We start from the raw sequence: 72,089 nt of genomic DNA on the forward strand, positions 1-72,089 counted from the left end.
AAAACCATTGAGGATATTATGTTGATTAAACTTGTAAGAATTATATTATTTTTGAATCAACATTCATGTTTTGTGCCAAGAAGTTTACCTCTAACATACAAAATGAATTAAAATTAGCATGGTGAGTAAACTTGATTTCTTCTAAGAATTGAATCTCCTTTAGTGTCAAGAAAATTAAATTTCTTATCTTTATTTGACACTTTAATCTCGGGAATATGTCATTCAAAGAACACTTTATTCTAGCTTAGATGACTAATGTGATATTGCAAGTGTTATTTTATTTTATGTATCTATTTATAGCACTTTAGAACTTCATGTGATGTTTTTACATCACTTCTTAAAGAATGCATCAAAAAGAGATAGTTAGCTCATCCACATGGAAATTCATGTAGCCTATCTCTCACCACATCTCTTAAAGAAGTTATTTTGGTATCAAGACCTCATTTTTGATAATTTTTGCCATACTTGCTCCTATGTGTTATAATTACATCTCTTTATTGGCTTATATACTTTTGGGAAACCCATGATCTTCAAATAATACATCTTATCATTTCCATTAATGAATTAAGGGTTTTTAAGTATGACTTGTTTCATGATATATCTTAAGCATACTTTACCTATCATTGCTTCATTGTTCAATTAGTTACATAATCATTGAATAATATATGATGTAAATGGAAGCATATTGATAGGGGGAGATTATTAGTAATATCTTGTGAAGGAATATCGCATGATTTGCGTAGCTTAATTGAGTTATCTTGTATATTGTCAAAATATGCCTTAAAATGACTTTTTAGTCATTATATTCCATTCTTATGAGCTTTCATAACTTTGAAAATTTTTCCCTCTTTATTGAATACATCAAATGAGAAAAATATATTAGGATTGAAGCACACTTAACTTCTTACATTTGCCTCTACAAAGGTTTTTGCCTTTTGGCTTACTCTAATCCTTGCTTCATTTTTTTTGTTACGAACTATTATGTATACTTTTGTATACTTTTGCTTAATTGAGTATATATTTCATCTTGGGTTTATGTTTTATGTATACTTTTATATATGCCATGAACCTTAATGATGTATTGAACTTATGCTTTCATTGCTTCATTATACTAAATGTTAAATGCTTAATGAAGTTGTTTAGGCCTCCCACCTTTTTGATATGCCAAAGGGGGAGAGATATGTGATGTGTAAAATGATCTTAAATGCATGTTTATGTATAAAATGATTTATGATATATCAAGCATGTTGTTTTACAACATTATGTTCATTATATTATATGCACTTTGATAGGGGGAGCATTTTTCAAATGCTACTCCACTTACTTATGAACACATCAATGTTTTGTCATCATCAAAAAGGGGGAGATTGTTGACCTTAAGGATTTCATCCAAGGACAATCTAGAGGTTTTGATGATAACAAACCATTAATGGTGTTTAAGGACTAATGTTTACATTGAGTGTTATAAATTATTCGCATTCAAAGGATGACCTTAATGACGATTATAAAGTCAATTCCAAGTATTCCATTACTCAAGATCACATCAAAAGAAAGCAATGGATACAAAGAAGACACCATGAGTTGCAAGGAACCAAATGCAAAGTCCATCCAAAGATAGCTTGGACTACAATGAGCAAAAAAGCAACTCAAATGAAGGAAGAAAGCAAGTCTACCTGAAAGCCTACACGATCATGGACAAAGCTTGAAGAAAAGGGTAGATAGAATGGTGAATGTTTAGGATTTAATGTCAAAGTATTTATGAATCCATTTAAAGTTCATCTCTATAGGACCATGCATATCATATCATCATTCATATGCTCCTATATCCATTAGCAATAGACTATGCACTTCATTCATATACAATTGCACAAGAAGTCATTGCTAAAGAGTGAGTTAGTTAGCTTGCATAAGCTTTGAAAGAACTCATCATTTGTGCTAGAAATGCTAAGACCATGCACATCAATCATATAATTCATATTGGTCAACAATTAAGGCATAAGAAGCCTTCATTACCATGAGTTGGTAATGAACATTATGACCCCAGAATGCGCGTCATGAAAAACTGTGTTTTTGGCTAAGTGTGAAAAATGGATTTTTGAAATAATGATTATTTCAAAATAATTTTGTCCCGGTAATAACTCTTTATACTTAAACTAGCCTAAACTGATTTTATCAGAATTTTTGACCAAATCTACATTGGTCTACATATGGATTCAATTTTACCAAAACTATCGGAAATCCAAATTTGTACTAAAAATAAATTTCTACATTTTGATTTAGTTGGATTTCAATTTTCTAGTATTTTTTATTGAATCCAAATAGGGGGTACTCCCTTATTTACATTGTAAACTTAAAGTAAATGGATATATAAATTAAAGTAAAGACATTTAAAGTAAATGGACGTATAAATTAAAGTAAAGATAATAAATTAAAGTAAAGACATTTAAAGTAAATGGACATATAAATTAAAGGAAAGACATTTACTTAAATATTTTCAATGGAAATAAGCTGTGTGCAGATGTCCTGTACTGAAAGTCCTATGCATAAGCTGTCATCTGTCAAAACTGTTAATGCATACGTCGACTGGTTTGATGCAACTGTCAACCGGTATCTAGGCAGTAGCAAAATTCAAGGAGGAGCTCATATACGTCAACTGGCTTGATGCATACGTCGACAGGTTTGATGCATAAGTCGACCAGTATCTAGGCAGTACTGAAACTTCAGGAACATAACATACGTCGACCGGTTTGGAGCATACGTCGACCGGTTCCTGTCGAATCTGCAAATTTCAAAATGTAACGGCTCTTTTCTCCTCGACCTTTGTGCATTTAACCCCTAACAGCTCTATTGAGCTTGCAAACTCTATAAATAGAGTGGGGAATGTCTAAATAATTAAGAGACATCATTTGAAAGCCTTCACATTGCATTAAAGAGAGCTTTTGTTCTCAAATATTCTCTTCATCTCTCTCATTCACTCATATACAAATCTTGAGAGATTTAACTAAGGATTCAAAGGGCTTTTGCTCTAATTCGAATCTTCATAGAGCTTTTGTTCTATTCTACACTTGAGAGATTATAAGAGCTTATATTCTTCACTTATTTCATCTTCTCTCATTCATTTCATTCATAGAGTTTGAGCTTCATTAATATTCATATATACTCTAGTTGAGAGCTAAATTTGTACATCAATCTTTGAGAGATATTTCTTGTACTTCATTGTTCATATTACTATCAATTGTAAGGGGTTGGTTTAACCCACCAGGTTGGTATGACCCAAAGGAAGACTAAGGGAAGATTGTTCTCTTAGCAAGGCGAAATAAGGAGTTGCTTCATGTAAAGGTTTGCTCTCCACCCGTAAGGAGAAGCCATAGTGGATTGGGAAGTCTCAAGAGGGGTCTTGAGCCAAGGAGTAGGAGTTTCCGAACCTTGCTAAAATCGCCGAGTCATTGTTTGCAATTTTTCTTCTCTATCTCTTTTACTTTTATGCTTTGAATTGATTATCAAGTTCATTTGGTTATTGCATAATTATTTTAAGAGACTAGTTAGTAATCATATTTATAAATTGCGAAAATTGACCATTGACTCTATTCACCCCCCCTCTAGAGTCAATTCTTGGGTAACAGATTTTACTTGCATTCTACTAAGATTCATTTAAGGTTTTTTTTTTTTTATTTTTTATTTTGCTACCACTAGAATACTGACATATTGGTAAGATTCATTTAAGTTGATTAATTATGAAAAATTTAACCTCGATTTTACTTATTCATTAAATATGAATTGGATCAAACCAATAGTCCTTGCGAACGATCCCGTAATTCACAATATTGCAAAGTAGTGGTTATAAATATAAAATTGAACTATACACATGTCTAAATCCACACTGATCAATGTGCAGTAATTAAGAACTGTTCGCAAAAAAATATCTAGCACATTAATTTGAAAAACATAAAATATGTACTCACTTTCATAGAATCTCATTAATCAATGTAAAGAAGAGAAAAAAAAATAATAAGAAAAATGAAATAAAATTATATATGAGTGCAAGAAGCAGTAAAATCAAATATCATGTATAATTTTTTCCTTTGAATAAAGTAGAATTACAAACTTTGGATGTAAAATATCATGTATAATTTTGCAGTTACTTAACATTTCAAAATGAGAACTTTGTCAAAATTTATGAAAAGATAGCATATGTTCCATAATGTTTAGAACTGTACTTCATAGTAGAAGTATAATCATTCAACTGCTTATATTGAAGAAAAAAAAAAAGAAAAAAAAAAAGACAGATATCAGGGGTGACAATGTATTTGCAGAGAAGGGGTGAGAGGTGTTAATGGAGTGGAAGGGTAGAGTTATCTGTGTGGACGACCACACATATATAGATGAGCTGTGATGTGTGTTGTTGTGTAAAATTAAATGTATATATGGCCATTATACATACAAATTCTACATACAGAAATACATACCTTGTAAATTCAGAAGCCTTAAGCCTTTCAATCGACGCACACCTGAACCTAAGAAATCAGAGAAAAAACAATACAACAAAGTCAGTTCCTCCATCTAACAACTACGATAATTGTATATCGGTGGAAGAGATACAATGGACTGACACACCTGAGATAATAGACACGATCAGCCTGTTCAAGAAACATAGGGAAACCTTCGAAAATTTGCACTCCAAAGCACAAACTAGGGTTTCGGTAAAATCGCCTCACACACAAATCGGTCACAGAACAGAGACGGACCAAAGCAAATACAACGGAGATTGCAAAGAAAAGCAAAAAACAATCATGGATTTGTCAATCTTGAAGAAAATCGACAACACCCAACCTTCGTTTCAAACGAATCGCCCCTCAGTCGCCTCCGGAGTGCAGAGACGAAGAGAGAGAAATATTCTACAAAAATGAGCTAGGGTTTCTCAAATTTACACATCTGAGATAATAGACACGATCGGCCAGTTTGAGAAACACAGGGAAACCTTCGAAAATTTGCATTCCAAAGCACGAAATAGGGTTTCGGTAAAATCGCCTCACACAAAAATCGGTCACAGAACAGAGACGGACCAAAGCAAAAACAATGGAGATTGCAAATGTGATACCCCCGGATTTCCGGATGCGGGTCGGCCAGGCCCACGCCCGATTACCCGAGGATATCAAAGCAATTAGCAATTTAATGAATACAGAATACAATATAGAAAATAAGAATGAATAAAATTTTGCTGAAAAGAACCTAGAATGATAATTCAATAATTGAAAACCCCAGAATAAATAATTTCATTGATAATTAAAACTATTTTGATACAACTGATCCACCACGAATGGAAATCGTTCTCCAATTTATACAACTCGGGAATCCATCTAGTGGACCCCTAAAATATCCAATGGTACTCAAAAGACTGGAACAAAACCCAAGTCTTAACACGAAATAAAATCCTACGCCATCAGTAGAGTGAATAACTGTATCTGCTCAGCACGATCAAGCTCTACAGCCCAGAACTGACGAACACCTGAAAAAAAATAATAAAAGGGTGAGTCAGGCCCACGAGCAAGTTCTAATCTAACTGCAATCCATACAGTGACCCGATACGCAGATACACCATAGATACCTCACAATATCTATCTAGTCCATACATATATATATCCACACTATGGGACATTCACTGAACTACAGTAGGGATCTCAACCTGAATAGAAGGCAACATGCGAATACGCACCCAAAGGTGGGCATGAGTACCTAGACCTAACAGGGTACACCCAACCTACTATAACCAGCTACACATCCACTGCATATACGCATCCTAACCAACAAGTTTGAGACTCAAGCTCAACTCGTGGTACCATAAACATATATATCTAAACTCCGTTCCTAACCATTCACAAGAAATCCAATAAGTCGTTCGGCGTATTCAACCGTACCGACTTATATATATATAAAGAGGATTTATTTAACAACCCGTTCCCTTATTCCAACATAGGTAGGACTGAGTATTTTAAATCAGTCTGTCCCTAGTATGCCACCGTCCCATACCGGTGCATACAATTCACAAAGTCCATATAATTGATAGAACCAGTCATACTGTTCACCAATTAAAATCCATAAGGTAGGAATTAGCATTTTGAGCTAAACCATACCTAGTATGCCACCGTCCCATACCGGTGCATACCATCCTCCATATCCATGTAAATTACAACATTCAAATGATAAGCAAGTAATTTACAATGCAAAACCAAACCCAGATAATTGACAGAATTTTAATGTGAGAATTCAGCAATTAAAATCCAATATAATAATTCCAAATAATTGGTCAAATTTAATATAAGAATTCAGCAATTATAATCCACTATATGATTCCAAATAATTGACCGAATTAAGTATAAGAATTCAGCAATTATGTTCCAATACATAATTCCAGGTAAATTACAAGGCATAAATAATAAGCACGTAACTTATAGTCCAAACCAACCATCCATATCATTGCAGAATAGTATTTAGTATTCCAATAACTTAAATCCAAAACCATGTAAATTACAGGCTATAAATAATAGTACAATAATTTAAAATCCAAAACCAATATCCAAATAATTACAGAAGATTTTTAAGTGTTTCAGCAATTTAAATCCAAACAATTAACCATATAGTTGCAGGAGATGATTTAATAAATCAACAACTAACATCCAGAGCCTGCATAGATCACATCTAACACATCAATGACCCTATAATATATTTAAAACCATTTTACAAATATATTAAATCCCACTGGAATGCTTAAAAATAAGCTTAAGTATTTAAAACTTCGTCCATCCACCAACCGTATACAATTGTACATAAGTGTTATACAGTTTGATCCGTTAATTTAGAATTAACCTTAAATTAATTTAGGGTCTTAATAACACCCAAAAATTAACTATTAAATCCCCCGTGAAGTCTTATAAATTTCTAAAATTTAATCAAGCCATTTAGTTCCTTTCTCTGTTAGTAGCATACACCGTGGTATATTTTTACACTGCTTCATCCTTTGTCTTAAAAACTTAAACCATGCAACATTAATTTTAATAACACTTAAAATTAACTACTTAGATCCTCTGTTAAGTCCCTACAGTTCATTAGAATCACTCAAAAGCTCAAACAGTGCTCAAAACACCAAACAGAGCCCAAAAAACACTTTCTGGACGTAAAAACAAATTGGAGCCGGCTCTTGGAATGGAAGAGCCGGCTCTTCCCCTATTGGAGCCGGCTCCAATTCCCTGGGAGCCGGCTCTTGCTAAAGGGGAGCCGGCTCTTGACTTTCTAGAGCCGGCTCTCTCCCTCTTGAGAGCCTCCAGTTCATCCCTGCTCCGTTTCCGTCAATCTGCTCCTTCTCCGATCAATTCCTACCCCTCTGCTTGTTTCTTAAACTGATCTAAAGGATCTAATACCCTCCTGATAGCATCCCCAAGGTTTGATTATAGCAATTTAAATCAATTAACAGAAGTAAACTTGTGCAAAAACTGAAACCTCATGCATAGATTACAACGAAGCTAAATGCAACAGAGATCTAAAATAGAAATAGCAACCTTCCTATGAGATTTACATAACTCCCGTAGTCTTTCCATACTTAGTTTACAGTAGTTGCAATAAAAACTACGACAAGAACCCTCATGCTTAAAGGACATAAAACTGAACCAACTTGCATGCACTGTAACAGATATTGCAGAAATCATTACAGAAATAATTCAAAGCATACATATGATTAATTTGATGTATAACATACATGAATGATTTAGTTGTCAATTTCCTTAAAACCCTAGAGCATATCTAGGTGCACAGAACACGGCTCAAAGGGAAAGAGGAAGATAGAACTTGCCTAAATAGGTTTGCAAACAAACCCTTGTTGCCGTTGGTCTCAGTTTTTCCGACATCCACTGAAACTTGTCTAACCTCCTAGAACCTCTGCTCCTTCCTTCTCATTGGTTAAACCTTGGAACCCCAGTCGAAATTCTCACAAACTGCTCTGTTCTCACTAAAACTCCCTCTGTAACTCTCTCTATTTGGCAGATTTTTCCGTGTAAAAGCTACGACAATATGTAACCCTAGGTTTAACATATACTGAGGTATTTATAATTGCAAAATTAAAACCCTAATCCACAGAGCCCTAACTTCGTCGGCCCACAAAGTAACCCAGTTTAGTTACATATCAGATGCGTATGAGACGACTCCAAAAACCCTAACTAGAACGTATCTAAAACCCTAGTTAATGGGAATTACATAATTACCCTGTTCAAAAATTAAATACTTAATAAATAATTAATTTAATAAAACCCATTAATTAAATGAAATAAGCAAGCAACGAATCACTTAAAACACATAAAATAAATAAAATAATTAATTAAAATAAACCAACAAATAAAGAATTACACCCTTAATTAAAATAAACAAACAATTAAAAAAAAAATAACACAATGAATTAAAATAAACAAACAATTGGACACATAAGCGTATAGATACAAAATCAATTTAATATGCACAAAAATAAAATTTAAATTCCATTTTTATCCCTTTTGAAATTAGGGGTATTACAGCAAAGAAAAGCAAAAAACGATAATGGATTTGTCAATCTTGAAGAAAATCAACAACATACAACCTTCATTTCAAGCGAATCGCCCCTCAGTCGCCTCCGGAGTGCAAAGACGAAGAGAGAGATTTTTTTTTGCAGAAATAAGCTAGGGTTTCTAAAATTAGGTCTTATGCGTGATATGCTGCTACAGTGTAACTTGATATTGGTTTGGACCGGTTGTTTTTGGTTTGGGCTTTTGGTATGGCCGCTACAGTGTTGAAAATACCCAATATCACCATTTTGGTGATATGGATTTTGTCCCAAATCTTAAAACGACATGGACCTGTTCAGAAACATATCAGCCCACACCAAACAAGATATGGGCCTAAAACCAAAACCAAAAACATTTTGGCCTTCCAAACATGCCTTAATTTAGTGAATTTACATATTTCTACACTGTAATGTTTGTTACAATAACGATAAATAATATATATATTTGAAAAACTCTTAAATGACATTTTAAAACTAATCATTATATTTTCAAACTTGCAATACTTTTTTACCAATACATGCTTTCATTTTTTGATTCCAAAAATCATGCAATAAATGGATGTCACTAAACATATTTTTTATTACTATTCAAAACATTCAGCAACAAAGTACTCATTTTGTTGCTGAATGTTTTGTATAGTAATAAAAAATATGTAAAACGCTTACCAAATAAGCGGTTAAAGAAAAACCCATTTCAAAAAGTGGAGTATAATTTTAGTTTTTATTATTATTATTATTTTAAATAGTTGTTTCCCATACTCGCATTTCAAATTCTGGACTTCTTCGTTTAGAAAGGACCATGTCCATTACAGAGGTTTAGTAGTCAAGTGTGAATATATTTTTTGAAATATAATTATATCATTTAACAAAAAAATAATAATGTAAGTGAAAAAATGGAAGGCAATAATAATCATAATAATAATAATAATAATGTTTTTTTTTTTTTTTTGGACAAATGAAATTTATTGATGGTAGAGAACTATATTTTTTTTATTTTTTTGCCATTAAGGAAGAAAACCATATAGAAGATACAAGTCACACAACAAAGACTAAAAGAGCCCTCAGCCCAGGAATAAGAAAAGATAGGCTAAAGCCCACAGCTAACTAGAAGAAAGGACCAAGGCCCAAATAAAAATGAGGCATAACAAAGAGCCCACTCGAAACAAACCATAAAAATCTTTATCCATGAAAAGTTGCACATTGGGGCCCAAAACAAATACAGAGTACATGAAAAGTGCACACAAATTATATCAGTCTGCCTACAAAAATATACGTTGCATGCATATGGATTATAAATATATAAGCACACACAAATGTGTGTATGTAATAGTAGAAAACTGCACTTTGATAAACATTGGTTGTGCATCGGATCGGTTTTTGGGTGCACCAATAAGAATTTGATTTTTAAAAAAAATTAAGAATCCACTAATCTTTTCCGAATAAACTCATATCACAATCCCAAAAGGAAAGAAGTATGAAATGATTAGATGGAGGTTGTCTTGATTTGTAACCAAGTTGATTTGAGCTTGTAAATCCGTAGGGGTGTTTGAACACCTAATGCCCTAAAGCCGTCTGGTTTGAGAGTCATTGACCTAACGTTCGACCTCATGGATCACTAGAAAGCTTAATAGATCAACACATTGCACCATGCTTCCATCTTTGATCCTTAGGATTAGAAAAAAAAAAAAAAAAAAATTCGAGTGAAAAGAGTAAGCGCACCTAGATCAATAAAGCTTTAATAAAAGGTCCACTCTTTGTCTTGATGATCGGTACTAGATTTGTGTGCTAGTTTGAGGGTAAGGATGTGATCATTTCTCTAGTTGGCTTAGATAGAAACACATTTGATGCCAGTCCACTCAAAAAGAATTCTAGAGTTGTTTTGATTTGCATGATCATTTTCTTGATGTGTGGAAGACCATATTTGTTTGCTAGATGTTGAGATTTTGGGAGATTACTTGGAAATGGTTGAAAAATTGCATACTTAAGGTAGTTTTCTCCCAATGCTTGTTTGCAATATTGGTGCCTCTTTTGTGAGAATGCGCCTCATGAGACTTCACTCGTCCACTAGGGGCAACCTAAGTGTTTAAAAGGCTTATTGCATGTGCTAAGTGCAATCGTGTTCCCTACGAAAGTGGCATTATCCATTTATTGCTTTCTAGTTCATACTTGTATAGTTGTTCATTTCATTCCTTTACTTTCTAGTTTATTGCTAGGGACTAGCAACATTTAAGTTTGGGGGTGTAATGAGCGTTAAAAAGTGCGTATTTAAACCCCTTAACCTTAGGTATTCTAGAACATTTATCTATTTTATTTTTCCGCTTTAGATTGATTTCGTGTTATTTTTATTTTCAGGTACTTATCCCTAAAATAAGCTAATTTAGCTAAATAAGAACATAATTGAAGCAATCTTGAGATAAATCAAAGAAAGGAGCAAAGTGGGAGCAAAAGGAAGCAAAGGATGGAAATTCAGCAGGTTCGATCGATCAGGGAACATTTATCGATTTCAGCACTTAAAGATGGATCCAAGCTATTTTGTCATTATCCAAAGATCCCACAATGTTCGATCGATCCAACTTTCTTTCGATCGATCGAAAAGATTCCATCTTATCCAGTTGTACCACCACACCTACCACTTTTGTCTCTTTCCGAAAAATATCTCCAAAATATCTCAGATTTGTCCTTATCCAAAAAGGCGCCGCCATAGAGGATCGATCCAGCCTTAGTTCGATAGATCTCAGCCATGTTCGATCGATCTCATCCAAAGTTCGATCGATCGAACTTCCTCAAGTCTAAAAAAAGACAAAAATCCAGCTCATTGAAAGTTGTCTCATAGCCAATCATTGGAGGAATGTTGGAGTCCGAGCCTAGACCATTAGGGTGACTTTTAACCTACCTATATAATGAATAAGAGGCACCTTTTTTAGAGAGACTAGAGATAGAAAGATTTTTGATACAATTTCCAAATCTTAGTGAGGAAGAAAAGAAGAGAGGAGGCTAGAGACACAAGCTTGGAGTTCTTCCATCCACTAAGAAGAGGAGCAATTTCTTCCATGGAGTTAGCCCTTGAGGGTTGGAGGACACCATCCATGAGTGGCTAGACATCCTCTTGGGGCTAGAGTTAGCCCTAAGCATGCTTTCTATATCTTGATTTGTGTATTTTTTAGGGGATTTGTGTTATAATACATGTTTTGACATTGTTATATACATAGATCTTGTTTATTCAATGATTTGTATGGTTTAATACTTTCAATTGATTATTTCATTCTATCCATATGTTTATGTATGCTAGAATAGATGTTCATGTGTTTGTCTCTAGATTTTGTGTTATTGATGCATGTCTATGTGTATTGTTGCCATAGATCTAGAGATTGTCAAGACATAGTGCTTAATAGAATACTCTTGTGGTGATTTTTTTTCTTCCACTATTGCACGAAATTAAAGCAATTCAGATTTTTTTTTAGGGTTTGCATGCATAGCAGGTGGCCGGGACGAAATTCAATGTGATGGAGGTGGGCCAAACCTCCTCCCCTAACCCGCCGGTGGGCTCTCCAAACCGGAATACGTCCTTACCCACCTCTTGGTGCCGTCTCTTTACAGAAACCGCATCAAATTTTAAGAACTTGCAGTATCACAGTGCAGTTCGTGGAACAAAGGTATCGATCAAAGAAGATGATGTCGCAAATGAAATTAATTATTGGTCTTCATCAGTGGTTGGCTATGTGATGGGGAAGAAACCCTATTATCATTACTTTAAATCTTATGTGGAAAAACATTGGTCTAAGAATTTTACTCTGTTTTATCTTAAAGATGGATTTTTCCTAGTTTGATTCCATGATGATACAAATGTCACGAAGGGTTTGTCACGAATACATACATTTGAGGGAAGACCTATAATCCTCAAACGTTGGAGTAAGAATGTTAATCTCAAGAAGGAAGTGCTGGAAACGGTCCCAATTTGGTTGAAGATATATGATCTCCCAGTGCACTGCAGGAAAACACAAGTTGTTTCGTTGATCTGTTCATCGTTTGCCAAGCCAATATATATGGATGATACAGAAATTAATAGGGAGAAAGGTCGATATATTCGAGTTATGGTTGAAGTAGATGTCAAGGAAGAATTACCTGATACTATGGAGGTGGATATTCATGGGGTTGATTGTGTTCTTGAATTTGAATACGAATGGAAGCCACAAATTTGTACACTCTGTCAGAAAATTGATCATGTTTCTGGTCATTGTCCTCAAAGAGTTCTACAGACAAAGCCGAAGAAGAAAAAATTGGTGGATAAATGGGTAGTGAAACAAAAGGGAAAACTGGTGGTTCAAGATGTAGATGAGGTGCTTGAAGAAACGTCTCTAAGAGATAATACAGTTCATCAACCTATTATTTCCCTTCCAACTTCAAACACTTTTCAATTATTACAATAAGATGATGCAGAAGAGGAAATGGTTGCGGAGACACCTATTCCAGATCAATCAGTGGTTGTGGTAGAGGAGACCCTTATTGAGCATGTAATAGACAATATATCAGAGGAAGTGGTTGTAGAGACTCCAAGTGGGCAAGTTAATTCAGAAGAATTACAACAAGATGTTATGATAGTAGAGACCCCCATATTGCAGGTTGAAATTTCCTCAAGACCACAAGCTAACAAAGGTAATATTCCAGAGGTGGTGCTGACTGATCCAAGTACAGAACATTCTTGTGAGGACATTGATAAATCTAAAAATGCATTATCTCCAAAAGTTACGCAAAGTGAGCAAAAGTCCAAAAAGAAATTTACTACATCTCGGATTTCACCAATGGTTACTAGGAGTCAAGGGGGTGCTTCTCTACTCCACACCACTAAATGATCACATCATGGAATGTGAGGGGCTTAAACAAGCCCAGGAGACAAAGAGAGGTTCGACAATAGATCAAAGCCAATGACTCTCATTTTGTCTGTCTTCAAGAAACAAGGGTGAGAAGACCCAATTTTGATGCTATTACAGCAAATATTAAGAGGAGATGGAGTTGAATCCACAATTATAATTCTCATGTTTTAGGAAAACTTTGGATTGGCTGGGATCCAATAATGTTCTCAGTGACTATGATAAATGAGATGGATCAATGTCTCCTTCTTAAAGTCCATATTTTACAGACTGGGGAGGTTGTTTATTGTACTCCAGTTTACGCTTCTAATACAATTGCAGGTAGAAAAAGACTTTGGAGTCACTTAATTTCTCAGGCCTCAATTGTTATTGGCCCTTGGCTTGTGGTTGGTGACTGGAATGCTACAAGATTTCATTCAGACAAAAAAGGAGGTAAAAAGGTTCCTCAAAGGCTTCTTGATGAATTTAATGATTGTTTGCAGAAGGCTGGTTTATTTGAGATATTTGCCTCTAATGGTGATTGGACCTAGTGCAATAGACAAGGAAGCAACAGAAGAATTTTGGCAAAGCTTGATAGGGTGTTTACTAATGACCCATGGTTACAGATGTTTACTGGTACCAAAATCTCTTATTCAGCTTCTTCCTCCTCTGATCATTATGGAGTAATAATCAATATTTTTAGACAATTTGCAAGTGGTCCAAAGCTATTCAAGATGTTAAAAATTTGGTGCTTACAAGAGGGTATTTATGAGATGATTAAAAAAGCTTGGGAAGTTCCTATCATTGGGACTCCCTTTCATATACTTCTAAAAAAACTCAGAAATGTGAAGGTTGTTGTCAAAGCTTGGAATTTGAATTCATTTGGGAATATTGAAGAGAGGGTTCACAAGTCTAAACAGGCCTTAAAAGATGTTCAATTATCACTCCTTGATAATCCTACAAATGATTTGTTTACAAAGGAGAACCAAGCTAAGGATGAGTACCATGATGCTCTATCTTCTCAAAAGATTCTATATGCTCAAAAGTCCAGAATTCATTGGCTCAAAGATAATGATCGATGTTCAGCCTTCTTTTATTCCAAGATGAAGCAGCACAAACAATTAAATGCAATTACATCTGTGGAAAATCATATTGGACAGGTAAAAACTCAAACAGATGAGATAAGAAAGGTGTTTGTGGATTATTATCAAGGCTTGTTTCAAGAGAATAATACTGTTTGTGCATTTGAAGCTACTCCAAGACATATCTTAACTCTTGATGACAAATTGGTTGTAGATGCTCCTATAACAGATGAAGAGATCAAAGCTGTAGTTATGAATTTCAAACCAGATAAAGCCCCTGGTCGAGACGTCTTCCCAGCTAGGTTTTATCAATCATTTTGGTCTATTGTCCAACCTGAAGTTAGTGCAGCAGTTAAATATTTTTTCATTGAGGGTTCTATTCTAATTGGGGTGAGCAGTTCCTTCCTCACTTTGATACCTAAAGTAGGAAATGCAGTCAATCCTAAAGATTACAGGCCTATTGCTTTATGCAACCTCAGTTACAAAATTATCTCCAAAATTCTGGCTGTTAGACTGGCTTTGAATCTTCCTAATTTGGTGGGATTGGAACAAAGTACCTTTATTAAAGGCCGAAAAATTCAAGATGCAATCATTATGGGACACGAAATGGTTAGTGAATTTAAATCCAAACATCCTATCATGGCCTTAAAAATTGATATTACTAAGGCATTTGATTCAGTTTCTTGGAGTTTCCTCTTGAAGACTCTTATCACTTCTGGTTTCAGTCCTATTTGGATCAAATGGATTAGTAACCTTTTGCATTCCACTAGATACTCAATTCTTGTGAATGGATCTCCCACTGGTTTTATCCAACCTTTAAAAGGATTAAGGCAAGGATGTTCCCTTTCACCTCTGTTATTTACTTTGGTAGCTGATCAATTATCTCAGCTTATTAATACTTCTATTTCATAGGGGAGACTTACATTGTCAAATACTGCCTTGAAAGCAAAAACCACATGTTGTCGTACTTTTTTTGCTGATGATCTTTTGATTACTTGCAAAGCTTCAGTTTCTAATGCTAGAACACTTAAGCATATTTTCAAGATTTTTGGGGATGCTGCTGGTCTTCATATCAATTATCAGAAAAATAGTGTTATCTTTTCCGAGTTTGCCAGAAGAAAGAGATCAATTTTGAACATGCTTCAATGCAAGGAGGATGTCTTTCCTTTCAAATATTTGGGGTTACCATTGAGTTCTACTGGTTTCAGAAAATTCCATTGTAATGCTCTTATTGATAAAATCTCCAAAAAGCTCTCTCATTGGAGTACTAAGCTGTTATCTACTACAGGTAAAACTGAGCTGATCAAGTCGGTTATTACTCCTACATGTCTTTACTGGTGCAGCGTTTTTCAACTTCCTCTAGTAGTCATCAATCAAATTCAAAAGATGTGTAGAGATTTTGTTTGGGGAAGCAGGGAAAACATGAATAAACTTCATCTCTTGAGCTGGGATATGATGTGCAGGCCCAAAGATGAGGGAGGTTTGGGTATCAGGAAATTGAAAGATCTGCAGGTCACTTCTCAGTGTGTCTTGGCCTGGGATTTCCTATTAAGCAAGGATAGGCTTTGGATATCTTGGTTTCATCACAGGTATACAACATCTTCTAATTTTTGGAATGCTATTCCTAAGATTTCACATTCAATCTTGTGGAAGAACATGATTAATGTTAGAAAAACTTTAATGCAATTCATTTCTCAATTGGTGATGGGCAGTTCTTTAAAGCTATATCAGATCCTTGGTGTGAGGGGGAGACTTTATTGCAGAAATTTGGCTATAAAATTGTCAGAAGGTTGGGTTTCACATGGAATTCATCATTGTCGTAACTAATGATTGATGGTAGATGGAATTTTGAATTGTTACAGGAGGATATTTTTAAACCTATTAGAGATTATTTGTGTACATTGACAATTCACTCTAGAACTGATAGGTTACTTTGGGATGGAGGAAATTTCACATTAAAAAATGTGTGGGAAAGCTGTAGGGTCATAAATCCAGAGGTTAATTGGTCTAAAATTTGCTGGGGCAAAGCTAGACCGAGGTGGTCAGTTAATGGTATCTTTCTGTTCCAAGATAGACTACCGTCTATGTATAATTTGCAGAGAAGAAAGGTGCAGTTGGCTCCAAGATGTTCTTTTGTTTACAAGGGATTGATACCAGAAATCATTTGTTTGTTCAATGTCCATTTGCAAGGAATTTCTGGAAATGGTTGGCAGACACTCTTGATTGGAGGACTGATTTTACTCTTTTGAACTCAATGGATGATTTGTTGACTTGGTTTTTGCAGCAGAGTAGCAAAATGGTTCACACTATGCTAGTTGCTGGGCTTTGGGGTATTTGGCAAGAGAGAAATCGAAGACTTCATGACCACAGTTCTAGGTCCACTTCTGAGGTGGCTCGACAAATTTTATATGAAGTTCTTGATGTTTATAATGTCCCCCTAGGGACATTATTTAGCATTATTTGTTTACATTTCATTTCTTTTTTTGAAATAGGTTTTTCCATTTCTGTTTCATTCTGAGGGAATGCCCTCTGTGCGACTGTAAATACTTTTTCTTTCTTTTATACAAACCCAATTATGAAAAAAAAAAAAAAAAAAAGAAAGAAAAAAAGATTGCTCTTGTGGTTTATTTGATGGTTCATACTCATTTCTTGATGGATTGTGCCTCTCCCTTAGTTTAATTAGTTTAATTTCATGTCATTAGCTTAATTGTAGTGTAGTTGTAGTTTAGATGCTAAATGGGAGGACAATCCATGCTTGTTGTTTGATATTCCATACTTTTGAATGCAAGTAGCATATGTCTCTAACCTTGTGATGTGTTTGGATTGTGAGCTTAAAGAAAGGATTAATGGCTTAGTTTGATATATTGTGCTATCCACTATGTTGCTTAGACAATATATGCTTAATTAGTCATTCATGTTTGTTGAAACAACCACACACACACACTATTGTTGCAATACATGTTTTCCCCCTCATTAATCATTCATTAAGGGTGTAGAAAAGCTATGCTTAGTGGTGACCTCTAAACCCCAAGATCTCTTTCTTTCTTTTATTCTCTCTATTGCATTTTATTGTTTACTTTAATTTAAATTGCACATTAGTATAATTCAATCACCAACTAATCTTTTGATCACTTGACCTACTAACCCTAATCTCGATTCCACAACCTTATACGACCCACCAATCCCTTGGGACAATCCCCACTCGCCCTAACTATATTTTAGTGAAAGGTAGTAGTGGCAATTATAAATGTAAAACTTGGCCCCTCACCTTAATGCACCTTCTAAGCTATGTGGTAGGACAACGCACCACCATTTATTGTCCGAATATGATTAGCTATTTCTATGCTAATATCCGTGAAGTTCATGACTCCCACTTCATTGTATCTTTGTTTGGAGTTGATTATACAGTTGATGAGCAGGATATTACAAGTACTTTTCTCCATTTCTGATGATAATCATGAAAATTCTGAAAAAGAAGAATGTGCCGATTCCCCCAAAGGCTAATCATAAGCCTATCATGACTGAGTTAGACCCTCGTGCTTTGAACAAGTCAAAAACTGCTCGGGAAAATGCTAGAAAGGCGAGGAGATCTGTTGATGAGGGGGCGTCACAAATTTTAGAAACTTCTCAGCTATTTGCTCCAAAGGGAGTTTTCATGAAAGCTGATGTCAACCTCATGTATACCCATCTACTTCAACGTCAGAATTCATTATTTGAGAAGATGATGGTTGAGATTCGAGATCTCAAATTACAGGTTCTCAGTTGAGAGGACAGCCATCTAGGGTTCCGGAAGAGGATGTCTATAGGCCTGTGCCTCCAGATCCGTCTCTAAAAGCTGAAGGTGAGGGCGATGATGAAGATGGGACTAAGTATACAGATGAGGATGAGGATGAAGAAGAGAGTGGTGAAGACTAGAGATGATGTTTCTTATCTCTGAGTAGTTGAGGAGACATGATGTTGCTTTTAATGTTAATTTATTATGCATCATGACATCATGTTTTGATTAATTATTGCACAACTTGTCTATATTTTTGGATATTCCCAGAATATGCTTTCATAGACTTTATTCTTCTTATCTGAATTGTGCTTTAATTGACTTATTTGAATTGGAATTTACTGTTCTAGTATTCTTTTCGCTCCTTTGTCAATTTGTTACAAAAAGGGGGAGTTCACCTGTGAATGTGAGGGGGAGGAGATCAAATGGGGGAGATAAAATTGGATATTTACTTAAGGGGGAGTTTTTAAAAAAATTTATTTATTAAACTTCACTGGTAGTTGTTGCTTGATAGTGTGTAGGAAACAGGTCAAGTGTTGCATCCAAAGACGAACAATTTTTTTTTTTTTTTTTTTGTTTTTTTTTTTACCTTTAAGCAAATAATGTAATTTACTTTTCTGCTTTGGGTAGATTGCAAAAATTATTTTTAGGGTTTTGTCACGAAATTGCCAAAGGGGGAGATTGTGAGATATTATTAATTTTTGGCAATTATCGTAGACATAATAAGTCCAAGTTGAGTTGTAATGTAAATTACTTGTTCTATAAGTCACCAAGTTCAACAGGGATAACACAACTGGGAAGGAGTTCAAACTTACCATACTTGAAGAGTTTGTGAAGAAAATGGTAAGGACACTACTTTAGGAAGGAATATGAACAATGTTGGACATTCTACACTTTCCATGTTAGTTTAGATGCAATTCCCGTAGAATGAAACAAGGCTGAAAGAATTCGAGTATTCAGGTTAGCCAACCTTGAACCGGTTCAGCTTCCTTGAACTGGTTCAAGATGCTCAAGTTTAAGTCACTGCCAAACTTGAACCGGTTCAAGATGTCCTGTTTACAATACAACTTCAGTTTCCTTATTCTAAGTTGTTTCCCAGTTGGTCTAGAATTGTACCAAATCCTATGTACGAAATTTACCTTATTTACAGAAGGATTAGGTTATTCTATACTCTATATAAACCATGTTATATATATTGGTTTATTCACGGCTTTTACATCATAATTCAGATATTATTCAAAGCCTTAGGAAGTTTATTTCTCTCAGAAAATCAAAGTTGATTTTTCTATTTTCTTCCTAGAACATACACTTATTCACCTAGTTAGGTTAGAGTTGTAGTATTCGAATCATGATCGTGATCACACAGTCGTATTAACATCGATCAGACAAAGCGGATCTTCTTCTACATCATTCAGACGATTGAAGAACAGAAGTAAATGCAGTCACACTTTGGAAGGGTTGGAGCATTCGTGGAGTGCTGTCTGATCTACCTGCTACTCTTCTACAAATATCAAGTGTAAGCCTGAGATCAAGTTACTGTTGGACGGGGAGTCGCAAAGCCAGATGATTGTCAGCGGTTGGTGTTGTATAGAACGATAGGGTGTGAGCCAGAGTCAAAGTTCGGTATACTTTATTTCAAGCATAGTGGATTGGCTTACTTTGGAATGCACAAGTCCACGAGGTTTTTCCCATAACAGTTGATGTATTTTATCAACTGGGGTTTCGTCGCTAAAATCCTGGTGTCATCTCTACCTTTATACTTTGCTTTATTTTATCGACATGTAATTAACTGTTTAATTACTAAAATAAGTAAAGTTGGTAACGACACAGATATGTATTACAAAACCTAAAATTTTCCTGTATACATTCCGCTGCGTATGACTCAAAGGGTCTGCTTTTCTAAATGGAACGTTGAAGGTTGGATAGCTCAAAAACGTAATCAGATCACTAATTTTTTTTAATATTAATACATGTGTGTGTGTGTGTATATAAATACATTTGTCACAGACATTTATAACATAAATTTTCTTTTCCAAGGGCAAAATTAATTTAGTTCACAAATGAATAAGGTTTTCAATTGGTACAATAAATTTAGTATGAATTCCTTTGTGAAAATTAGATATTCAATAATTTTTAGTTGATTACTCCGAATTTTGATATTTAGTAATTTTTATTGATTAGGTTTCTCATTCTATTTATTTATTATTTTTTTTTTTTACCAGAATTTTTAGAGAGTTTATATTTAGACTTATCTTTTAGAGATTTTTTTGTTTGTTTGTCAGTGTTAGGTTTTCTCTATTATAAATATATACATAGATATATAGATATATGTATGTATTGCAACACTGAAATAATAGGTTTAATTTAATTATCAATAATATATCAGATTGTCCTATAATTTTCTCTTAATTTTGTATTCAAAGTGTTGTTTTATTCATTGTTGAATATTCATAACTTCTGATCCGTCAACTAACCAATATGTATATATATATACGTAAGCCTAACCAACTTTTTGACCATTGCACAAGCACGGACCAGTTCAGGCCAGTGGGATGGGGCGGATGCCCCATTCGTTTTTTCTAATTTACATTTTATTTATAATTTTAGTTAAAATTGCAAAAATGTCCCTACTCTTCACATTTTTACTTCACTTATATATTTTTCCACTGATTTTTTTTTTTAAATTTATATTATTACCTAAAGTTTTAGTTAAAATTTTAAAAATGCTTCACTTCACAAATTTTTTTTTTATTCTTCGATGGTGCTCCGTCTTAAAAAAATTCTAGGGTTTGTCACATATTGTAACTCGAATTCTCTTTTGTTGCAATAAGTTTTTGATCTATTTCTTTTGTTTTTGTTTTTATTTTTATTTTTGTTTTTGTTTTTATTTTTATTTTTTGTTTTGGGGGATCTTGGAGTAGGATTCTAGTCTTTGCTGCAATTCGTATTCCAGGGTGTTAGGGTTTGTTTTGTTCAAAGAAACACTGAAAATTGAGATAGAGCTAGAGTGAGACAGACCAATATATATATATATATACACACATCTCTAACAGCATCATATGATTGACAAACATAGCAAGACTAGACGATACATGATTGATGGAGTAAGATGGCAAGGCTTGACTAAAGAATTAAGATGTCAAGACTTAATTGGAAATGTAAGGACATGGAGTAATCGATGGGCTAAGATGGCAAGTAAGATGCGAAGACGTGGAAATGCAGGGACATGGAGTAGCAATCGACGGGCTAAGATGCCTGCATGGGTTCGTGCAATAGGCATATTCAATATTACATGAACGGTCTGAATGTGTCATCGTGCAACTACGAAAAGTCTGACTATTGTTCCTCTAGGCAATTCTCTAACATTAACAGATAAAATGGTCCACCTATTGTCCTAAACTGTATATGAAATCATGCTGCAATCAACAAAAATCGACACAGAAAAAAGTTTGCATAAGACATGTTTACTATTTGAAAACATGTTTCTTATTTCTATTATATAGTATTTTTTAATTTCGTTTGCACAAGACAAAACTACTCACCCAACATATTTTTGTACATTTTATTTTTATTTTTTAATTCTTAAAAAGTATAAATTTATTATCAAAAAATTGAATCAAATACACAATTTATATTCAGGGTCTCCTAAAAAGAGTGGGTACGGGCGTTGCATATTTTCTATTTTCTGATATATATATATTTTTATTAAATAACAACAATTATATTATTAATTTATTATTTAATATACTATGTTTGGAATTGAATCCAAACTTTAAAATTAAAATTAGAAAAAATTTAATTAATAATTTATACTAAATTTCTTTCACTTTTAATTTTTTATTAAACATGTTTTCAATTTTTTCTTTGTGATTTTTAGCTTGGCCGCCACACTTGACGATCAAGTTAGGATTTTGATAAAACAATGAATTAAGACTTGGAAATGTAGGGAGATGGAGTAATCCATGGGCTAGGACGGCAACTAAGATGCCAAGACTTGGAAATTTAGGGACATGGAGTGGTCCATGGGCTAGGATGGCAATTAACATGCCAAGACTTGGAAATGTAGGGACGTAGTCGATGGACTAAGATATTATCCACATCTCTCTTATAATAAGTGGACCTGACCATCTCATTCTTCCAAACAAACTCAAATTCGTAACAAATATATATATTTGACTATAAGTTGAATTACATATGTGATTTTTTTATTTTCTGTCAATTTTGTCAATTCTTTGCAGCGAGTTTGTAACATGTTATAATACCAATTAAAAAAGAATAAAAATCTAACAGGATCATGTGATTGACAAACAGAGCAATTAAAAACCCCGGTAACACCACTTAAAACAAAAAAAAAAAAAAAAATCTAACAGGATCATTAAATAAATAAATAAATAAAAATCTAGGAGATCATGTGATTGACAAACATAGGACTATCCCAAAAAAAAAAAAAAAATTAAATAAACAATATATAAAATGCAAGACCGGAGTAATTTGATGGGCTAAGACCCGCAATTCAGATGCCAACCGCTAGGACGGAGTAAAAGGGTAAATTAAAATATTGTCCACATACAACACCATACAATGTCATTATATCAAACATGAAACACTATTAAAATCTACATTATTACCTATGAAAATATGTTAATTTTCTAATTTAAAATAATTTTAAGTTTATGGTGTTCTAACTAGATTTAATATGTTATATAAATATTGCATCATCTACCAAAGGGGCCTTTGGCCTAATGGTATAACCTCCTCATCTTCAAAGAAGAGGAGAGGGGTTCGAGCTCAGGCGTAGGCAAAAAAGTGTGTGTGTGTTTGTTTTACCATCCAAAAAAAAAAAAAATTGCATCATCTAAGTAAATATTATATAAGTGTTGTATTTTCGATATAGAGTACCATCAATATTATATAAGTGTTGTATTTTTGATATAGAGTACCATCTAGTGGACTGACAAGGGCGTGACTCTGCTGTAGATTCCATAATCACTTATTTGTCTAGTTGAACACTAAAATCCTAAATCATTCAAATAAAAAGGATAGATAATATTGTTGAGTTTAAATAATAAATAACATGTAGAAATCAAAATTAATCATGAATTAAAGAGAGATTTTTGATATCATAATTAGAAGATTAAACTTTAAAAACCTTTGAGAATTTCTTAGTGCCCTTTGAGAGATCTGAAAAATTAGAACGTTTCACCCCCTTTTGAAAGTTATCGATAGGTCTGAATAAGGGTTTTAAAACCCTTATATATAACAACTGTAATATTTTATAGTTTCATATATATATATATATATATATATATATATATATGTGTGTGTGTGTGTGTGTGTGTGTGTGTGTGTGTGTGTGTGTGTGTGTGTGTGTGTGTTATTAGATTTTTTTTTAAAGGCAAAAGTAAGTGGGCCCCACTCATGTTTTAAACACACAAAAGGCCATAAGGCCATTGCACGACTCCATTATTCTCTCTCTCTCTCTCCTTGCTGCAACCATTCTGCTCTCGGCATTTTCATTTTTCTTTTTCTCTTTGCAACTTCAAACCTTGATCTAGTTATTTCCTTTGGGAATTTGGTAGAACATTGTGAAGCAAAGTCGGAGAGCTCATCAAGGCCTTCAATTTGATAGGAGCCAATCACCATTTGGCCAAGCCTAGGGATTCCGAAATTAGGGCTTGGATTTGGGGATTTTGGGGGTTTTCACTTCCATTGAGGTAAGGGTGTTCTAATCTACAACTTCTTAGTTTTTTTGTAAATTTTCCCCTTAAATTTGATCCTAAGCATGCTAATTTTGATCACCTAGTTTGTGGTTATTGTAAGTATGATTAACTAAAATAATAGATGTGTTCCATATGTTATTTGAAATCATATAGATGACTAGATTTATTACGGTGAATGAGTATGCTTAGTGTTGACATATTGTATGCCCTAAGATTATGTATTTATTTATTTATTGCTTTGAAAAATTGATGCTATGGTCAATAAAAAAATAAATAAATGAATGCTTAGAAATTTTCACTAAATTGTGAGGATGATGTAAATGGAAATGTGTGAAATCATATAGTTAAATTGATGATTTGAAGTATGAAACATTCATGCATCCATTGTAAAAGAGAAAGAGGGAAAAATATTTGTTAGAACAAATAAAATTATTTTGGGGAAAATATTTTCTAAAAGTGTTGCGAAAACCAGACACCTAGGAGGCGCTTAGTGGTCCGTGATGTTGGTGTAGTCTAGAAGGGAATGTAGTTGAGTTAACTAGGCCGGATGCGACGCCTTGGAGGTGCCTTATGGTCGTGGATAGTTAACCAACCTTCCTTTCGTGAAGCCATGGAGGTGCCTTAGGTCGGACTGCACTAACGATTTGGTTGTTGAAACGGAATTGTTTCGGAAATGGGGAGTGACATTTGCATAACATTGCACTTCATGATATTGTAGTAAATTTGTGTTTGGTTGATATTTGTTACATACTTGTTATGGATTCACGGGGACATAAGAAGTGTGTCTTAGACACTTCCTACTGAGTTTATGCTCACCCCATTATTTTTAACATTTTTCAGGATATGGAAAAGAGGTGGCAGACGACGATCCACCACAAGTTTAGACGAGCTTAGGGATGTATTTTATTTTTGCTATCTTTCGTCTTAGAACTCTATTATTTTGTAAATGTAATATTGATTATCTTGTGAGACTTTAGTATAATGTTGTAATATTAATTAGTATAATGTTGTAAGTTATGGACTTTTAAATTCTAACTACATTTTTGGACTGTAAATTGATGTAACTAAAGTGTGTTTCTTGTTTAGATGAGATGGAGGAACGAGACTTTTGTATGTATGTAACCATTTTGGGAATGTAATATAATATCTGTATTGTGCGTTGGGACATGATAGGTTAGATTTTAAGGCCCAGTGAGGCCATTGCATTTATTTTTGTATTTCAACAGGTTATAGAGGGACATTTTCTGCGGAGGTCATACCGAAATTTTTATAGATTTTATTATTATTTTGGTATCTTTTCGGGTCGTTACAAATTTAGTATCAGAGCGATGGTTCGAATACCAATAGGACGACGGGTAGAGACCTACCTAGGATTGCATGGGGAGTTGAGTTATCTGTTTACTTGCTTAATTGCTTACGTGATTGCATGCTTATATGCTTATGTGTTTCCATTCTTGTCAAGTCACTCGTGTGAGGACTCCATTCTCGTGCGTATTTTAGTGTCATCGTTATTGATTCGTTTCTTTTTTCTTATAGCTTCATGGCAACACGAAGGGATCCTGGGGAAAGTTCTAGCTCCAATCCCATGGAAAGGGATCAGGAGCAAGTTAGGGAAGATATCTTGTTGCGTGATTTGGTCCCACCAAAAAGGGGACAAGCGAGGGGGACCATTGATCCACTTTTTCAGATAAATGAGGAACAGTTGCAATTGGCTGTTGAGGCAGCTCTTTTCAAAGCATTTCGACCGGCAGGTGCGTCATAGTCATAGTTTGTGCCACCACCACCACCACCACCTCCAAAAATAAATGAGTTAGATGATCCTCTTTATTATATTGCTAAGTTTGTGAAGTTGATGCCGACCTTGTTTGAGGGCGGTCCAGATCCGCTTGTTACAGATGGTTTTATGGATAGGGTGAAGAAGCATATTAATGCCATGAATTTGGCAACGGACAAGTTAAAAATCACATTGGCACTTACAATTTTATTGGTGATGCTGAGATATGGTGGAAGACCGTTTCTCACACCCATAATCTGGACACAATGACTTATGATACATTCAAGAAATTATACTATGAGAAGTACTTTCCGGCGTCTAAGCGGAGGGAACTAAAGAAGGAGTTTGATGGGTTGAAGCAAGGAAACATGACAGTTACAGAGTATGAAAATAAGTTTACATCGCTTTTGAGGTTTGAACCGGGGATTGCTAATGATGAGGAAGGGAAGATAGAGAAATTTATTGATGGCCTTGATCTTACTATTAGGCCAATTGTAGCTGCCTCAGAACCGACAGAGTATGCAAAAGCAGTGCGAGAGGCCTTAGTAGTTGAGGCTAAGAGCAAGGACAGCAAGGCTATCAGGGAGTCCTACAAGCACAATAGGGGTATGAGTGCCTTCTCCAAGGGTCAATCAAGTAAGAAGCAGAAGCATGAGCAGTCAGGGTTCAGGGGACAGCAGTCAGTCAGATCCGCACCCACAGCTTCAGTGTCCATGGGGTCTTCTAGACCGAATGTTACTTGTTTTAGATGCGGACAGCCGGGACATTACAAGTCCCAATGCACTTAGGCTCAGGTAGCTCAAGTGATTTGTTTCAAGTGTGGGCAGTCAGGGCATCACAAGTCCCAGTGTACTCAGATTTAGGTGGGGTCTGGTGGATGTTTCGGGTGTGGCTAGCAGGGCCATAGAGTGAAAGATTGTCCACAGTGCGGCAGTGGTTTGGGCAGAGGTGGAGGTTCACAGCAGAGGCAGATGCAGTCTGCCACAGTTCAGTCAAGGTTTCAACCGCTACCACCACCTCAACCATCTCAGCCAGCCATGTCAGCCCAGAGTTCTCGACCGGGTAGGGGAGCTTCTTCGAGTGCACCCACTCAGCAGTCTGGTTATCAGGTAGGCGGTTCTCAGGGGCAAAGGACCTAGGGTCGTGTGTTTACACTCACTCCAGCCGAGCCATCATTCAGTCCTTCAGTTGTCAGGGGTATGTTTCTTGTGTCCTATTCTTGGGCTCGCATATTGTTTGATTCTAGTGCTTCCTATTCATTCATTGCTTCATCATTTGCATGGGCATTAGGGTTGGTCAGTCAGTTAGACAGACTGCTTTGTGTTGACACGCCTATCGGGGGTTCAGTTGCTCTTAGTAGAGTTTGTAGGAGTTGTTCCATCACAATTGCCGGACGTATTCTTGAGTTCAATCTCATCCTTTTCGAGATGACAGGATTTGACGTCATTCTTGGGATGGACTGGTTGTCGTCCTTCAGAGCTGTCATTGATTGTTTTAGGGGTAGAGTTTCAGTGTGTACCCTGGATGGGGATTGTTTCTGTTTTGTGGGAGATCGGTGTGATCCTCTCACTCATTCATTCTATGGTGTTAGGGGTCGGGATCGGCAGGCGTTCTTCTTGGCTAGCCTTTTCGCCGATGATGACGTTGAGTTTTATGGGGTTGATTATCCAGCGGTTGTGCGTGATTTTCTAGAGTGTTTCCGGAGGACTTGACTGAGTTACCTCCACACCGAGAGGTGGAATTTACTATCGATTTGATGCCTGGTACCGCGCCAATCTGTATGGCACCGTATCGTATGGCACCAATTGAATTGGAAGAATTGAAGAAACAGCTTGATGATTTGAGAGTGAAAGGCTTCATCCGACCGAGTGTGTCACCGTGGGGTGCACCAGTCTTGTTCGCTAAAAAAAAAGATGGTTCTTTGAGGTTGTGTATTGATTACCGGAAGTTGAATCATGCCACCATCAAGAATAAGTATCCTTTGCCAATGATAGATGATTTATTTGATCAGTTGAGGGGAGCCAGTTGTTTTTCGAAGATTGACTTGAGGTCAGGCTATTATCAGTTACGGGTTAGAAAGGAGGATATTCCAAAGACTGCTTTCCGTACGCGGTATGGACATTATGAGTTTCTTGTTATGCCCTTTGGCTTGACTAACGCACCAGCGACATTCATTGATCTAATGAACCATGTCTTCTACGATTACTTGGATCAATTTATGGTAGTTTTCGTGGGTGACATTCTTGTGTATTCACGGACTCGGGAAGAGCACGAGATCCATTTGAGTATAGTGTTGTAGATTCTATGTGAGCACTGTTTGTACGCCAAATATGAAAAGTGTGAGTTTTGGCTACAAGAGGTGAAATATTTGGAACATGTTGTCTCGGAAGGTGGGGTTTCAGTTGATCCTTCAAAGATAGAGGCAGTTTTGAGTTGGGAGCTACCCAAGAATGTCTTTGAGATCCAGAGTTTCCTTGGCCTAGCGAGTTATTATCAGAGATTTGTGAAGGATTTTTCCCGTTTGGCAGCTCCTATGACCAGATTGACCCGGAAAGGGATCAAGTTTGCATGGAATGAGGCCTGTGAGTCATCCTTTCAAGAGTTGACACTACAACAAATTTGGTCTTTGGCGACAAACAAATTTGTCACTAAAAGTACATATTTTGTCGCGATAAGATTATCGCGAAAAAAAAAAAAATTGTCACCGGTTTGTCGCTAGAAGCCCGTCACGATATGTTTTTTGTGACAAATGTTGATTTGTCACTAGAGGTGAGATATATTGTGACAAAATATTTTGTCACAAAATGAATAAAAATTGCGACAATATTTGTCGTAAAATATTCAAAAATTGTCGCCTTAAAACCTCCAAACCTATGAAATTTGTCGCTGTTTGTTACCATTTTGTGACGAAAGCAATTTTTGTCACTATATGTATAATCTTTTGTGACAAAAATTGTTGCTATAAACTATTTTATTGTGACAAAACCTTGTCCCAATATACATCTTATGTTGTGACAAAAATATTGTCACTACAAGTTACTTTATTGTGACAAAAGTTTGTCACAATATATATAACATGTTGTGACAAAATTATTGTCAGTATAAGCTACTTTTATTGTGACAAAAATTTCGTCACAATATATAAGGACATGTTGTGACAAAATTATTGTCGATATAACTAATTTTATTGTGACAAAAAATTTCGTCACAATATATAAGGACATGTTGTGACAAAATTAGTTGTTGCTATAAGATATTTTATTGTGACAAAACTATTTGTCACAATATATATATTATGTTACGACAAATACACTGTCACTATAAGGTTAAATATTGTGACAAAATAAATATCGCAATATATATACCATGTTGCGACAATATTTTGTCACTATAAATGTTGCTTTATTGTGACAAAAGATATATTTTGTTACAATATATCTATCATGTTATGACAAATATGTTGTCACTATAAGAGTTAAATATTATGACAAAATAATATATCTACCACTAATACAATAATATAATTTTGTTTTCACCTATTTGAAATTTGGAACCTGTAAATTAAAATATTAATAAACTAGACAATCTAAACCAAGATCCAAGCACATCACTCAAAATAAATATATTTGATAATCAAACATAGAAGATAAAACACATATTCCATTAAGAATTTAGATATTAAAATGTGCAAATTATCTAAAACGATAATTCAAGCACATATCAAAATGTTATGTTATAAATCCAAATATTAAACAATGCTAATCGCATAGACATCAAAATCTCAAAAGAAATCTGAATCCAAAAGGGGAGCTATATTGCAATCAATGTGAAACCTGCAAAAAAATAAATAAATAAATAAATAAGAATAAGAATGAATGAGATTAGAATTTGAAGACTGAAATAAAATTTTAAAGATTATTTTAGAGAACTTGATATCCTGGTGAGAATACACTACAAGAAAATAGAATTTTTACAACCTGTAATTAATGAGATGCATAAAAAGTAAGCTATGTTAAGTACCAATTTAAGCCTCATGTTTTGAGGAAGTCACTTAATTGCCTATTCAATTTTTTTAGAAAAAAAAACACCTACATATTAATTATAACGACCTATTTGTTGCATTGTTAATGTTGAGCCAAAATTGAATTTAAATTAACATCATTCCCTTCCTATGCCTTGTGGAAAAAAAATTCCTACACCGTAAGCCCACTAACTCATTGTCAGCACTCACTATTACAATCGGCTACTATATACAAATTCAACAACTCTAATTTCTTCTAGAAACCATCTCTAAGACCATAAAAATTCCAAATCATTCATGCACTGACAGTTAACTTAGTGAGGTCCACATTGGAAAACAATCAGGCGTTCCACTATTTTTCCATTCAACCATTGGGTAATCATTTCTTTGAATCAAGAATATACTCTATGAATTTCCTTCCATTATTTTTGGATGTTGAAACAATTAGTTGGATGAAGACAATATCTTTATGAGTTTTTAGCCTTATTATTCCCCATAGCATTTTTTTTTTCTTTGAAGATTTTTTTTTTTTTTTTTTTTTTTTGTCATATGCTTATAACAACATTCTGATGATATGTTCATGTTTACTACTTTGTTCGAGTTGAATGCCCATATTCATAATTCTTTTTTGGTTTGGTTTTCATCTTTCAACTTGTCTCTTTTTTCTTAACAATTAGTATTCTCTAAAATTATATGTTTTTCTAACTCTTTAAAGATGAACTCAAAAAAATTGTGCGTTAAACAAATATTGGAATTTTATATTATAAAAAAAAATGAACTAGACAAACCTAATATTTGGTCTAAACGAATGACCACAATTGCTATATTATGGCTGCTTAGCTGATTGGTGTTGTCATCAAATCATGTAAAGTAGGTAAAAAACAATTTAACTATTTCCGATGCATTTAAATAAATTCAAAACAATTAGGAATGTACTAATGTCGGAAATGCAACACATGAAACAGGTAAAAAGAAATTAAATCGAAAATCAAGTAATTCAATTCCTAAGCATAGGAAAAGACTTAATTAAAATTGAACAATCTAGATATTGTGATGAATTCATCCATTGATTTATGTATTTCACAAGTCCTTGGTATATTCATAGTTCTTAAGTTCCTGTTATTTTGTGAAGCCTATATTTTGTGAAGCTTGTGATGTATAGCACCGTTGTTTTGTAAAACCCCAGCAAGATACATGTATGTAATGAATGTATTTTCTTTGTAAATAGATTTAGAAATGGTGTTTTTGTAGACGACTCAGGTAGTTCTCCTACCGTTGTTAAATCTATGAGGAGATATTGTCAATAAATGATTTAAAAATATAGTATCTTTTATAATTGTTCCCCCTATTGATTTGTGTTTAATCTGTTCTACCTTATGAGCTATATACTCCTTTTGTTGTCAAGGAACTTGCATTATCTCGGTTTTGGGTTAAGTTATCATCTATGGTCAGTTGGAGAAAATGATATATATATATATATATATATAATCTCTTTAACTCTTGCAACCGTGGGAGTTTTCTAAAATTCTGTTTTAAAATTTCTCTAGTTCTTCCTTGGAAATGAATTTGTATCAGGAGATGTAGTCCTTCAAACGCTACAAAATATTTACCATACGTTCCCTTCTGTGTCTAAAGTCTCTCTGTAAAATTTGATAATTTTTGGACAGGTGTGTATTTTCTATATAAAAAAAACATTGACTATCTGCTGCCCAGTTCTTTTTTCTTTTCTTTTCTTTTCTTTTTTTTTTTTTTTTTTTTTTTTTTTATATCACAGTTCGGGGACTGATTTTGAGAAAATGATTTGATGGACTTCCTGACATCATTAAATTATGAAACTTTCTAGTTCATGTGTCTAGTTTATAAAAACAAGGCTGCAAAATTTTATCAGCTCCATAAACAACTAGGCAAGCCAAAGTTCGGCACGCAGTTGGATTTCAGCATAAGCTGTGAAAGTCTTCTTCCTTCTAAAAACTGCTTTCACTAGTGTATTTCCAGCATTTGGAAATGGCTCAGTCACATTGTATTCCAAGTCTACTTTCTAAATAATTTTACTTTTCCTCGTTCCGATAAAAATTGAATTTTCTATGATTTTTCGAATAACCGCTGCACAGAATTTTTATTTAGTTGAGCATTGTTGTTCCATTTTTCGTTTAAACCTTATTAATTGCGCCCTATGGTCTTGGGGCATGACAGGTTTTGTTTTAATCTTCCAACTTGTCTCCTTTATAGATTGTTTGCTTGTCGATTTATACATTGATTTCACAATAAATATTTCTTATATAGCTTTGTTTCATTTTCTACATTCAACATATCTCTCCCGGTGGAAGTAATATGTTACTGATGTGTTTAAAAAACAAAATCCTGATTTGTACAAGAATTGGCCCTAACATCTCAAAATTTCATTTGAATTACTGTTTCATTCAATCTATTCGTAGTTTATAATCAACTATTTGGCGTTTTTAAAAATGTTTTCTTTCAATTTTGGTGAATTTAGGGAGGAATTTAGGAAGAGGAGAAGCACCCTAACAACAAATATGTCTCAATTGTATGTATTTGTCATCTCTTTAGATCTACAAATTTAATTCAATTTTGTTGACTTTTATGTTTTGAATCATTTTTTTTTTCTTCTTCCCTTTTTCTTTTTGTAATTGTGTTGTGATTATGCATTATTTTCTATGATTAGGTTGGTAAAGCTGGTGGAGATAAATGGAAATCCATGAAGTTTTTTTTTTTTTTTTTTTCCCTTCAATTTATTCCACTTTGATTCATGGGTGCATACATGATCTGGTTACCTTATCTATTTTTGATATGGGTTTCGTTTCTCTGTTTATTGTATCAAATGAGTTTACGCTAGGTCCCTAACAACTTGGTTGGGGCCTTTAATATTAGGTTGGAATTCAAAATTTAAAGATTAATGTAATTAGTTGGTAGAAGAATAGTGTATTGAAGATATTGACCAATAAGGGAAAAAAATTATATAGTATTAATTTTTAAGCTTACACAGAGCTAGAGTACAATGTTTAAGCCTTACCTATAGGTCAACCCAAATTAATGCTTGCTTCTAATTCTATATTAAAATGCGATGAATGAAAACCAAACTCCATCCATAACTATTTCCCGACCTCCATTTATGCACAATAATAAATAAAAAAAATGGTCACTTAAGGCACGTGACCCCCTATACACCGCAAAATTGGTCACTTAAAGGCACGTGGCCCCCTTGAACAAGAGTAAAAAGTATTTAAAATGTGCAATTATATAATTGAGTAATGCTATATTCAATTTCATGATTTGCCCTAATATTTTAGAGTATTGTATGTTAAGTTTATTGTGATATGCTCTCAGTTTCATTTCCCACAATTTGCAAGGGAAAAAAATGTTCAACTTTTTAAGCATAGAATCCATTGCCATGGACTACCATGTGGATTAAACATGATAGTGAAGATAAAATAAAAAATATATCTTACCAAGCATATCTTAAGTTATTTTATATTTCATTCTCACTTTCTTAAAAAATCAAACGTATAAATCGTAATTTCCTATCAAGTAGCAATGAAAAAGAAGAATACTCTGACCTTTGTTGTAGACTGGAATCATGGAGATTCTGATCCTTCTGCTCCTAATTTCATTGCTCCGGGAAAATAAGAACATAAATAACAGAAAATAAGTAGTTGAAAAGCAAATCCTTTTATCACATGGTAACCAATAAAACAGAATCATCAATTCAACAAGGTTCCAATATGCACTTACTTTCTTGTTAAAGGTATAGCCGTGTCCCATTAATTAAACACAGTAATGTAGGTTATCAAATTGTGATTACACATTGTGAGAACCCACTACGCATTTTTGCAAGAGAGAGAGATGCAGAAAGGTTTCTAATGCAATAATAAGTTAACGATTTTCTGAAAAGCTTTACAAATTTTTCAGGGGGTACATGATACCAATTAAAACCAATGGTGATATTGTTATGAGAATAAAGCCACTGCCAACACCATCATAACTTGATACAACAAGACAACAAGCCAAAAAAGAGAGGTGTAGTAATTAAAATCAGATAAGTATGCTAATGCAAGAAGAAGAAATTTTAAAAAGAAAATTTTCCTTTTGACTTCTAAGAAAAGAACAGTTTAATGAGAGCTGGATTATGGGCACATAATAAATAAACCAGAGCTTTTATGAGGCAGTGTCCAAAATTGAATAAGAAAGATAAAAGGAATAGGAAAAAAAAAAAAAAAAAACACCACATGAACAAACCAGGAATTTTTATTTCTTAAAAATTATGCAATTAAAAAACTAGAACATGAATTCAAAGTGGAGATGTAATGTGTGTTTTCAATAGCTATATGAACAAACCACTAGTCCACAGAATCACCACATGAGCAGAACAGTGGGGATGTAATGTGTGTTTTCAATAGCTATATGAACAAACCACTAGTTCATGTTGCTAAAAAAAAATTTCAGATTCAATCTTTGCAGATTTGTAATCCAATTCAATCCAATTCAGATTCTTTTTTTTTTCTTTCTTTTTTCATGCCCAGATTCAAATTTTCTTGTAGACATAATTGACAAAAAAAAAAAAAAAAAAACGAAAAAAAAAAAAGAGAAGTATAGAAAAAAAAATTTGTTTTGCTGAAATAAGATGTAGATTACGGTGATTACCTCAAAATGCAATGCAAATTTTATTACTAGGAAGTTTATTATTAATTTTTTTATCATTATTGTTGTTATTATTATTTTAAAGTCTGATATTATGAATGGAAACTGAACCAATAAAGCAATCCAAAGGGAGCCCAAACCAATGCATCAGTAAGCTGCTGCTAGATGGTAGAATGAGAGGGCTAGATGGTACAATGAGAGGTCACTGCTTCGAGAACAAAGAAGAAACTACAAATGAAAGGATTAAGTCAGGATTACTGTGCCTTTGGGATCATTTTCATTAGTTTAATTCTTTGCTAGCAAAAGTCCAACAATAGGCCTCTTTACAAAGAACCATGTGATGATAAGGATGATATAAGCCATGCTCGGCTCCTTGTCCTAATAAGAATTTAAAAATAGTCTAAAGAGAAGTAAAAGACTAGCATATCTTGTGTTTTGTCTTTTGAAAAATTAAGACAAAAAGAGGAATAAACCATAACAATGGGCTTGGAGTTACGGTAATTAAAAATGTTAGATACTTTGATCAAAATTTTGAATATTTTTTACAATAAATTTTAAGATTTTGTGAGTTCTTTACTAAAGTGTGTTTGTGTGTGCTTTTAATGAGTAAATTATTACTCATTAAAGTGAGCTGATTGTTTTCAAGTATTTAGATAAATAATTATTATGCATTTAAGTGGCTAAAACTTCCATGTGTATATATTGTTGCCAGCAACACACAAACCTAATCAAATTAGTCTCACATATTTGCATATAGTATTATTTATTGTTTTAGCTTACTTAACAAGCTTGGGTCAATCAACTTGCTAGCCAATGCTAGTATATATAGTCATATATTAAGTCTTTAGTTGTGAAGAGGTAAGGTCACAAACTCACCTGGACACATGGGGGTGAATTTACACATATATTATATAAGGCTAAAGCTTCCATTATTTCCTTGATTCCTTAATGTAGTCACAGTAGCATTTCTCTCCCGTCCTCCTTTTTTTTGGACCCATTTTGGACGAATTTATGGACTACACATGAAAAATAAGAAAAGAAAACAAACCATTACAAGTTAATATAAGGCATCAAAAAAAAAATTAAATAAATGTGATTTTTACTTACTTTTGTGGGACCACGAATGCTGAAATTTGGCTATCTTTTTTCCTCTTCAATTTCCTCCTCCTCTGCTCTTATAATGAGAATGACATATATATAAAAACAAAAAGTCCATTTTCATATAGTTATAAGAGATACACAAGATGCCATGAAACAATTAACATCATCATATATATATTAATATAAATAGACAAATAATATAGATGACCTAAACACAATTCAATTAATTTATCTCATCACCTAAACTTCATTTGAGTCATTTTTAATGATTGTGTAGTAATTTCCACCCTTCTTGTAGGAGGTCTCCACAATTAGTTTTGACTTTTTGATATGCGATTCAAATTTCAGCCCAAATAGACACACCAAATTTGGAACGAAATATATCAGTGTTAGTAAATTGCTGTCTAGAGATTTGTGACCCATCGAAACTTTGAGGTTGTCTAAAGACTCTAAACTAAAGTGATATACTCTTAAAGACTCCAACTGATGTACTAGTGATAGCAAGTCTTATCCTTGAGACATGTACTCAAATTATACCTATAAAATACACTAAATCCACTATTGTTTGAGAGAATCTATAGTAGTTCAAATAATTCTAAAACCTTCTATGAAGTCTAGAAATTGCAAAAGAGATTTGGGAGAATCTAGAAATTGGCTAAAATTGTTTTCATGAATATCTACAAAATAGGTCATTCTTTTATACCCATTTACTTATTTTTTTGCTTTGATGTGCATCTCTTTTTCTTTTTCTTTTTTTTTTCTTTTTTTTTTTTTTTCTTTTTTATTTGTTTATTTCTTTTGGAATTCTTTTGATCTTTTTTTGATTGGGTGTTTTCGTGTTGTAACTTGGCTTTCAATGGAACTTCAGGAGATGTATTCTAATATTTTTCTAAGCCTAATTCTATCATGATTGACCCAAAACCTATATATACATGCTTTTCATTATTGAAATTAAGTTTTGCATAATTGGAAGAAAATTAAGCTTTTTGAGAGCTAAGTGTTCTGTTTAAGCTCTAAGTTATTCTTTGCACACTTGAGTTATAGATTATGTGACATTGAGCATACATTGGATTCATCAGTCAACAAGTAAAAAGACATCTTCCAAAGTTTAATAGTAAGTTTGTTTGGACAACCACATAGAAAAGTGGATCATCATGAGGTGATTACATTGGTATGAATCAATGTGGTATTGTTGGTAATTCTGAAGGCAGTGGACATGGAGAGAACTGGGCGTCAGAGGTAAATAAATGGCAAGTGATTTCAAATATACTGGAGTTAAAAGCTTGAAGCATTTCGAAAGTGAGTGGAACTCATTATACTCTTTTCCAGAGATAATGGATATTTTTTCCTTGAGACAGTGAAGTCACCATGCCTTCTTCCAATCTAGTTTTCCATATTAAAAACTATGGTGTCTCCGTCTATACATTTTATTGCACTTTTTACTTTTCTTGCGTGTGTGTTTATTAATTAACAAATAATAACTTAGATTTTTTAAAACAAGCAATTGAGAAAAATGAACCTGTTCTCCCCCACTCTCGGTCAATTTACATAGAACCAATATCAACTTACTATCAAATATGCACCTCAAAATGCTTCAAAAATGAAGTATCATATCATGATGTGGTTTTCTGAAATGAATGATCAAATATGCACCTTATATCCACCAAAGTTATCATAAAGAGCTATTCTATCAGTTACAAGTGACTATTAGAAAATTTAATTTCACTCTTGTTACCATAAAGTACGAATGGAGAGAATGGAAAGAGTAGTTTCATGAAAACATCAACTTACTGCACGAATATTTACACGAAGGGACGCTGCAGGCCAGAGCGTAATATACTCAGGCAGGCAACATATTGTGGTTGATTAACTTCCAGAGTTTTCCCTATAACAGAACAGAGGGATCAAGCAAATTGTTCATGTTATCTAGAAATCTCAAATAAACTTGCATCTCTTACATGAAATGTGATAGAGATCACATGTAACATATTGGAACTTACATGAAATAATTGAAGGGAAAAAAGGCAAACATTGGATTTTTTAAGTGAGGAGCACAAAAACAAGTTAAAAACTGACAGTCTCCTTCTCTGCATCATCTCAACATAAAAAAACTCACCAAAAAAAAAAAATGTTGGATAAATAGCAGCCGTTTATTTGGAGGAAAGGATCATATAAATTTGTTTACGGAAGTGAAGAGCTAATTCACTAATTATTCTCCTCTGACAATGGTAGGAGTAAATATGACATGCTAACACTGCCAACCAGATCCTCCAATCAGGGCATCATGCCTCGTGACTATCAATCATTAAATTCTCATATACAAATTCCTATAACATAGTAATTTGAGTGCACCCCATACGCATGATGAAGCATTGACATAAGTCATAAATGAAAAAAAATACTCCCTATATAATATGATACAATAACATAAAACATCTCATATTCAGCACTGAACCCTAAATTGAGAAGTCCATTAAGCAAGAAACTGGTGAAGCAAAGGAGTAGTCATTACCTAAATCCTTAAACTGCAACTGAGACAATATAACAGCAGGTATATAAGCCTCTAGCGGATCAAGTTTTTTCTAGTGAATACATTTTAAGAAGGATTAGGAATAGTACAAAAAATCATCATAAAGCAGGGATTAGAAACAGTACAAATCATCATAAAGCACACGATAGTTTCCAATGAGCATTATGAGCCTGAGGCTGAGGAATCGAGTAAAACCCCAAGCCCCATCTAAACATCAGGATATGTTACTTGTTGCTTATGCATAAGTTTCAGTACAAACAGAAAGATACATTTTTCACATTGCGAAAAACATATAAATACAGAAAATAAACTACTGTATTTCTGAAAATAGACAATCAGCATACCATTCTTCTCTCGTACCAACCATCCAAAACAAACCATAATTGTCATAACTAAAGATTATATATATTTTATCAAGTGCCACAATGTAACAACACATATATTAAGAAGCAAATATTAGACACTCACAAAAAGGGAGAAGGCTCGACAAAGAGAGCGATACACCGAGGCTTCGAATTAATTTCCGATTCAAGCAAAGAAGGATATATATATTACGTGAATGTAAATAGAAGCGAAACGCAATCAATAATGAAATGAAAAAAAAAAAAAAAAAAAAAAAACCCAACCCAAATCCAGTCACAACCAAAGCAAATTCAGCCTATAAAATCGACAATAAACCAGAGAAAAAAAATATGGATGTGTTAGCCCTAAAAATTTTTAAGAAATAGGGATTGAAGAAAACCCTTAAAATGTTTGAGAAAGAGGGATTGCAGATTACCTGAAGAATGAAGGTAAATCTGGATCCTCAAGTTTAGAGAGTCGAAATTGGTTGAGATCGCTCCACTCTCCGACTTCAAGCCCAGATGGGGTAAATGATCTTGCCTCCTTAATAGAAATAATGGAAGAAAGAAAAGGATTAGGGCATTTTTGGAGACCAAGTATGGGTAAGATTCAATTGTTAGGGTAGGGATTCTACTTTCGGCTAGAAGCTTCGATGTGGCTCACCAATTCTACATGCTTGATGTCGTCTTCTTCCTCATGATCATGTACCGTCTAATTTCTTTCGGGACAGATTGGGAAGTACAGCTTGATGTTCCTCTTCTTCCTTAGAGCTAGGTGTTATGGGAATGAAAGAGGTAGTGAGTGTATTTTGTGCATGCGCGCGCGTGTGTACGTGTGGGCTAGCTTTTGTCTGACTAATGGAGCTTCGCGCGGGAGTGAAAAATAAGTGGGCGGGATTTTTAATTTCTTTTTTATTTTCATATTCACGGAGGAAAATCCTCCCTTAATACCAAAAGGTCTTTTGCCCAATGGTATAATCTTTCCATATTCAAAGAAGAAGAAGGGGTTCGAGTCACGGTGTGGGCAAAAAAGTATGTGTGTGTTTACTTTACCATTAAAAAAAAAAAAAAAATTCCTTTAAAAATATATTTATTAACGAGTGGGTAATCTTTAAACTTCCTTGAAAACAAAGTATGTGTGTGTTTACTTTACCATTAAAAAAAAAAAAAAAAAATTCCTTTAAAAATATATTTATTAACGAGTGGGTAATCTTTAAACTTCCTTGAAAACAGTTTTTTACGAGAATTTTATTAACATCAAACCCACTTTTCTTGTAGTGAAAGCATGTTTGAAAAGTTTAATTATTAGTTATTACTCATAAATGTATTTATAGAGACCGTAACGTTTAAATTTTTTAATTATTAATTATATAATGTATTTAATTAATATAAAATTTATGTTTTAACTTTGGCCATTATGCGAAAAATAAGAAAAACAAAATTCAAAATTTATCTAAAGTAAAAAATAATTTTTTTAGTTTAGGACATTAAATTCCATGACACAAATAGTTTTGTTTTTTAAATAATGATTTTTGAACAATGCTTTGTTCAGTGAGAAAGAAAAAAATTGGCATATACAGTTCACTTGAACAACAGGCGATCATTGATGGAAAAGAAGTTGCAGAGACTAAAGACAATCTGATATAGTGATATGCGGCGTATGCTGATATGGGTTTTGAACTTTTGATTCTCGCAGTTGCAAAGACCAGAGAGAGATATAGAGAAAGATATACATGTTTGGTTTGTAACTTTGAAAACAATTCTCAAGAACTCAGAGAACAGAAAACTGTTTTTAGAGAACTATAAAAACAATTATCTGAAAACAAGAATTTTATAACTGAGTTTTCAAAAAACGGTTCTCAGAATACGTAACCGAGCAGAATTTTTTATACAATTTTCTGTTTTCAATTTTCCGAAGTAGAATTTTTTGTATAATTTTCTGTTTTCAATTTTCTGAAAACAGAAAACTGTTCTCAGAGTTACAAACCAAGCAGACCCATAGAGCTTGCTTGGTTTGTAATTCTGAAAACAGTTCTCAATAATTTAGAGAACAATTAAAGACAGTTCTCTCAAGTAAATTTTTATTTATTTATTTATTTATTTATTTTACTTTTAGGATATTCCTAAAAACAAATCCAATTAGGGGTGTATACATTTCGGTTTGGACCGTTTTAAGAGTTTTTTGGAACCAAACTATTTCTAACGGTTTTAAAAAATTTAGAATCAAACTAAACCATTTGACCAAAGGAACCAAACCGAATCAAACTGTGAAACAAGGTTCAGTTCGGTTCGATTCCACAGTTTCTCTTTTATTTATTTATTTATTTTTCCTATTACAGAAATATTCATGCATATTTCAAAATTCAAATGCATAACAATAAACCAAGTTAATCAACACATTCAGAACTGCTAATACATTCACTTCTAGAACATTATAAATTAATACATTCAAAAGTGTTAATATATTCAGAACTTCTAATTCATTTTACAATATTTAGCCACTATAGAATTATATTTCTCCATACTATATATATAATTTGATACATATACATATATATAACTTAACTGTTCGATTCGGTCGACTTTGATCTTAAAGGGCCTCAAACCTTGAAAAATTGTATATATATATATATATATATATATATATATATATATATATATTCTCTTATTTAAATTTAAATATGAATTATATAAATTACCTTTTTAACTTTATTATTATAATTAATTTATTATTAAAAAAAAATATTTATAACTACCATTTTATAAAATGATTAACTTATTATTAGAGCTTTGGGGCATTTTTGGCAATAGGTAATATTAGGCACAAAATATAATTTAAGGTGGTTATTTACAAATTCAAGCATAGTTCAGAGAATTTTTTGCACTTTACCATATATTTATATATATACACACACTTTTATATATTAAAAACATACATTATGATAAGTTTTAATTTTTCTTATTATTTCCCAAACAAGTATATGGTGACAGAAGGCTAATTTGTGACAAGATTTATTATTTTGTGACGAAATATCATTTGTCGCTAAAAGTGTCGCTAAAAGATAGAAATAGGCGACAAATAATTTGTCACAAAAAGTCGATTAATTGTGACAAAGTGAGTTTTGTCACAATAACTCAATCTTTTGCGACAATGCATCATTTGTCATTAGAAGGTTGTTTGTAGCGACAATAATTGTTGTCATTAAAATGCCACCAATTGTGACAAAGCTATATTTGTCACAATAACTCAACCTTTTGCGACAATGGATCATTTGTCACTAGAAGGTTGTTTGTAGTGACAACAATTTTTATCGTTAAAATGCCATCAATTGTGACAAAGCAATATTTGTCACAATAACTCGACCTTTTGCGATAATGCATCATTTGTCACTAGAAGGTTGTTTGTAGCGACAATAATTTTTGTCGTTAAAATGCCACCAATTGTGACAAAGCTATATTTGTCACAATAACTCAACATTTTGCGACAATGCATCATTTGTCACTAGAAGGTTGTTTGTAGCGACAACAATTTTTGTCGTTAAAATGCCACCAATTGTGACAAAGCTATATTTGTCACAATAACTTAACCTTTTGCGACAATGCATCATTTGTCACTAGAAGGTTGTTTGTAGCGACAATAATTTTTGTCGTTAAATGCCACCAATTGTGACAAAGTTATATTTGTCACAATAACTCAACTTTTTGCGACAATGCACCATTTGTCACTAGAAGGTTGTTTGTAGCGACAACAATTTTTGTCGTTAAAATGCCACAAATTGTGACAAAGCTATATTTGTCACAATAACCCTACCTTTTGCGACAATGTACCATTTGTTACTAGAAGGTTGTTTGTAGCGAGAACAATTTTTGTCGTTAAAATGCCACAAATTGTGACAAAGCTATATTTGTCACAATAACTCCACCTTTTGTGACAATGCATCATTTGTCATTAGAAGGTTGTTTGTAGCGACAATAATTTTTGTCGTTAAAATGCCACCAATTGTGACAAAGCTATATTTGTCACTAAAAGCTAGTTAATCGCGACAAAGCTATATTTGTCACTATATTGTAATTAATTGCAACAATATATTTGTCACAAAAATCAATTTTCTCGCCATACCCTTTCCCACCATATGGCGCAAGGAAATTCCTGGGTGGATATTGCGACAACTTTTTGTGACAAATTTGGTTTTTGTCGAGTAAAGTTAGCTTAAGGCGACAAAGTTACTTTTTGTCACAAAAGGTCATTTTATTGCGACAAATTCATCTTGTTGCTATAGTTTTTGTCGACAAAGACCAAATTTGTTATAGTGTGAAAACAAAGTTGACTACGGCTCCGGTGTTGGTGATACTTGAGTGTGGGTTGGGTTACGTGATCTATTGTGATGCCTCACGTGATGGTTTGGGTTGTGTACCGATGCAAAATGGTAGAGTAGTGGCTTATGGGTCTCGACAGTTGAAGACTCACAAGCATAACTACCCTACTCATGACTTAGAGCTAGCGGCAGTCGTTTTTGCCTTGAAATGTTGGAGACACTATTTGTATGGTAAGAGATTTGAGGTGTTCTCGGATCACAAGAGTCTTAAGTACCTTTTCTCCCAAAAGGACTTGAACAAAAGACAGAGGCGATGGGTTGAGTTTGGGAAGACTACAACTTTGATTTGCAGTATCATCCAAGTAAGGCAAATGTGGTAGCTGATGCTTTAAGCCAGAAATCTTGTGAGACTTTGGCTAGTTTAGCCATTCGGAAATGGAAGATGCTTGAAGATTTGGCTGAAATGGGATATATTGCTTTGATGATGATGATGATGGCAGTGAGTCAGCCTTCTTGTTTAGTCTCGTGGCTCAACCCACTCTTGTCAGACGGGTGATTGAGTCATAGAGACAGGATTCGGATTTAGATGCCATTCACACTTTGATCTCCAGTGGTGAGACCGTGAAGGATTGGACCTTACATGCAGATGAAGGTCTGCGGTTCAGAGGTTTGTTGGTTGTTCCCACAGTTTGTCGTGACGATGTTTTACGAGAATTTCATACTTCCCATTTTGCAGTTCATCCAGGTGGTACCAAAATGTATCATAATCTAAGACGTCAGTATTAGTGGAATGGAATGAAGAAGAACGTTGCACAGTTTATGGCTAAGTGCCTTACCTGTCAGCAAGTGAAGGCCGAGCACCAGAGACCAGCTGGTTTACTGCAGCCATTGCCGGTAGCGCAGTGGAAATGGGAGGAAATTGCAATGGATTTTTTGACAGGTCTTCCTAGGTCACAGAGGGGAAATGAATCCATATGGTTCATTATTGATAGATTGACCAAGATAGCTTACTTCTTGCCTATTAAGGCAATAGATGATGCAGAGGCACTTGGTGTGCTTTATGTGAAAGAGATTGTAAGATTGCATGGAGTTCCAGTGGCTATTGTTTCAGATAGGGATGCCAAGTTCACCTCGAAGTTCTGGGAAGGACTTCAAGCAGCATTTAGCTCAGCGTTGCACCTTAGTACGGCATTCCATCCACAAATGGACGGCCAGTTAGAGCGTACCATCCAGATCTTGGAGGATATGCTTCGGGCCTGTGTACTTGACTTGGGTGGTAGTTGGGAGGATCATCTTCCACTTATTGAGTTTTCCTATAACAACAGTTATCAGGCGAGTATTCAAATGGCTCTATTTGAGGCGTTGTATGGTAGACCTTGTAGGTCTCTTGTCTGTTAGACTGAGGTGAGCGAGACAACCGCTTTAGGACTCGACATTGTACTCAAGACTACCGAGAAGATTAAGTTGATCAGGCAGAGATTGCTTACGGCTTAGAGCCGACAGAAGAGTTATACAGATAGGTGGAGACGACCACTATCCTTTGAGGTGGGAGACCACGTTTTTCTTCGGGTTTCTCTACGGAAAGGGTTGATGAGGTTCGGGAAGAGTGGCAAGTTGTCACCACAATTCATTGGACCTTTTGAGATCTTGGACCATGTAGGAGAGGTTGCCTACAGACTAGCATTGCCACCGTAGATGGACAGAGTTCATAATGTTTTCTATGTATCGATGCTACGGAAGTACGAGCTGGATCCGTCTCACATTTTGAGTTGGGTTGATGTGGACATTAATGAGGATGTTTCCTACGAGGAGGGACCAGTTCAGATCCTTGACACACAGCAGAAGGTGTTGAGGAAAAAGACGATACCATTTGTAAAGGTTCTTTGGAGGCATCACGGAGTTGTGGAGGCTACTTGGGAGCTCGAATAGGAAGTTCGCTCCAAGTATCCAGAGTTGTTTTCTCCTTCAGGTATGGCTTGATTTTGGGGACGAAATCTTTTAAAGTTAGGGAGAATGTAATATTTTATAGTTTCATATATATATATATATATATTATTAGATTTTTTTTAAAGGCAAAAGTAAGTGGGCCCCACCCATGTTTTAAACACAGAAAAGGCCATAAGGCCATTGCACGACTCCATTATTCTCTCTCTCTCTCTCCTTGCTGCAACTATTCTGCTCTCGGTAGTTTCATTTTTCTTTTTCTCTTTGCAACTTCAAACCTTGATCAAGTTATTTCCTTTGGGAATTTGGTAGAACATTGTGAAGCAAAGTCAGAGAGCTCGTCAAGGCCTTCAATTTGATAGGAGCCAATCATCATTTGGCCAAGCCTGGGGATTCCGAAATTATGGCTTGGATTTGGGGATTTTGGAGGTTTTAACTTCCATTAAGGTAGGGGTGTTCTAATCTACAACTACTTAGTTTTTTTTTGTAAATTTTCCCCTTAAATTTGATCCTAAGCATGCTAATTTTGATTACCTAGTTTGTGGTTATTATAAGTATGATTAACTAAAATGATAGATGTATTCCATATGTTATTTGAAATCATATAGATGACTAGATTTATTACGGTGAATGAGCATGCTTAGTGTTGACATATTGTATGCCCTAAGATTATGTATTTATTTATTTATTACTTTGAAAAATTGATGCTATGGTCAATAAATAAATAAAAGAAATGAATGTTTAGAAATTTTCACTAAATTGTGATGATGATGTAAATGGAAATGTGTGAAATCATATAGTTAAATTGATGATTTGAAGCATGAAACATTCATGTATCCATTGGGAAAGAGAAAGGGGGGAAAATATTTGTTAGAACAAATAAAATTGTTTTGGGGAAAGTATTTTCTAAAAGTGTTGCGAAAACCGGACGCCTAGGAGGTGCCTAGTGATCCGTAATGTTGGTGTAGTCTAGAAAGGAATGTAGTTGAGTTAACTAGGCCGGATGCGACACCTTGGAGGTGCCTTGTGGTCGTGGATAGTTAATCAACCTTCTTTTCGTGATGCCATGGAGGTACCTTGGGTCGGACTGCACTAACGGTTTGGTTGTTAAAACGGAATTGTTTCGGAAATGAGGAGTGACATTTGCACAACATTGCACTTCATGACATTGTGGTAAATTTGTGATTGGTTGATATTTGTTACATACTTGTTATTGTGGTTGAGTGTGCGTTTCCCGATGGCATGATCCCGTTCACTTTTTATCTATTCATTGTATGGATTCACGGGGACATAAGAAGTGTGTCTTAGACACTTCCTACTGAGCTTATGCTCACCCCATTATTTTTAACATTTTTTAGGATATGGAAAAGAGGTGGCGGACGACAATCCACCACAAGTTTAGACGAGCTTGGGGATGTATTTTATTTTTGCTATCTTTTGTCTTAGAACTCTATTATTTTGTAAATGTAATATTAATTATCTTGTGAGACTTTAGTCTAATTAGTATAATGTTGTAAGTTATGAACTTTTAAATTTTAACTACATTTTTGGACTGTAAATTGATGTAACTAAAGTGTATTTCTTGTTTAGGTGAGATGGAGGAACATGACTTTTATATGTATGTAACCATTTTGGGAATGTAATATAATATCTGTATTGTGCGTTGGGACATGAAATGTTAGATTTTAAGGTCCAGTGAGGCCATTGCATTTATTTTTGTATTTCAACAGGTTGTAGAGGGACATTTTCTGCGAAGGTTATGCCGAAATTTTAATAGATTTTATTATTATTTTGGTATCTTTTCGGGTCGTTACAACAACAGTAGGGGGGACAGCTTCTCTACAAACAAGCATACCTAAATCTCCCTTCCTATTATGGAAACTTAGATATTAATGGTTAGAATTAAATCACAACAAATAAGTTGAAAAACCACAATCCAATGGTATAAAAACCATACTCCCAATTAGACTACCAAATTGGAAAGTACAACCCAATCCATCAAGTATCAATAATTACATTGCAATCCTACTTTAGAAAACGTAGTGCATAGGACCATAAAATAATAATTATTATATATATATATATATAATTTCAACAATCTCCCACTTGGTCTATGCACTTTAAGTTTTATAAAATAACACTATGGATTGCAACATACTTTATAAAAGTCGAGTGGCCACTCATTTTTTATTTAGAAAACACAATTATTGAAATTGGTGGATTAAAACTTTAGAACACTTTCCTCCATAAATTTTCTCAATAGTGGATCATGAATGCGTAGACAAGTAATATATTAGTCTAAACAATTCCATAGTCTCAAAACCGATTCCATCTAGGATTCAAGCAAATATAGTGGTTTTTACTGTATTTCATAAGATGTGCAAACTACATATGGTCTAAACGCACACCTCATTATCCGTCTTGCTTTATACCATTGCGGTATGCCACCTGAACATATTACAGCAAACCGCCAACCTTCTGTTCAGTGTGAGGGTTTGCCGGTACGGAACCAATCTCATATCTAAACCTAAGATATCCTCATAGAGCGTTAACACTCCTACAGGCAAACTTTAGTAGTTATGTTTGGATTTACCAATGTGGTGCCAATTTCACATCTAGCCCAAACAACTTAATTCATGAGTGAAATACCACTCCTAGGCAACAAGAAAAACACATGCACATATCATATACAACAATGTAATAATAATAATGATGCATTATAACTTTATTTTCATGCAAATAACTGTCACCATAAGGTGTAAATAAATTGAAAGAAAACAATTGCAATGTAACATGATGTAATAGAGAAATCAGACATCATAACACAATGACTCTTGAATACCCATCCGAATCATGTGCTCTTTAAATATTTTTGGCTTTAGTGAGAGGATCTGCAATCATCCTTGCTGTATTTATATGGAGAACCTCAATAATACCTTGCTTAACCTTCTCACACACGTAAAGGTACTTTACATCTATGTGCATATTACGCTTGGTCAATTTTTCATTTTTCACATATTTTGTGACAGCTTCATTATCACAGAAAAGTATTAAAGGCTTGTGTATAGAGTCCCCAACCTCTAAATCCGCAATAAAATGTTTCAACCACATGGCACGTTTGGTCGCTTCATAACAACTGATCAACTCTATATACATAGTTGAATCTGCGATAATGGATTGCTTAGAGCTTCGCCATAATACAGCTCCCTGAACCAACATAAAAATATATCCAGAAGTGGATTTTCTACTACTCGAACAACCTGCATAGTCCGAATCAGAATAACCAACTATCTCCAAACAATCTGATTTCCTGTACACCAAGATAACTCTTTTGCTCTCTGAAGATACCTTAAAACTTTCATCACCACTTTCCAATGAGCAATACCTGGATTTTGCTGAAATCTTCCAAGCATCCCAACCACATAACTAATATCAAGTTTAATGCACGTCATAGCATACATCAGACTTCTAACTACAGACGCATATGCGGTGACATCAATTTTACTTCTTTCAATCTCATTCCAAGGACATTATTCCTTTGAAAAAATATCCCCTTTTACAACTGGAACCTCACCAGGTGCACAATTTTCTATCCCAAAAGTTTTTAAAATTTTATTAATATATGCCTTTTAAGATAAACCAAGTATGTCTATCGTGCGATTTCTATGGATCCTAATACCCAAGACAAACTCAGCATTGCCCATTTCCTTCATATCAAAATGACTTGATAAAAAAAAATTTCGTATCATGTATCGCATGAATGTCATTGCTAGTTAGTAAGATATCATTAACATATAAGACAAGAATAATAAAACGACTCCCACTAACCTTGAGATATATGCATTTGTCTCCAACATTCTCCTTAAACCTATAGCTAGTAATCACTTCATCAAATTTCAAGTACCACTGTCATGAAGCTTGTTTAAGCCCATAAATTGATTTCTTTAATTTACACATTTGATGTTTATGTCCTTTAACCATAAAACCTTCAGGTTGAAACATGTATATCTCTTCCTTAAGGTCTCCATTAAGGAATGTTGTCTTCACATCCATTTGATGCAACTCAAGATCATAATGTGTAACAATAGCAAAAAATTACTCTCAAAGAATTCTTTGATGAAACTGGAGAGAAAGTCTTAGAGAAATCAACACTTGGCTTCTGCTTGAAACCTTCAGCACCAATCTAGCTTTATATCTATCAACATTTCCAAGTGAATCCCTCTTGGTCTTAAAGACCCATTTTCACTCCACCGCATTACGATCTATAGGTAAATCAACAAGCTCCTACACCCCATTAACATCCATAGAGTGCATTTCATCTTTCATAGCATCTATCCAACTAGAAGATTCATGACTCTCCATGGCTTCATTAAATGAAATTGGATCCACATGCTCACCAATGTTAACCTCACTAACATATACATCAAAGTCATCAGGTATAGTAGACCTCCAAGTTCTAGAAGATCTTCTAAGTTGAGCAGGCTCAGAAAGTGGATTAAAAGTTGATGCAGGAGTTGGGAAGAAAATGGGAACAAGTGTTTTGAAATGAAAAAGGGGAAATTTGGGAAGAAGTTTTAATTAAATTGGTTTTATGAAAACTCGGTCATCGCGGAGTCACCAAAGGGCCGGTAGGTTAATGTAACCTAGAGGGAACTAGGGAGATTGCCCTAGCGTCGTTGAGCTATCTAGGCCCCAAAATGACGCTACGGAGGTACCAGCGGTCAGGGACAGTAGCCAATCTTTCTTTCGGCGCTGAGGGAGTACTAAAGGGGGTTACATTAACGGTTTAAAAAGTGATGAATTTGAATGTTGAAAATGGGGAGTGAAATCGGCATGCATTGCATTTACATTTTATCGTATTGTTTATGTTGAGATTGGATATGATGTTGTATTTTCCCGACATGATATGATCTCGCTTTCCATTGTCCTATTCTTTGTTTGGATTCACGGGGACACAAGAGGTGTGTCTTAGGTTTTGAAAAGCATGCTCACTTGCAAACTTGCTTATTTGCTTACGTAATTACATGTATATATGTTATATGTGTGTAGTACTGACTTAAATGATCCACGAGCAGGTGTTATGTTTTCAGTATGTAATTGTTTAGCATGCGCACTTCTATGTTTTTATTAATTCTGTGAGTTATCGCCTATGACTGGGGTAGGTATCAGCATTGTGAGTAAGGGGTGATGTGAGTTGAACGATCTTTTGAGTCCGGTTTGATTTGAACGTGTCGCTCCATTAGGAGTCTTTTCCTAGAAACTGGCAACGGTGAAAGGGTTTGATCTTAGGTGTCTTCCGAGATGGAAGTCCTCATTTTTTTGCACCGGCAAGAGTTTGTGTTATGTTTCCTTGGTATTGTGAGTGGACTCTTGGGGTGATGGATTAGAAGAGTATGGTGTGTGAGTCATGGGATCCTTTCACATACGCAAAGTTAATTTGATGTCACAGGATGTGAGGTGGTATGTAGTGTATAATTTGTGAGGTTCAGGTATTATGCGAGTTGAACAAGGTTTGTATTTGGATTTTTATTTAGAAGTTCATTAATGTTAAAATTACAATTTGTCTCTTAGATTGTCGTTTTGGGAGTAGAATTTGAGGTTGGTCTTGAGTTGGCGACGAGATGAGTAGGTTCCACCTTTTGTTATGATTTCTAGTGAGGAAGGCAGAAGCTAAGTGTGATGTTGTTTGGTGACCATAGAGTGTTGGTCATAGAATGTGTTGAGCTAGGACGATGAGTGACCTCTTGGGCTTGGTAGCCTGTTCTATTTGATTTTATTATTTTGTGGTCTTGTAGGCGGGTGTGTGTGAGCGTGTGCAGGTGGCACCAGAAGGTTACCACACTGAGTGAGCTATAGGCACACAACTCAGATGAAATTGATGTGAACATTCCATTGTGTTGGATGGTAGTCATGGTTGTAGGTATGACTTGAGTATCCAGTTAGATACCAATGAGAGACCGTTATTTTGTAGTCGTCGTCTACTACAGTTTTTGTGATCGACCATTTAGCGTAGTGTTTGTTTTCCTCTTAGGGACTGTTTCTGTAGTGTGCCACGTATGATTCCTTTTTCTTGTAACGGGTTGTTGATTATGGTGTTGGGTATCATGAGTGATGTGTGTTTTCATGTCAAGTTAGCATCACTTTTGAATAAGCGGTTGGTCCGTGGAGGCTCGTTGTTTCCAGGGGATTAGAGTTGTGCAGTTATCTTGGGAAGAATGATCATGAGGGTAGTGGTACTTGAGGTTCTTGAGTTGAGGAGTGGGTCAGTTTAGGAGTGACCCTAGTATTCGGGAAGAAAGTGGTGATTGATTGCATTATTGATGGTTTTAAAGAATAGACGAGTGTAAAGCATTCTAGAACTTTATGCCCATTTTTGTTTTGAGGATTTGTCGGCATGGCATTCCCGTATGGATGATCTTTTCTAGTGGTATGTAATGGTTGTTGTAGGGGAGTATCAAGAATACTTGGGGAAGAATCGCTTATCAATGGTTTGATAGTCACGTGGGATGATAGGTTTGGATTGTGGTTTGGAAAGAATGGTGGTTGAAGTGTTATAACGTGATGTTTTGCATTAATAAGTATAGTGGATTGAGGTATGATCTGAATGTAGGCTAAAAATTATGAGTGTTGTTGTGTGTTAATGGGTATGTGATGGGATTGTGCATCAGTCGAGATAATGGTGGACGGCTTAATCTTTAGAACTAGATATATAGGTGTTGCCATGTAGGCATCTTTTTCTTGAAGATTCAGTGGGTTATTGTGACTGAGGTCACGGGTCTTGCGCGTACAGTGATTGAGGCAGTGTCGACTTCAAAGGGTAGAGATGGGACGCAGTGTCCAACGTACAGTGATGGTTCCTAGTGTCAGTATGTTAAGGGCGTTGGTGTTTTTATCTGATTAGTTTTGGTTATCATAGTGTTGCGGAGAAGTGTGTGCGAGGTTTTTGTGTTGATTGTGTAGGACGGTCCGGTAATGGGAGAGGTCACTTAGATCGGTGTTCGTGGTTCCGTATGCGTTCCAAGTTGGTTCTACTCCTTGGGTATAAGGAGTTCATTTTATCTCAGGTGAGATTAGGTGTCCATGGTTGGACGACTAGTGAGTAGTGTGTGATAGGGTGTCTGGTTCATTAAGGTGCGAGTTGTTGATCTCATGTGAGAGCGGGGTTTATTACCCTTCCGTTTGTTCTAGTCTTGGCAAGGACGTCATTTGTTGTGGGTCTTGTCTCTGTCTAGGAGTTGTGCGCGTCCGTGGATGGACAGATTTGTGAGTGGGTGTTACGCTATTAGAGTTCGTTATTTGTTTTAAGAATGGTTTTGACTGGTAGGATGAGGCACGGGTTGCCGAATGGGGGTTGTATCTCTAATGTTTGGTAATTACGGTGGCGGCAAGGATATTATCACGAATGAAAGGTTGGGGATGAATAGGTAATGTGATGTGACTTATGTATACAGATGTTTTTATATAGGTGATTGATCCTAACAATGTCTTGAGGACAGGTGTTGGTATTGTCAAATGTTATGCAGTCAGAGAATGATTTTGGATTTCACTGAGGAATAATAGGAGGGATTGACTTTAGTTTTTAGGTTTCTAACATGAGACTGTCGTATGATGTTATGGAATTATTTACCTGGTATGATTATTATGAGAAGATTATAGAGCTTTGATTGTTGGTAGATGATTGGGACATTTGATGTTGTGTTGTTTTTATTTATTATGGTTATGTAATTGAGATGTGACTGGGATTCTGAGGATATGTATATGATTGTATAGTTATTGAGGTTATGTGTAGCAATGGATGGGTAGTAGTGGATATCATAGTTGTTTGTGGACTGTGTAAGACTGTGTTCGAGGTTTGGACCTGAGGACAGGAACGATGTCTGTGTTGAGGTCGGATTGAGGATGGGAATGGCCTGGCCAACCATTTCTCCTGAATTAATTCTTTTTTAGCACGATGTCGGGTCAAGGGTCTATGATTGTTTCAAGTCGTCATAAATAATGAAAGTATGATTTTGGGTGTTATGTCAGTGTGTCGGTGTGGATCTAGGAAGTTATCTCGGGTGCCGAGGTGTGTTAGGCAGGAATAAATGTCCAGTCCACTTGATTTTTAAAGATCTTGTTTTGAGAATTTGAGACCTGGACACAGGATAATACGCTTTATTAGTTTGGTGACTCACAATTGTATGGTTGTTGGGAGATTCATTATTTAGTTGCCTTGAGATAGATCGGTGTAATAATTGGCGGTTGGTGTTTGGTGATCGTTGGATGATTATGTAATGGTATAGTCGTGTATTAAATGGCAAGTGTTGGTCAGACTGAGGGATGTAGATTTGAGTTTGAGCTTGATTATAAGATGGACGGGGTTTCTTGTATAGGGTCTTGTGTGTTCCTTAGAGGATAAGTTGGGTTTAGACGTGGTTTTGTTCGGTGGTCTGGTGACCATTTTTCTTTTGGGCTTGGGAGCCTTTCGTGGCAGTGTAGAGTGAATCGATGTCTGTTATGAGTCAGACGTATGGTCTAGATGGTTTTGTGTTATCATGAGGTGAAGGATGGGTACCCATATTGGGTTTTTGTGGCAGCGGTATGTGTTAGCCTGGTGACAATCGGTGTCAAAGGCAATAATGTCGGTGGGTTCATAGTCTCGAAGTGTAATGTCAGGCGTTCTTGGAGAGTGTGTGGTTGTTGACCTTCTTCACAAGGAGGGTAGATTTCGAGGACGAAATCTCATTAAGGAGGGTAGATTGTGATGTTTCCAATTTTTGGCTTTTTTTCCTTTTTTCTAGAATTCTGTTGATGCAAAGGTATTTTCGTCATTTCACTTTTTGTGCGCCGGACGCCATGGGGTGTGTCGGGTGTGTCGATGAGTTGTTGGGGCATCTCATTGAGTTCGGCACTCTTTGAAATGCAAGGTTGTCATTTTCCCATTTTTTCCATTTTTTATTTTTTGGGCCGGACGGTCCCGTGTGGGACCCACAACCGGTATTGTTGTGCACTGGGATTTTGGTTGGGTCCATTTACATTTGTGCATTTTATTTTATGTGACTTATGTAACATTTGTATGTTAGAGCATTATATGTATTTGTGTGGTGTAAATTTAAAACAAAAGAAAATGAGAAAAGAAAAGAAAAGTGGCGGGACCCGCCACTTACTCTTATGTAATAGTCTGAAGACCATTTTTAGCCTCAAATCTCTCTCACTCCTATAGTTCTCTCTTTTTCCCCTCTTCTTCTTGATTTTTCTTTTTCTTTTGAGTTCTAAACTTCAAATCAAGATTTCTTTTTCATATCTTGGAGTTTTTAGAAGCCGTTTGCGGTAAATCCAAGCCCACGACGAGGCTTTCAAATCCATACTAGCAATTTCAAATTTGGTGCTCCATAGGAATTTCAAAATTGGAGACCCATTTTGAGGGTTTTGTGCAAACTTGAGGTAGGGGTTTCTAATCCATGAGTTTCTTGCCCCCTTGTGAATTAATCTTTGTTATTCGTAACTAAGCATGCTTAATTTGAGAAGAATACTTCTAAAATGATTTGATTTTTGTATGTGGAATTCATGATCAAGTATGTGAGTAGATTGGTGTGAAAAGCATGCTTAATTGTTGATTTTATATACTTATGTGCTTGATAACTCGTTAACACTACTATGTGGAAAGTGCGTTTATGTGCTTAGTTCATATTGTGTGAGAAAACCATGTTGTACTCCTTTAGAAATTCTTGTATAGTATGATGTATGGTTAAAGGTTAAATTTGTTGTAGAATGTTGAACCATATGGCATGAAGCATTCATGCATAGCATTGGGAAGAAAATGGGAACAAGTGTTTTGAAATGAAAAAGGGGAAATTTGGAAAGAAGTTTTGATTAAATTGGTTTTATGAAAACCCGGTCATAGCGGAGTCACCAAAAGGCCGGTAGGGTAATGTAACCTAGAGGGAACTAGGGAGATTGCCCTAGCATGGTTGAGCTATCTGGGCTCCAAAATGACACTGCGGAGGTACCAACGGTCAGGGACAGTAGCCAATCCTTCTCTCGGCGCTGAGGGGGTACTAAAGGGGGTTACATTAACGGTTTGAAAAGTGACAGATTTGAATGTTGAAAATGGGGAGTGACATCGGCATGCATTGCATTTACATTTCATCGTATTGTGTATGTTGAGATTGGATATGATGTTGTATTTTCCCGACATGATATGATCTCGCTTTCCATTGTCCTATTCTTTGTTTGGATTCACGGGGACACAAGAGGTGTGTCTTAGGTGCCCCCTACTGAGCGATTCGCTCACCCCATTATACTTAACATTTTTCAGGTCATGGCAAAGAATTGGCGGATGACAATTCCCCACAGAATTGACAGAGTATTGGAAGCTCTTCATTTTGTTATTTTGTATCTAGGTCATTTAATTGTATCCTTAGTGGATGGAAATGTAATTAAGCCATTGCATATGTCCTAGTGACCTAACTATGAACCATAGCTCTATTTTGATGCAAAATTATTCAAGGTGTAAAGACCATGCCTAAACTTTATGTAATTAATTCGTATGACTTTGTTACTGTGATTATATGTTGTATTCTCATCCATGATTGTAGAAAACCTCATTCTTTGTTGTATGGGACAAGTTTGGAGTATTTTCAAGGTTTCTATTCCAGTTTCTTCTCTTTTTCAAAGTGTCGTATCTCAGCATCAGGTTCCAGGCTCGACAGAGCCATTTCGGTCGACCGAAATGGCACTTCGGTCAACTAATTCATCCACAAACTCTCGGGATCTCCTATTTCGGTCGACCGAAATAGGGTTCGGTCGACTGAACCATTCACTAACTCTCAGGATCTCACCTTTCGGTCGATCGATGAAGGATTTCGGTTGACTGTTTCTTCAGGATCAGCTTCGGCTTCGGTCGACCGAAGTGCACCTGTTTTGGTTGTTTTGCTCTTCCTTCTCTTTATTCTACTCTTGACTCTTAGGAATTTGTTTTGAGCCCTTATGAAAACTTAATGCTGACCCAAAAGGTGACGTTTGACGCTAGAAATGATGAGCTTGACGTAGATAACCTCGGGTTTGAGTAAGGACCCGGCTAACGGTTCGGGTCTCCGGGTTCGGGTCGTTACAAAAACTGTACCCTTCCCAAGCTTGTACACCTGCCACAAAATCGTATACAAAGCCGCATACTAACCAGTTCTAAGTATACATGATGTATGACATCATCATCATAACTTAAGCCTATAATGGGTGATCAAGTCATAATTTCTTAACATAGAAACACATAACAAATAAACATGCTTTCACTTAACATATACGCTTCATTTATATATACCGATATCTAGACACGTAAGCACATAGCAAATAGGAATGCCTTCAAAACTGTAAACATACAAGCATGTGATCACATAAGCAAATAAACAGGTAAGCAAGTAAACAAGTAGGCATGTTTCTCGAATAGCAAAACACGTAGCAATTAGCCATAAAAGCATTGCAAACAGCTTCCCACATAATGCTAGGTAGGCCTCTACCCATCGTCCTATTGGTTTTCGAACCATTGCTCTGATACCAAATTTGTAACGCTCCTAAACTGATACCCTTTTTAAAAAAAATTTGGCATGACCTCCCCTAAAAAAGGGCCTTCAACCACCTGTTTAAATAAAAAAAAAATGCAATGGTCTTTCCTGGCCTTTCAAGACATATTCAATCTATCCCAACACACAATACAAATAATATATTCCAGCATCCTTTTCCTCCAATCATTATGTCTTAACTTAGTTTATTCCATGGTGGTACAATCACATACCATTTCATCAAAATATCATAATTACAGTCCCAAAGTATAATATTAAGATCAAATATCCATGCTTTACAACATTCAAACAACTTATATAAAAGTTACAACCCCTTAGGTTTAATTATAATATTAAGAGTCCATAAATCTCTATACTGAATATAACAACTAAGGTTTTACAAAAAAAAAAAAAAAATGGGACTTAGATACAAAAATAGCAAAATGGTCTTCTAATCCAAATTAGGCATGTGGTGGAACGTCATCCGCCACTTCTTTCCCGTTTCCTGAAAAAAATATTAAATATAAGAGGCGAGCAAAATTGCTCAGTAGGTGGTGCCTAAGACACACCTCTTGTGGCCCTGTGAATCCAAATAATGAGTAGGAATAAAGGGAAAGGGATCATGCCATACAGAGGAAGAGTACGATATAATTACAAAGCTCAAAACAGACAATGTCGTGCCATGAAATGTAATGTCTTGCTATGTCGCTCCTCATTTTTTTTTTTTCCAAGATCGCTTCCATTCATCACTTTTTAAACTGTTAACGTAACCCCCTTCGGTAACCCCTCAGCGCCGAAAGAAGGATTGGCTACTGTCCCTGACCCTTGGTACCCCTGCGGCGTCATTTGGGGCCCAGATAGCTTAACCACGCTAGGGCGATCTCCCTAATTCTCTCTAGGTTACATTAACTCCATGGAACGTTGGTATCCCCGCGGCGTCCGGGTTTCATAAAAACCATTTTATCAAAATTTCTTTTCCCAAAATTTCCCTTTTTCATTTCAAAGTAATTTGTTCCATTTTTCTTCCCAATATTATGCATGAATGCTTCATGCCATGTAATTCATCATTCTACAACAAATTAAAATTTTGATCTCACATTACACCTCCCAAGAATTTTAAGAATACATAACATGCTTTCATACAACAATTTTAGCAAGTTAACAACATTATCGGCTAGGGAAAATAACACATAGAACATGCTTTTCACACATAACATAAATTTAACACATATCCACATACTCAAATTTCAAGGTTTAGTCACTTTAAAACAAAATCAACTCAATCTAGCATAATAAGTAACAAATAACAAGAATTATACTCACTAAGGCACAAGAATATATGGATTAGAGACCCCTACCTTAAATTGATGCAGAACATTTAAATAGGTCTCAAATTTTGAAAGTACTAGGAAGCACCTGAAATTGCTGGTATAGATTCGAAGGCCTCGTCGTGAGCTTCGATTTGCCGCAAACGGCTTCTAAAAATTCCAAGTATTGAAGAAGAAATCTAGGATCAAAGTTTGGAAGTAAAAAAAGAAAAAAAGAAAAAAAGAAAAAGAGACTGGTAGAGAGCTTCGGGAGTGAGAGTGAGAATTGAGAGACCAAGTGGTCTCTAGAGCACTTAATGTGCTAGTGGGCCCCACCAAAGAAAAATAATTTCTTTTCTCTTTATTTTTTATTTTCTTTTTACATCACACACATACATATACATATATATATATATATATATATATATATACATACACCTATTAAATTACAACCATATAAAACACATTAAATAAATAAATATGATGTAAATGAACCAATTAAAATTCCCGAATGCAACAATTCCTGTAGCGGGTCCGACACGGGACTGTCCGGCCCGAAAAATGAAAAAATGCAAAAGTGATCACCCTTACATTTCAAAGAGTCCTAAACTCAATGAAATGCTCCAAACAACTCTCGGACACAACCAGCACACTCCGTAGTGTCTGACACGCAAAACAATAAAAGACGAAAATGCCCTAACAACAAAAATTCCAGAAAAATAAAAAATGATGAAAAATAAAAATATTACAGATTCCCTTATAAACAGATCCAAAACTACCAATGCCAATCAAATTAGCAGCAAAGAACCCATCAGTAGCTTTAAGGAGACTTTGATAAGACACTCTTAAGAGTGGATATGAAGAAGGTTCCTTTGGTGCACCTGACGAAAGGTCCTTTTTTGTCTCTCTAAACCAGAAAAAATATAGAACAAACAACAGCAAAATTAGTCCCAAAAGCCCGCAAGATATAGGGAGTACTGATTTTAAGGAAACAATTGATCTCTTTCTTCCAGACCCTTTGGAGTTGCGTACAGGTAGCTTTAGTTCAGGTATACCACCGCCGAGCTTACTATTTCCTGTGACTGAAATTGCACTTGCATTCTTAAAGACGCCTTCTCCTGGTACCGTGCCCTCCAAATCATTAAAAGATAGATTCAAATACTGCAAAACCTTTAACGCCTCCAAATATTCTGGAATTTCAGCAGAGAAGTTGTTTTGAGAGAGATCTAAATTGTAAATACCTCGCAAGGATATCAAAGATGAAGGAATGGTCCCATTAAAAAAGTTTCTGTGCAAAAGTAGGATTTCCAATCTTATACAGTTACCAAGAGAGACAGGAACCTCACCGGATAGCTCATTGTCAGAAATATCCAAGTAACCAATATTTTTCAAATTTCCAACTTCCATGGGAAGAGAACCAGTCAAATGGTTTTCTGAAAGGCTTAGAGATATTGATAATGACGAGAGACCAAAAATCTGCTGTGGTATTGTGCCACTGAGGTTGTTTCGACTTAGATCCAATAGTACCAATTTCTGGTATTTCTCAAGACTAGAAGGAATGCTGCCATTGAGATTATTTTCACTTAACAGAGCTTTGGTTAAAAAAGTTAGATTTCCAAAAGAAAATGAGATATTTCCAGGCAACTTGTTTTCATCAAAACCTACTCTCTTTTGAAGCCTACCAATGTCATGGGGAATGTTACCTATAAATTGATTGGCTGACATATATAAGGCCTCCCAGGTAACAAGATTCAATATGATTTCCAAAAGAAAATGAGATATTTCCAGGCAACTTGTTTTCATCAAAACCTAGTTGTTGTATCTTTTGAAGCCTACCAATGTCATGGGGAATGTTACCTATAAATTGATTGGCTGACATATATAAGGCCTCCAAGGTAACAAGATTCAATATCCCTGTTGGAATTTCCCCAGATATATGATTGTATGAAAAAGCCAACTGAGCAAGATTAGTTGAGAGGTTGCCGATGGATTCAGACAACTTCCCTCCAAAATTGTTTTGATTCAGATTCAATAGCTGTAAGCTGGTGGCATTGGTCAAAAAGGATAGAAAGCTCAGGTCATTGGCTTCCCCACTTCCAAGATTATTGAATGAAATTACAAACCGCCAAAGTTTGTGCAGCTTTTCCAGAGTAGGAACTTTTCAGGTGAGATTGTTTACACCGGCTACAAGGAACATTAGATTTGTTGCATTTGATATTGAAACAGGTATGGAACCAATGAATTGGTTATGAGCAATGCCAAGGAATTGAAGGTTTGGAAGTGTAATGCCAAAGCTCGAAGGAAGACTCCCTTGAATTTGGTTGGATGATACATCGATAGTCATGAGAGAAGAGTGACTAAAAAGTGGAGGAGGGATCTCACCAGACAACCTATTTGCACCCATTCCCATAAAAGTAAGGTTTGGCAATCTGCATAAAGCATTCGGAATGCTCCCTACTAAGTTATTTTGGGATGCATAAAATTCCGGAAGGGACGATAAATTCCCCAAAGAAGGAGGGATACCTCCCATTAGATTATTACCAGCAATATAAAAAAATTTCCAGCTTTGACAAGGAGCCAAGCTCCGCAGGAATTTTACCAACCAGGCTGTTGTAAATAACAGAAAGAAAATGAGGGCAGCGCAACCAGATATATTGGCTGGAATCTCAAAATTGAATTACTGTCCAGCCGCAAATACTGCAGTCTTTTCAAATGGCCAAGTTATTGGGGGATGACATGGCCGAAACTATTGTTCTGCAGCTGTAGTATTCTAAGAAAGCTCAAATTTCCTGTGTGTGGAGAAATAGACCCCACCAGCTTATGGGACTGCAATACCAACATGGTTACTCTCTCATGTTGGTGACTACATGTAACGCCATGCCACTGGCAAAAAGGAATTGAGTTGTTCCATGAGCTCAATACCTGGATGGGATCACTGGTTATTAGGGCCTTGAATGCGAGTAATGCAAGTCGGTCTGTTTCATTCCCTCTGAGCCTGGAAGTTGCCATGGTGATAGGATAGCCTGATTGCAGCAAGAGCATGCAACATATAATCACAACATAGATAAAAACATTGAAAACTGACCTCGATATGATAAAGCCAAAGTTCAGAAGCCCCATTTAAGTGAAGAACTTAAGAATTTTCTGAAACAACAATTGGTAATAGAGATAAGGCTGCTTTTTGGTGGTTCAAAGAAACTTAAGCAACTCAGTTAATGTAATGTTTTAAGGTTTTATTTATATATACAAAAGCTAGTGGGCCCAACCAACATTTTAACCACCACAAAAAGGGCCTAATGGCCTTTGACTAGACCATTACTCTCTCTCTCTCTCTCTCTCTCTGCGCATCTCTCTCCAGTGGCTTCCCTTTTCTTTTCTCTTTTTTCTTTTTTAATTTCAAGCTTTGATTCCTTTTTTCATACTTGGAATTTTTGGGTACCGTTTGCGGCAAATCGAAGAGCACGGCGAGATCTACGTGTGAGTACCAACAATTTCAATTTTGGTGCACTCTAGGGAGTTCGAAATTCTAGGATTCTTGGGCTCAAATTGGGAGTTTTCACTTCCATTGAGGTAGGGATGCTCTAATCCACTAATTCTTGCATTTATTGTGAATTTTTCCCCTTAATTTGACTTAAGCATACTTACTTTTAATTTTTTGTAATTATGTTTATTAGGGTTATTTATATTGATGGTGATAAATGTGTGTTATGTGCCAATTGGGCTTATTAGTATGATAATTTTTTAACTTGTAAAGAAACATACTTAGTGTTGGTTTGTTTTCATGATTTTCAATTGCGTTGACAATTTATGTTATGAGCATGGAAATGAAATTGTGAATTGTATATTTAAATTACTAGTAAAATGTGAAATGAGAATATGAGTTGTCCATTTTTAGTAACGTATTAATTTATTGAAAAATGTGTGTGGAACTTTATGGTTGAATTGATGAAATGAAGCATGAAGCATTCATGTATCCATTGGGAAGAAATAGGGGGAAAAATGTTTTAAAATAAATGAATTTGTTCTTGGAAAAATATATATATATATATATTTTAAAGGAGTTTGCAAAAATCGGACGCCTAGGAGGCGCCTAGTGATCCATGATGTTAGTGTAGTCTAGAAGGGACCATGGTTGAGCTAACTAAGCCGGATGCGACGCCTTGGAAGTGCCTTGTGGTCGTGGATAGTTAGTCAACCCTCCATTCGTGACGCCTTTGAGGTGCCTTGAGTCGGATTACACTAACGGTTTTGGAAGTTGAAACGGAAATGTTTTGGAAAATGGGGAGTGACATTTGCACATTGCACTTCATGACATTGTGGTAAACTTGTGATTGGTTGATATCTGTTACATACTTGTTATTGTATTTGAGAATGCGCGTTTCCCTATAGCATGATCCCGTTCACTTTTTATCTATTCATTGTATGGATTCAAGGGGATATAAGAAGTGTGTCTTAGACATTTCCTACTGAGCTTATACTCACCCCATTATTTTTAATATTTTTTAGGACACGGAAAAGGGGTGGAGGGTGAAGATCCACCACAGGTTTAGATGAGCTTGATGATTCATTTTATTTTGTTATCTTTTGTATTAGACTATAGTATTTTGTAAATGTAATATTAACTATCTTATGAAACTTTAGTTTAAATAGTATAATGTTGTAAGTTATGTACTTTTAAATTCTAACTATATTTTTGTACTGTAAATTGATGTAACTAAAGTATGTCCCTTGTTTGGATGAGATGGAGGAACGGGACTTTTGTATGTATGTAACCATTTTGGGAATGTAATATAATATTTATATTGTGAGTTGAGACAGGATAAGTTAGATTTAAGGCCTAGTGAAATCATTGCATTTATTTTTTGTATTTCAACATGTTGTTGAGGAACATTTTCTGCGGAGGTCATGCTGAAATTTTTATAGATTTTTATTATTATTTTGGTATCCTTTTGGGGCGTTACAAATTTGGTATCAGAACGATGGTTCGAATACCATTAGGACGACGGGTAGAAGCCTACCTAGGATTGCATGGGGAGTTGAGTTATTTGTTTACTTGCTTAATTGCTTTCGTAATTGCATGCTTATATGTTTATGTGTTAAGGTGTTTAATTATTTGAAAGGCATGCTTAATTGTTTAAATGCTTATATCATTACGTGTTAAGTGGTTAATATTGTTGTATATTATCATGATTATGTTTATCATTAGTTGGGTACTCTGGAAGTATGAAATGTGTTTATGTGTTTCCATTATTGTCAAGTCATTCATGTGAGGACTCCGTTCTCGTGCGTATTTTAGTGTCATCGTAATTAATCTGTTTCCTTTTTCTTATAGCATCATGCCACCATGAAGGGATCCCGGGGAAAGTTCTAGCTCTAATCACGTGGAAAGGGATCAGAAGCAAGTTGAGGAGGATATCTTGTTGCGTGATTTGGTCCCACCAAGAGGGGGACAAGCGAGGGCGACTGTTGATCCACCTTTTCAGATAAATGAGGAACAGTTGTAGTTGACTGTTGAGGCAGCTCTTTTCAAAGCATTTCGACCGGCAGGTGCGTCATCGTTACAATTTGTGCCACCACCGGCACCACTGCCACCACCACCACCTCCAAAGAAAAATGAGTTAAATGATACTCTTTATCACATTGCAAATTTTGTGAAATTGATGCCAACTTTGTTTGAGGGGGGTCCAGATCCGCTTGTTGCGAATAGTTTCATGGATAGGGTGGAGAAGTATATTAATGCCATGAATTTGGCAACGGACAAGTTGAAGATTACATTGGCTACTTACACTTTTGTGGGCGATGCTGAGATTTGGTGGAAGACCGTTTCTCACACCCATAATCTGGATATAATGACATATGATGCTTTTAAGAAATTATACTATGAGAAGTACTTTTCGGCGCCTAAGCGGAGGGAACTAAAGAAGGAGTTTGATAGGTTGAAGTAAGGAAACATGACAGTTACAGAGTATGAAAACAAGTTTACATCACTTTTGAGGTTTGCACCGAGAATTGCTAATGATGAAGAAGGAAAGATAGAGAAATTTGTTGATGGCCTTGATCTTACCATTAGGCCAATTGTAGCTGCTTTAGAACCGACAGTGTATGCAAAAGCTGTGCGAAAAGCCTTAGTAGTTGAGGCTGAAAGCAGGGACAATAACACTATCAGGGAATCCTATAAGCACAACAGGGGTATGAGTACTTTCTCCGAGGGTCAATCAAGTAAGAAGTAGAAGTATGAGCAGTCAGGGTTCAGGGGATAGCAGTCAGTCAGATTTGCACCCACAGCTTCAGTGTCTATTCGGTCTTCCAGACCGAATATTACTTGTTTCAGATGTGGGCAGCTTGGACATTACAAGTCCCAATGCACTCAGACACAGGTAGCTCAGATGATTTGTTTCAAGTGTAAGTAGCCAGGGCATCACAAGTTCCAGTGTACTCAGATTCAGGTGACGTCTGGTGGATGTTTTGGGTGTGGCCAGTAGGGCCACAGGGTGAAAGATTGTCCACAGTGGGGCAGTGGTTTGGGCAGAGGTGGAGGTTCCCAGCAGAGGCAGATGCAGTCTGCCACAGTTCAGTTAGGGTTTCGACCGCCACCACCACCTCAGCCGTCTCAGCCAGTCATGTCATCCCAGAGTTCTCGATCGGGTAGGGGAGCTTCTTCGAGTGCACCCACTCAGCAGTCTGGCTATCAGGCAAGCAGTTCTCAGGGGTAGAAGACCCAGGGTTGCGTGTTTGCACTCACTCCAGTCGAGTCACCATCCAGTCCTTCAGTTGTCAGGGGTATGTTTCTTGTGTCCCATTCTTGGGCACGTATATTGTTTGATTCTGGTGCTTCTTATTCATTCATTGCTTTATCATTTGCACGGGCATTGGGTTTGGAGGTCAGTCAGTTAGACAGACCGCTCTGTGTTGACACACCTATTGGGGATTCAGTCACTCTAGGTAGAGTTTGTAGAAGTTGTTCCATCACAATTGTCAGACGTATTCTTGAGTTCGATTTCATCCTTCTCAAGATGACAGGATTTGACGTCATTCTTGGGATGGACTGGTTGTCGTCCTTCAGAGATGTCATTGATTGCTTTAGGGGTAAAGTTTCAGTGTGTACCCCAGATGGGGATTATTTCTGTTTTGTGGGAGATCAGTGTGATCCTCTCACTCCTTCATTCTATGGTGCTAGGGGCAGGGATCGGCAGACGTTCTTTTTGGCTAGTCTGTTCGCCGATGATGATGTGGAGTTTTGTGGGGTTGATTATCCAGAAGTTGTACGCGATTTTCTGGATGTGTTTTCGGAGGACTTGACTGAGTCGCCTCCATACCGAGAGGTGGAATTTGCTATTGATTTGATGCCTAGTATCGCGCCAATCTCTATAGCATCGTATCGTATGGCACCAATTGAATTAGAAGAATTGAAAAAGCAACTTGACGATTTGAGAGTGAAAGGCTTTATACGACCGAGTGTGTCACCGTGGGGTGTACCGGTCTTGTTCGCTAAGAAGAAAGATGATTCTTTGAGGTTGTACATTGATTACCGGAAATTGAATCATACCACCATCAAGAACAAGTATCATTTGCCAAGGATAGATGATTTATTTGATCAGTTAAGGGGAGCCAGTTGTTTTTCAAAGATTGACTTGAGGTCAGGTTATTATCAGTTGCGGGTTAGAGAGGAGGATATTCCAAAGACTGCTTTCCGTACATGGTATGGACACTATGAGTTTCTTGTTATGCCTTTTGATTTAACTAATACGCCGGCGGCATTCATGGATTTAATGAACCATATCTTCTACGATTACTTGGATCAGTTTGTGGTAGTTTTCGTGGATGATATTCTTGTGTATTCAAGGACTCGGGAGGAGCACGAGGTCCATTTGAGTATAGTGTTGCAAATTCTATGGGAGTACCGTTTGTACACTAAGTATGAAAAGTGTGAGTTTTGGCTACAAGAGGTGAAAATTTTGGGACATATTGTCTCGGAAGGTAGGGTTTCAGTTGATCCTTCAAAGGTAGAGGCAGTTTTGAATTGGGAGCAACCCAAGAATGTCTTTGAGATCCGGAGTTTCCTTGGCCTAGCAGGTTATTATCGGAGATTTGTGAAGGATTTTTCCCGTTTGGCAGCTCCTATGACCAGATTGACCCGGAAAGGGATCAAATTTGCATAGAATGAGACATATAAGTCATCCTTTCAAGAGTTGAAAACAAAGTTAACTATGGCTCCGGTGTTAGTGATACCTGAGCGTGGCTTGGGTTATGTGATCTATTGTAACGCCTCACATGATGGTTTGGGATGTGTACTGATGCAGGATCGTAGAGTAGTGGCTTATGGGTCTCGACAGTTGAAGACTCACGAGCTTAACTACCCTACTCATGACTTGGAGCTAGCGGCAGTCATTTTTGCCTTGAAGTGTTGGAGACGCTATTTGTATGGTGAGAGATTTGAGGTGTTCTCGGACCACAAGTACCTTTTCTCCCAAAAGGACTTGAACAACAGACAGAGGCGATGGGTTGAGTTCTTAGAAGACTACAACTTTGATTTACAGTATCATCCGGGTAAGGCAAATATGGTAGCTGATGCCTTAAGCCGGAAATCTCGTGGGACTTTGGCCGGGTTAGCCATTCGGAAGTGGAAGATGCTTGAAGATTTAGCTGAAATGGGATTGTATTACTTTGATGATGATGATGATGATGGTAGTGAGTCAGCATTCTTATTTAGTCTCGTGGCTCAACCCACTCTTGTTAGATGGGTGATTAAGTCACAGAGACAAGATTCAGATTTGGATGCCATTTACACTTTAATCTCCAGTGGCAAGACCGTGAAGGATTGGACCTTACATGCAGATGGAGGTCTACGGTTTAGGGGTTTGTTGGTTGTTCTTACAGTTTGTCGTGAGGATGTCTTACGAGAGTTTCATACTTCCCGGTTTATAGTTCATCCGGGTGGTACCAAAATGTATCACAATCTAGACGTCAGTATTGGTGGAATGGAATGAAGAAGGACGTTGCACAGTTTGTGGCTAAGTGCCTTACCTGTCAGCAAGTGAAAGCCGAGTACCAGAGACCAGCTGGTTTATTGCAGCCATTGTCGGTAGCGCAGTGGAAATAGAAGGAGATTACAATAGATTTTGTGACTGGTCTTCCAAGGTCACAGAGGGGAAATGAAGCCATATGGGTCATTATCTATAGATTGACCAAGACGGCTCACTTCTTGCCTATTAAGGCAACAGATGACGCAGAAGCACTCGGTGTACTTTATGTGAAAGAGATTGTGAGATTGCACGGAGTTCCAGTGGCTATTGTGTTGGATAGGGATGCTAAGTTCACCTCAAAGTTCTGGGAAGGACTTTAAACAGCGTTTGGCTCAGCGTTGCACCTTAGTACGGCATTCCATCCACAGACGGACGGCCAGTCGGAGCGTACCATCCAGATCTTGGAGGATATGCTTCTGGCCTGTGTACTTGACTTGGGTGGTAGTTGGGAGGATCACCTTTCACTTATTGAGTTTGCTTACAACAACAATTATCAGGTGAGTATTCAGATGGCTCCATTTGAGACATTGTATGGCAGACCTTGTAGGTCTCCTGTCTATTAGACTGAGGTGGGCAAGACAACCGCCTTAGGACCCGACATTATACTCGAGACTACTGAGAAGATTAAGCTGATCAGGCAGAAATTGCTTACAGCTCAGAGCTGATAGAAAAGTTATGCAGATAGGCGGAGACGACCGTTATCCTTTGAGGTGGGAGACCACGTTTTTCTTCAGGTTTCTCCACGGAAAGGGTTGATGAGGTGCGGGAAGAGTGGCAAGTTGTCGCCACGATTCATTGGACCTTTTGAGATCTTGGACCGTGTAGGAGAGGTTGTCTACAGACTAGCATTGCCACCGCAGATGGACAGGGTCTATAATGTTTTCCATGTATCGATGCTACAAAAGTACGAGCCGGATCCTTCTCACATTTTGAGTTGAGTTGATGTGGACATTGATAAGGATGTTTCCTACAAGGAGGGACCAGTTCAGATTCTTGACACACAACAGAAGGTGTTGAGGAAAAAGACAATACCGTTGGTAAAGGTTCTTTGGAAGCATCATGGAGTTGAGGAGGCTACTTGGGAGCTTGAACAGGAGGTTCGCTCCAAGTATCCAGAGTTGTTTTCTCCCTCAGGTATGGCTTGATTTCGGGGAAAAAATCTTTTAAAGTTAGGGAGAATGTAATGTTTTAAGGTTTTATTTATATATACAAAAGCTAGTGGGCCCAACCAACATTTTAACCACCACAAAAAGGACCTAATGGCCTTTGACTAGACCATTACTCTCTCTCTGCGCATCTCTCTCTCGCCGATCCAATGGCTTCCCTTTTCTTTTCTCTTTTTTCTTTTTTAATTTCCAGCTTTGATTCCTCTTTCCATTCTTGGAATTTTTGGGTGCCGTTTACGGCAAATCGAAGAGCACAACGAGATCTACGTGTGAGTACCAACAATTTCAGTTTTGGTACACTCTAGGGAGTTCGAAATTCTAGGGTTCTTCGGCTCAAATTGGGGGTTTTCACTTCCATTGAGGTAGGGGTGCTCTAATCCACTAATTCTTGCATTTATTGTGAATTTTTCTCCTTAATTAACTTAAGCATGCTTACTTTTAATTTTTTGTGATTATGTTTATTAGGGTTATTTATATTGTGTTTGTTCTATTGGTTTTGCTCTTTCAATGTCAAAAGAACAAGTTATTCAATGTTCTATCTTCTTAGGGCTGTTTGGTAACCATAAGGACTCAAGGGGCAATTCTATCATTCTACGTACGTGTAAGGTCAGCCTATACTTGTCTGAGATGGTGCATTGTGTATTAGAGCTGAAATATAGAAATCTAAGGACTTAACAGGGGCTGCAACTCAGTACATGACATGTGGTGGTCTAAAGGGCAGTATTGGAAATTCAGTACTATGAACAGCTTGATGCCACGTGGAACAGTGGTCCTGCAGAGAGAAAGTAATACACTGTAATTTCATTGGAGAATGGTGGAAGGATCTTATCTACATTAGGGTTTTATGTGAGGACTATAAAGAGGATGTTATAGCCTTCTTGTGGATTCTGCCTCTTTTGAAAAAGCCAAAGGGCTGAAAATGAGCTGAATTATGAAGAACTTTCGAGAGATCATATGAAGACATTTTTTGTGAGAGTTTAATCTGTCAAAAGAGCCTATTTAATCCTGAAAAGTTTACTAGCAAATGTATACAATTTGAAGATGAAGAATGATGCTGTTGGATGCTGAATTCATGATGCAAATTGAAGTATAAGAAGGCTCAAATCTGATGTGGTTGATTCTTGAGCTGAAATAAGGTTTGAGCATATGTGCTTTATCATTTCACAGCTTCTATGAGGGTCCTCAAGTGTATATCACTGCTGCTGTAAGTTTCAGTATCTCAAACCTGCTATATTCAGTTTTCTGCTGCTATAAAGTCTTGACTATGACCTGTGAATGTGATTGTCCTTCTGAGATTTAAGTTTATAATGTCTGAGCATACTTAAATTGTTGATTAGAGGTTGTTTGAGTTGAGTAGAAGTCAAAGAATTGACATATAGTAATTCTGGTATGGTGAACCACACAAGGTTGAGCTGAAAAAGTTTACAAGGCTGTTTTGAGAATTAAAATTGCAATATTTGTGTATGGTTGATATGCTATTCATCTAAGAACATCTATACTGATAATATACACTTGAGAGGGTCGAAATCCAGTGCTTTGTAGTGGTGAAATGCCAAGTTTGCCCTCGAAATAGTGCTGCTGCAGAATTTGTTTAGTAAAGCCTACATTAAACTGTTTTGTGCTGAAAGTTATTATTAACCTGATGTAAACTGTGAAGTGTGGCTGTGAACAAGTTTTATATAATGAAATAAAGATGTGGGAATTAAATTTGAGAGGGTTCAGTCTCGAAATTACAACTTTACCCTTTAAAGCAGAAAGTTACAAGTGCTGAAAATACACCTGCTGTGAGCCTCTAATTTGGTGCTGGCTGAGCTTCATTACTTTGTCCTTGAGTGTATATCATGTCCCAACTTTAAATCATATGTGATACATCATTCTTAAGCTGAGGGAGCCCTTGTTGAAGAAAATTTGAATTATCTCATGGTGGTGTTTGACAAAGATTGAAAACAAGTTTTTAAATTATGAAGAGATTGCTGTGAGCTTATACAAGTCTATATCTTGCTTGCTAATTTTTTCAATACATCTGAGCAACTATATTTGACCTATTGAAGACTGGGGATGTGAATTTGAGCTGGTTGTGAAGCTTAGTTACTGATTTACCCTTTTGAAGCTTGAAAGCTAGGGTTTATTGAGGTTAAGCCTACTTGTGTGTGTTAATTGTTGTAACTTGCTGCTTAAATTGTTCTTTACAATCAAGCAAGTTTATTTTGATCATACAAGGCTGTGGAAGTCATTTACAGGCCTGAACAGAAGCTACATTATGAAGAGACCTTTCTACCATTTAGATTGTGGTTGAAGCCTTTTGTGAAGTGACATTGTCTTACCTTGCTCCAATCACTGTGAATCTTGTTGAGCAGAGGTTTATAAAGATATCAAGGCTGTGGGTGTCAAGTTTAGGTCAGTTCTGAAGCTACAAAGTGAAGTTACTTCATTACCCTTGACTTTAGGGTTTTTGCCTTGTGGAAGCTGTTTTGTTCTACCTTGCTTATCTACTTGTGTATTCCATACAAGCAAGTGTATTTGACTTATCCAAGGCTGTGGGAACCTAGTTTGATCATCAAGTGAAGCTGCATTATGAGTTGACAGATCTACCCCTCTATTGCAAAAAAGTAAAGCTAGGGTTTCTTGTGTTGCTTAGGCTGTGCATTCATTCTTATCTTGTGTTGCTGCTTAAGTATTCTGTATTTGGTGTGTTAACACCTTCTTTCATTGTTGATTTGCTCATGAGAGCTTTTGTGTCCAAGCATTGGGGCTGTAGACTGGGGGAGTGCCTATGTGCACATTGTTGATCTTGTGTGTGTATAGAGGGAGTGAAAGTCAGTGTCCTAGTTAGTACATGGTGGTTGGAAAGTGGGGCAGCTGAGTGAGTAACTATTTGTATGCAGCAAGTGAAGATGGTGGGCTAGTGTGTGTGGATTGGTTGTGAAAGCTAGTGTCTATTCATATACAAGGGTGTGTGCAGTGAGTGAGATAGCTGAGTGTGTAACAAGATTCATACTACTAGTGGAGGCATTTATTGGCTGAGGCCAAGAACCAAGGTTTTCCCTTTTGAAAGGATTTCCTTGTATATCTTGTGTTATGTGCTTATTGTGTGTTTGATTGGTATTGTTGATTGAAAAGTAAAAGGTTTAGTAAGACCAATTCACCCCCCCCCCCTTTTGGTCCAACATATTGATGGTGATAAATGTGTGTTATGTGCTAATTGGGTTTATTAGTATGATGATTTTTAACTTGTAAAGAAGCATGCTTAGTGTTGGTTTGTTTTCATGATTTTCAATTGTTATGACAATTTATGTTATGAGCATGGAAATGAAATTATGAATTGTATATTTAAATTACTAGCAAAATGTAAAATGAGAATATGAGTTGTTCATTTTTAGTAACTTATTAATTTATTAAAAAATGTATGTGGAACTTTATGGTTGAATTGATGAAATGAAGCATGAAGCATTCATGCATCAATTGGGAAGAAATAGGGGGAAAAATGTTTTAAAATAAATGAATTTATTCTTAGAAATATATATATATATATATATTTTAAAGGAGTTTGCGAAAACCGGACGCCTAGGAGGCGCCTAATGATTCGTGATGTTAGTGTAGTCTAGAAAGGAGCATGGTTAAGCTAACTAGGCCGGATGCGACGTCTTGGAAGTGCCTTGTGGTCATGGATAGTTAGTCAACCCTCCATTCGTGACACATTGGAGGTGCCTTGGGTCGGATTACACTAACGATTTTGGAAGTTGAAACGGAAATGTTTCGGAAAATGGGAAGTGACATTTGCACATTGCACTTCATGACATTGTGGTAAACTTGTGATTGGTTGATATCTGTTATATACTTGTTATTGTATTTGAGAATGTGCGTTTCCCTATAGCATGATCCCATTCACTTTTTATCTATTCATTGTATGAATTTATGGGGATATAAGAAGTGTGTCTTAGACACTTCCTACTGAGTTTATGCTCATCCCATTATTTTTAACATTTTTCACGACACGGAAAAGGAGTGGAGGGCGAAGATCCACCATAGGTTTAGATGAGCTTGAAGACTCATTTTATTTTGTTATCTTTTGCATTAGACTCTAATATTTTGTAAATGTAATATTAATTATCTTGTGAAACTTTAGTTTAAGTAATATAATGTTGTAAGATATGAACTTTTAAATTATAACTATATTTTTGAACTGTAAATTGATGTAACTAAAGTATGTCCCTTGTTTGAATGAGATGAAGGAACGGGACTTTTGTATGTATGTAACCATTTTAGAAATATAATATAATATTTGTATTGTGCGTTGAGACATGATAAGTTAGATTTAAGGCCCAGTAAGGCCATTGTATTTATTTTTTGTATTTCAATAGATTG

The 72,089-nt window shown here is 35.8% G+C and overlaps 2 protein-coding genes and 1 long non-coding RNA gene across 9 annotated transcripts; 2 read left to right on the plus strand and 1 right to left on the minus strand.

The window, feature by feature from the left end:
• The first annotated feature begins 12,627 nt into the window (after positions 1-12,627).
• Positions 12,628-13,011, plus strand: LOC132269862 (uncharacterized). Its single transcript, XM_059771097.1, has one exon. It carries the CDS (start codon positions 12,628-12,630, stop codon positions 13,009-13,011), a length of 384 nt encoding a protein of 127 aa, XP_059627080.1.
• A 13,037-nt stretch (positions 13,012-26,048) lies between these two features.
• Positions 26,049-27,494, plus strand: LOC132269863 (uncharacterized). The gene is made up of 3 exons (XM_059771098.1): positions 26,049-26,516; positions 26,682-26,908; positions 27,029-27,494. The coding sequence occupies exons 1-3, from the start codon at positions 26,049-26,051 to the stop codon at positions 27,492-27,494; spliced, it is 1,161 nt and encodes a 386-aa protein (XP_059627081.1).
• A 1,930-nt stretch (positions 27,495-29,424) lies between these two features.
• LOC132270797 (uncharacterized) lies at positions 29,425-39,271 on the minus strand. 7 transcript variants are annotated; one of them, XR_009469577.1, is made up of 6 exons: positions 39,096-39,271; positions 38,869-38,975; positions 37,352-37,445; positions 35,567-35,633; positions 33,379-35,475; positions 29,425-29,615 (listed from the first exon to the last, which is right to left on the minus strand). It is a non-coding gene; the product is annotated as an uncharacterized LOC132270797 (long non-coding RNA). The 7 variants fall into 7 exon arrangements; XR_009469574.1 differs by having other exon boundaries at positions 39,067-39,271; XR_009469578.1 differs by having other exon boundaries at positions 33,379-33,434; positions 35,336-35,475; positions 38,869-39,270.
• Between the last annotated feature and the right edge of the window lie 32,818 nt (positions 39,272-72,089).

This window comes from Cornus florida, unplaced genomic scaffold (assembly GCF_030987335.1).
Source record: "Cornus florida cultivar Cherokee Brave unplaced genomic scaffold, ASM3098733v1 CherokeeBrave_3.0.0_Hap2_Chr08, whole genome shotgun sequence".
Lineage (NCBI taxonomy): Eukaryota > Viridiplantae > Streptophyta > Magnoliopsida > Cornales > Cornaceae > Cornus > Cornus florida.

Coding starts and splice junctions, on each gene's coding strand:
- LOC132269862 (XM_059771097.1), top strand. CDS start 12,628: ATGGATGATACAGAAATTAATAGGGAGAAAGGTCGATATATTCGAGTT.
- LOC132269863 (XM_059771098.1), top strand. CDS start 26,049: ATGACTTATGATACATTCAAGAAATTATACTATGAGAAGTACTTTCCG. Junction 26,517..26,681: donor TGGGGTCTTCTAGACCGAAT/GTTACTTGTTTT, acceptor TGTGGCTAGCAG/GGCCATAGAGTGAAAGATTG. Junction 26,909..27,028: donor CAGGTAGGCGGTTCTCAGGG/GCAAAGGACCTA, acceptor GTTTGATTCTAG/TGCTTCCTATTCATTCATTG.